This window comes from Nicotiana sylvestris, chromosome 8, assembly GCF_000393655.2.
Source record: "Nicotiana sylvestris chromosome 8, ASM39365v2, whole genome shotgun sequence".
NCBI classification, from domain to species: Eukaryota; Viridiplantae; Streptophyta; class Magnoliopsida; order Solanales; family Solanaceae; genus Nicotiana; species Nicotiana sylvestris.
This window is the reverse complement of record NC_091064.1, coordinates 213144239-213216327: the sequence shown is the minus strand read 5'-3', so window position 1 is coordinate 213216327 and position 72089 is coordinate 213144239. Positions and strand designations below refer to the sequence as shown.

General features: G+C 39.3%; 8 protein-coding genes and 1 pseudogene across 8 annotated transcripts; 3 read left to right on the top strand and 6 right to left on the bottom strand.

Moving 5' to 3' along the window:
* Positions 1-24304: 24304 nt before the first annotated feature.
* On the bottom strand, positions 24305-25249 carry LOC104231141 (osmotin-like protein OSML81). Its single transcript, XM_009784092.2, has one exon. It carries the CDS (start codon positions 25234-25236, stop codon positions 24484-24486), a length of 753 nt encoding a protein of 250 aa, XP_009782394.1. The 5' UTR covers positions 25237-25249; the 3' UTR covers positions 24305-24483.
* Positions 25250-33907: 8658 nt separating this feature from the next.
* Positions 33908-34917, bottom strand: LOC138876320 (uncharacterized). The gene is made up of 3 exons (XM_070155234.1): positions 34676-34917; positions 34340-34397; positions 33908-34225 (listed from the first exon to the last, which is right to left on the bottom strand). The coding sequence occupies exons 1-3, from the start codon at positions 34915-34917 to the stop codon at positions 33908-33910; spliced, it is 618 nt and encodes a 205-aa protein (XP_070011335.1).
* Positions 34918-39758: 4841 nt separating this feature from the next.
* On the bottom strand, positions 39759-40415 carry LOC138876319 (uncharacterized). The gene has a single exon (XM_070155233.1). The coding sequence runs from the start codon at positions 40413-40415 to the stop codon at positions 39759-39761; it is 657 nt and encodes a 218-aa protein (XP_070011334.1).
* Positions 40416-44409: 3994 nt separating this feature from the next.
* LOC104231142 (osmotin-like protein) lies at positions 44410-45397 on the bottom strand. Its single transcript, XM_009784093.2, has one exon. It carries the CDS (start codon positions 45349-45351, stop codon positions 44596-44598), a length of 756 nt encoding a protein of 251 aa, XP_009782395.1. The 5' UTR covers positions 45352-45397; the 3' UTR covers positions 44410-44595.
* Positions 45398-46927: 1530 nt separating this feature from the next.
* On the top strand, positions 46928-47926 carry LOC104231143 (osmotin-like protein). Its single transcript, XM_009784095.2, has one exon. The coding sequence runs from the start codon at positions 46957-46959 to the stop codon at positions 47710-47712; it is 756 nt and encodes a 251-aa protein (XP_009782397.1). The 5' UTR covers positions 46928-46956; the 3' UTR covers positions 47713-47926.
* Positions 47927-49974: 2048 nt separating this feature from the next.
* LOC104231144 (osmotin) lies at positions 49975-50984 on the bottom strand. The gene has a single exon (XM_009784096.2). It carries the CDS (start codon positions 50948-50950, stop codon positions 50198-50200), a length of 753 nt encoding a protein of 250 aa, XP_009782398.1. The 5' UTR covers positions 50951-50984; the 3' UTR covers positions 49975-50197.
* Positions 50985-53103: 2119 nt separating this feature from the next.
* On the top strand, positions 53104-54158 carry LOC104231145 (proteinase inhibitor I-A). The gene is made up of 3 exons (XM_009784097.2): positions 53104-53216; positions 53342-53416; positions 53846-54158. Exons 1-3 carry the CDS (start codon positions 53171-53173, stop codon positions 54046-54048), a joined length of 324 nt encoding a protein of 107 aa, XP_009782399.1. The 5' UTR covers positions 53104-53170; the 3' UTR covers positions 54049-54158.
* Positions 54159-58729: 4571 nt separating this feature from the next.
* LOC104231146 (protein P21-like) lies at positions 58730-64392 on the bottom strand (annotated as a pseudogene).
* A 1947-nt stretch (positions 64393-66339) lies between these two features.
* On the top strand, positions 66340-67200 carry LOC104231147 (uncharacterized). Its single transcript, XM_009784098.1, has one exon. It carries the CDS (start codon positions 66340-66342, stop codon positions 67198-67200), a length of 861 nt encoding a protein of 286 aa, XP_009782400.1.
* The last annotated feature ends 4889 nt before the right edge of the window (positions 67201-72089 follow it).

Here is a 72089-nt window from a genome sequence, read left to right as displayed (position 1 = left end):
ACCAAACCAAGAAAGATGCGAATCTCTATGGCTGAGGACGGTCTGGGCCAACTCTGTACCGCCTCTATCTTCTTCGGATCAACCTGAATACCCTCGTTGGACACCACGTGCCTAAGAAAGCCACTAAGCTGAGCCAAAACTCACACTTGGAGAATTTTGCATAAAACTTCTCCTTTCTCAATCTCTACAACACAACTCTCAAATGCTCCACGTGCTCCTCTTGACTATGTGAATATACCAGAATATCATCAATGAAGACTATGACAAATGAGTCAAGATAAGGATGGAACACGTTGTTCATCAAATTCATGAATGCTGCTGGGGCATTGGTTAGCCCAAAAGACATCACCAAGAACTCATAATGACCATATCGGGTCCTGAAAGCGGTCTTAAGAATATTCGAATCTCTGATCTTCAGCTGGTGATAACCTGAATGGAGATCAATCTTGGAGAACATTCTCGCTCCCTGAAGCTGGTCGAATAAATCATCAATGCGAGGCAAAGGATACTTGTTCTTAATTTTTACCTTGTTCAATTGCCTATAATCTATGCACATCCTCATAATGCCATCCTTCTTCTTCACAAATAGAACCGGCGCACCCCAAGGTGACACACTAGGCCGAATGAACCCTTTATCAAGGAGTTCCTGAAGTTGTTCTTTTAATTCCTTCAACTCCGTTGGTGCCATACGATACGACGGAATAGAAATGGGCTGAGTGCCCGCACCAGGTCAATACCAAAATAAATATCCCTGTCCGGTGGCATGCCAGACATGTCTGCAGAAAACACATCAGGAAAATCCATCACAACTGGAATGGAATCAATATTGGGAGTCTCAGCTCCGACATCCCTCACAAATGCTAGATACGAAAGACGCCCCTTCCCAACTATACGCTGGGATTTTAAGAATGAGATCACTCTGCTGGGAATATAGTCAGTCACACCTCGCCACTCAATTCATGGCACACCCGGTATAGCCAATGTGACTATCTTAGCATGATAGTCCAGAATAGCACGACACAGAGATAGCCAATCCATGACTAAAATGACATCGAAATCCACCATACACAATAATAAAAGATCCACACGGGTCTCCAAACCCCCAATAGTCACCATACACAACCGGTACATATGGTCTACAATAACAGTATCGCCCACCGAGGTAGATACATGAACAGGTAAAGCAAGAAACTCACGGGGCATTTCCAAATAATGATCAAAGTATGATGACACATAAGAAAAGGTGGAACCAGGATCAAATAATACAGAGGCATCTCTATGGCAAACTGAAACAATACCTGTGATACAACATCTAAAGCAATAGTATCGGGTCTGCTTGGAAGTGCATATAAACAGGCCTGACCGCCACCTAATCGACCTCCTCCTCTAGGGCGACCCCTAGCTGACTGACCTCCACCCCTAGCTAGTGGGGCGGGTAGTGGTGAAGTAACTGGCACTGAAGCCGATGACTGACCCCTCTGCTGGGATGAACTTGCAAGACGACGAGGGTACTGCCTCCACATATGACCCATCTCACCACACTCATAACAACTCCCAGGTCCTAGAGAAGGGGACTGAAGGGAATCCCTCACACCGGAGTAACAAGCAGATGCACTCGGCATAGAAGAGCTGTGAACTAATGGAGCACGGGACCAACTCTAAGCTAGAAGGGCACTAAGTGATGACTGGCCCTGATGAGAACTGTGAGAACCATGACCCGATGACACCCCACGATAACCCAGGCGAGCTGGATGAGCATGCCTGAATGGACGACCTCTGCCGTGCTGAAAATTACCTCTTGAAGGAGCACCACTGTAACTACTAGATCCTCGAGGCCTCTTGGCCTCCCTCTCCTCGCGCTCATGGCGACGAACAAACTCAATCTCACAGGCAATATCCACAACTTCCTCAAACGTAGCACCAATCACCCTCTCGCTGGTCATGAGAATACAAAGCTGATAAGTGAGGCCATCAACAAACCTCCCAATCCTCTCTCTATCTATCGGAACCATCCAAATAGCATGACGAGCTAACTCGGAGAACCTCATCTTGTATTGCGTCACAATCATCTCTCCCTGATGAAACCACTCAAACTCTCTATGCAACTCCTCTCTGCGGGACTGCGGCACATACTTCTCCACAAAGAGAACGGAGAACTGCTTCCAGGTAAGGGGTGTCAGCGTGCTGCACCAACATGCCTACGCCTCTCAAAAGCCTCCCACCAAGTAAAGGCAGCTCCAGAAAACTTATAAGTAGTGAAATCAATCCCGCTGGTCTCTAGAATACCCATTGTACGAAGCATCCTCTCGAAGTTATCTAAGAAACCCTGGGCATCCTTGCCCTCTGCACCACTAAAGGTCGGAGGCTGCAGTCTACCAAACCTCTCCAACCTATGCTGCTCGTCCTCTAGCATAGCAGGAACTACATAGTCTTGAGCAACTGCAACCTGGCTGGGCTGGATGTGCCCCCGGCGTCTAAAGTCCGTGTACGGCCTGCTCAGGTGTGCGAGCGGTGGAAGTCTGATTGCCTCCCCCGGTCTGAGAAGTAGCTGCGACTGTAGCGGCTGAAACCGTTTGAGCTAGGACAGTGGAAACTGATAAGATCTCAGCCAAGGCCTCCTGAAGACCCGGAATCACAATGGGCATAGCTGGTGCCTGAGCTGGTGTTGTAGGAGCATCCACAACTGGGACCTGATCTTGAATTGGGGTAGTTGTTGGATCTGCAGGTGCTGCCCTAGCTGCTCTGCCCCTACCACGACAATGACCGCGTCCTCGGCCTCTGGTGTCCACGACTGGTGGTACTGGTGGTTGTCCATCCTGACCGGTAGCGCGTGTCCTCACCATCTGTGAGAGAATAGAATAATAAAAGTTTAGTACTCGGATCAACAAATTCGCACGACAAGAATTTCAAGAATATGAAGTTTTTTCCTAAAGGTTCTGCAGCCTCTCAAGCATAAATACAGATGTCTCCGTACCAATCCGCGAGACTCTACTAAACCTGCTCATGACTCGTGAGACCTATATAACCTAGGCTCTGATACCAACTTGTCACGACCCTAAACCTAGACCCAGTCGTGATGGCGCCTCTCGTGAAGACAAGACCGGCCAACTATTCCCAATTTGATGTTAAACAACAAGAAAATAGTCTACAACATGATTTAATAATACTAAGTAGCAGATAATATCATAAGTGTGTGGAAGAAAAACCTAACACAGCCCTAACCGGGGTGTCACAAGTCACGAGCATCTAACAACACTGAATACTCAAAAGTAACTATAGAGTTTAGTACTAAACTAGGGACATAAAGGAAAAGAGATAGGGAGGAGCTTCGGGCTGCGAACGCCAACAACTACCTAAAGAATCCTCGAATCCGCCTGAAGCTAGAATGATCAGCACTCGAGAGTGGGACTAGCTACGCCTGAATCTGCACATAGGGGTGCAGGGAGTAAAGTGAGTACTCCAACTCAGTGAGTAACAAAGGTAAATAAAGACTGAAAGCAAGAAATCAAGTAAGACACAAAGCATTCTATAATGAAACAGTAAAATAATTAAAACAGTAAACCAGTGAAAGATAGGTAAAATTCTTTAACTCAAAGGTAGTTTCATGAAAAGCCTTTTCCAATAATTAAGCAAGTAATTGACAGTCAATTATGAAAAGTAAATACATAAAGGCTCGCCCCTCGGGAACAATATCAACAAATTCGCCCCTCGAGCAATATCTCAGAATAGTACTAGCCCCTCGGGCAATCACATAGAATAATACCAACCCCTCGGGCTCAATCTCACATCACAATGGGTACCCGCACTCACTAGGGGTGTACAGACTCTTGGAGGGGCCCCTTACGGCCCAAGCGCAATATCAAGCCACCTCATGGCATCATTACTAGGCGCTCGGCCTTACTCAATCAAAATCCTCACAAGCCACTCGGGTAATAGTAAAACATGTGTTGCTCAGCCCAAACATTATTTAAAATATCATTAAAGTATTAAAACTGAGTAAACATGGCTGAGTATGAAAAATAGTGGAAAATAACATGATCGAGTTCAAGTATAAAGTCAAAACAATGAGGAAATACCAGTAAAAATCCCCGAAGGATTCAAATAGTTGGCACAAGGCCCAAATATGGCACTCAACCCAAATAACGATGATAACAAATAGATTTCAGTCAAATAAGCGGTAAAAACATCAATCAGAACAGACCAAGTCACATTCCCTTATAGTGCACGACACCACGCCCGTCATCAAGTGTGTGCCTCACCTCAATATAGCACTACGATGTGCAAATCCGAGGTTTCAATCAGAACATCATTTACAATCATTACTCACCTCGAACCAGTCAAATCCCTAGCTCGCGATGCTTTTGCCCCTCCAATCGGCCTCCACTCGCGTCGAATCTATCTAAAATCAAAACAAGGACGTCAAAATATGCTAAGGGAAGGAAGCCCAAGCAAAAATAATCAAAATATGACACAAATCCTGAAATTACCAAAACCCAACCCCCGGGCCCACGTCTCGGAATTCAATAATTTTACGTCAATAGATTTCTTATCTCCCCACAAGTTCATACATATCAAAAGTTCAGAAATCCGACCCCAAATGGTCCTTCAAATCCCCAATCAAAGGCCTAAGTTTTCAAGCCCTAGTTTCCCCAATTTTCACCCTTAATTTCAAAAATTTCTAGCTCTAATCCATAAAATAATAGCATAGGAACGCGTTTTAAGTCCAAATTCCTTACCTCAATGAAGTTCCCTTAAAATCCCTCTTTCAAATCATCCAAAAAGCTCCCAAGCCGAGATAAAAATGGTGAAATAGCTCAAAATTCACGCAGGCCACATTTTATACTTTCTGCCCAGAACGTTTCGCATCTGCGACCCAATACCCGCTTCTGCGGTACCGCATTTGCGGTTCATTCCTCCGCTTCTGCGAAAATCACATAACTAGCAAAACTCGCATCTGCAATTACATTCCCGCATCTGCGACATCGCAGATGCGGTCACACTAACCGCTTCTGCGGTCACTGCTCACCAGGCCATTTTCGCTTCTGGGATACTTTTCCCGCATCTGTGACTTCAAATCACGCTTTCGATCAAAAACCCAACCAAACCACGTCCGAATGACCTGAAATTTTGCACACACATCCCAATTGACACAACGGAACTACTGCAACTCTTGGAATTCCATTCCGATCCCCACATCAAAATTTGGCCTACCAACTAGAAATCGCCAAAATATTAACTTTGCCAATTCAAGCCTAAATCTACTCCGAACGTCCAAAACTCATTCTGATCACGCTCCTAAGTCATAAATCACCCCCCGAAGCTAACCGAACCATCAAAATTCACTTTCGACCCCTATAACACATAAGTCAACATCTAGTTGACTTTTCCATCTTAAGCTTTCTTAAAAGAGACTAAGTATCTCAAACCTTACCAAAATCATTCCGGATTCGATCTGACCAACCCGATACCACAAAACTCGGATAAACAAAGCATAAAGAAATAGAAATGGGGAAAATGGAGCGGTAACTCATGAGACGACTGGCCAGGTCGTCACACCCTTCGCGAACGCGAGGCTCCACTTGCGAACGCGAAGGCCAATTGTCTGCAACACTCAACAACAGTTTTTCTGCAATTTTTCACCACACGAAATAGTCTAATTAACCACCCGAAACTCACCCGAGGACACCGGGACCTCAACCAAACATGCCAACATATCCCATAACATCATTCAAACTTGTTCCAATCTTCAAAATGCTCAAAACAACATCAAAACACCAAATTCGTATCAGATTCAAGCCTAAGAATTCCAAAATCTTCTAAATTACGCTTTTGATAAAAAAGTTTACCAAACCACATCCGAATGACCTAAAATTTTTCATACACATCCCAAATGACACAATGGAAATACTGCAACTCCTGAAATTCCATTCTGACCACTATATCTATCATGACCCGGAATTTCCACCCTCAGGAGTCGTGATGACGCCTACTCGTGATAGCTAGGCAAGCCACAAACCTTCTAAATCATTAATTCCTTCCATTTTATACAAGTTTTAAACAATTAAATTAATGGCGAATAAGCAGATAAATGACAGCGGAAAGTAAAATTTTAGCGGAAGTTTAGATAAATAGAAAACCAAAATGTACAAAAGCCCAAACATGACTCTACCCATCATATGGTGTCACAACGTACATGGACTATCTAAGAATACTAAATACAAGAGTCTGAAACAACGAAATAAAACTCTATCTCGGTACAAAAGGAAATAGTAAAATAAACAGATAAAAGAGATGTCGGGCCTGCGGACACCTACTAGACTACCTCGGGATCTCGTGGACTGAAGGATGACTCCCTGACTATTGCTGCGCATCGTAAGCTGCTCCGGTATTTGCACATTAGTGCAGAGTGTAACATCAGCACAACCAACCCCATATGCTGGTAAGTGTCTGACCTAACCCCGGCGAGGTAGTGATGAGGCTAGGACCAAACCCCAAATAAACCTGTATAGTTATATAATATATTGCGGAAAAGTAAACAAGAAATGAGAAGTTAAGAGGGAGGAGGGGGTACATGCTTAGGGGAAACAAATCAATTTAGCAGAAATTGAATAAATATGAAGGAAACAGTACAGTATCTAAAATGATATAGTAATAATACTGTTGCGGCGTGCAACCTGATCCATGTGTATATATATACTTGATGCGGCGTTCAACCTGATCCAATAAATATGATATATCTGCTGTGGCGTGCAACCCGATCCAATATAATATCTGTTGCGGCATGCAACCTGTTCCATATATATATATATATATATATATATATATATATATATATATATATATATATATATATATATATATATATATATAATCTCATTAATAAAAATGTTGCAGCGCGCAATCCGTTCCAAATATATAGCTTACAGTGATCCCGACAACAATCCCGACAAAGGATTTACTATAGATTACACTATCCCGGTAAGGGAACTCAACAGTACAAATATATATGTCCCGGCAAGGGAGAATCAACTATAACCATTCTCAATTCAACTTCGAATCATCTCTACTATCATTATTTCTAACTCATAATTAACTTCTACGAAAATAGACTAAGCCTTTGCTCGATACTACAGGCTTACTCATTTTCTCAACCATAACTTTATTCAAGAATCCAACAAGTATCAATTTAAGACTCACGGTCATACTCGACACCAATATATAGATACTTGTCACCATGCCTATACGTCATACTCAACAAGAAACACATAGCATATATGACTTAACTCCTAATCCCTCAAACTAAGGTTAGACCGAACACTTACCTCAAACTTCCACGGCCAAATCAACCCTCAATCACCGTTTTCCTCTCGAATTTGGCTCCAAATAGATTGTATATATACATAAATGACTTCAATACATCAATAAATGCTAAACAACGCGAACTGACTGTCTAATTATAGCTATTCCATCATTCTTCCCAAAAACCCAAAAAACGACCCCGGGCCCGCTTGGTCAAAACACGAGGTTCGGACCAAAATCGAATCACCCATTCACCCACGAGCCCAAATATATAATTATTTCCAGAATTCGACCCCAAAACAAGGTCTAAATCACAATTAATTAAAAAGCCCTAACCTCTACCCAAACTCCTAATTTTCTACCCTTAATCACATGTTTTAGGCCTAGAGATTCATTCGATGTTGATGAAAATGGAAGAAAATGAGTTGGAGATTACTTACCCAAGGAGTTTTGGTGAAAAAGTGCTTCAAGGATCGCCTAGGAGCTTTGGAGAAGAAGAAGTTTTGCAAAAATTTGAGAAATCCCGAAATGGGTTCTGTTTTTGGAACTCAAAATAACTGGGTAAAATTCTTCTTCGCGTTCGTGACAGACTCGAGGTGTTCGCGATAGACTCGATGTGTTCGTGATGAGTCAGGTCCACAGACCTTCGCGTTCCCGTAATGTCTCTCACGTTCGCGGAGAGTAATCTCCTCGAGCCTCACGTTCGCGTGCCAAGGGCCGCGTTCGTATTGAACAAACTGGTGGCCCCTCCCCCTGCACCCTACGCGTTCGTGAGTGGAAGGACGCGTTCGTGAAGGGTCTCCCCCCTGACATTCGCATTTGCGTCTCATCCTCCGCATTCGCGAAGAAGCCAAAATGGGACCTGGGATCTTTGCCTTACGCATTCACGAGAGGGACCACGCGAACGCGAAGGGTAAAATCCCTAGGCAGTAACAACAGAAAACCTGCAACATTTCTTAAGCCAAAAATCATTTCGAAACACCTCCAAAACACTCCCGAGCCCTCGGGGCTACTAACCAAACACATCCACTAACTCAACAATATCATACGAACTTATCCGTGCGATCAAATCACCTAAATAACCTCAAAAACAATGAATCAAACCTCAAAACCAAGGATTTTTTCCAAAATTTCATAAAATATCAACTTTAGCAATTTAGGTCTGAATCACGTCAAACGGACTCCGTTTTCAACCAAATTTTGCAGAAATGACTTAAACTATATATAAGACATGTACCGGGCACCGGAACCAAAATAAGGGCCCGATACCAACATGTTCTAATCAAAATTCATTAAACATTTTCAGAAAATAATTTTACTTAAAAATTCATTTCTCGGGCTTGGGATCTCGGAATTCGATTCCGGGCATACGCCCACGTCCCATATTTTCCTACGGACCTTCCGGGACCGTCAAATCACGGGTCTGGGTCCGTTTACCCAAAATGTTGACCGAAGTCAAATTTACTCATTTTATAATCAAAACTTAGCATTTTTCATAGAATTTCATATTTAAGCTTTCCGACCATGTGCCCAGACTACGCACGCAAATCAAGGCGACCCTAAATAAGGTTTCAAGGCCTCAGAAGCACAGAATGCAATTAAAAACAAGTGATGAACCTTTGGGTCGTCACATTCTCCATCTCTAAAACAACTGTTCGTCCTCGAACGGACAGAAGAAGGAAGTACCTGAGTCGGGGAAAAGATGAAGATAACGGCTCCGCATATCAGACTCGGATTCCTAAGTCGATGCCTCAGGAGGCTGACCTCTCCACTGAACACGAACAGAAGGAAAACTCTTCGACCTCAAATGACGAACCTGTCGGTCTAGAATGGCTATCAGCCCTTCCTCGTACGATAAGTCCTTGTCCAACTGGACAGTGCTGAAATCTAACACGCGGGATGGATCGCCGTGATACTTTCGAAGAATGGAGACATGAAACACTGGATTCATGGCTGATAAGCTCGGCGGTAATGTAAGTCTATAAGCCACCTCTCCCACTCTATCAAGAATCTCAAACGGACCAATGAACCTAGGGCTAAGCTTGCCCCTCTTCCCAAACCTCATCACGCCCTTCATAGGCGACACTCGGAGCAATACCTGCTCACCAACCATAAAAGCCACATCTCAAACCTTGCGATCTGCATAGCTCTTTTGCTTGGACTGAGCTATACGAAGCCTGTCCTGAATGATCCTGACCTTGTCCAAGGCCTTCTGAACCAGATCTGTACCCAACAACCGAGCGTCTCCCAGCTCAAACTATCCAACTAGAGATAGACAACGCCTACCATATAAAGCCTCATAAGGAGCCATCTGGATACTCGACTGGTAGCTGTTGTTGTAGGCAAAAACTACTCCCACGAACCTCCAAAGTTAATAACACAAGCTCGGAGTATATCCTCCAATATCTGAATAGTCTGCTCGGACTGTCTGTCCGTCTGAGGATGAAATCCTGTACTCAACTCAACCTGGATTCCCAACTCTCGCTAAACTGCTCTCCAGAAACACGAGATAAAATGCGTACCCCAGTCCGAAATGATATATACCGGCACACCATGAAGGCAAATAATCTCCTAGATATAGATCTCAGCTAACTTCTCGGATGAATAGGAGACTGCCACAGGAATGAAATGCGCTAACTTGGTCAGCCTATCAACAATGACCCAAACTGCGTTGAACTTCTTCCGAGTCAGCGAAAGTCTAGTAATGAAGTCCATAGTGATCCGCTCCTACTTCCACTCGGGAGGCTCAATCCTTTGAAACAATCCACTAGGCCTCTGATGCTCATACTTGACCTGCTGACAATTCAAACACCGAGACACATATGCCACAATATCCTTCTTCATTCTATGCCACCAATAATGCTGCCGCAAATCCTGATACATCTTTGCGGCGCCCGGATGAATAGAGTACCTGGAGCTATGGGCCTCCTCTAAAATCAACTCTCAAAGACCATCCACATTAGGCACACAAACTCGACCCTGCAATCTCAAAACTACATCATCACCTAAGGTAACGTGCTTGGCACCTCCACGCTGCACCGTGTCTCTAAGGACACACAAATGGGGATCATCATACTGCCGATCACGGATATGATCCAATAAGGAAGAACGAGCGGCCGTGCAAGCTAATACACGAATAGGCTCATGATATCCACCCTCACAAACCGATTGGCCAAATCCTAAATGTCTAAAGCAAGCGGCCTCGCACCGACCGGAATATAAGCAAGACTGCCCATACTGGTTGAATTCCTACTCAAGGCATCGGCCACCACATTGGCCTTTCCCGGGTGATATAAGATAGTGATATCATAATCTTTCAACAACTCCAACCACCTCCTCTGCCTCAAATTCAACTCCTTTTGCTTGAACAAATACTGAAGACTCTTATGATCCGTGAACACCTCACACGCCACGCTATATAGATAGTGCCTCCAAATCTTCAATGCGTGAACAATGGCTTCTAACTCCAAATCATGCACCGGATAGTTCTTTTCATGAATCTTCAACTGTCTCAAAGCATAGGCAATGACTTTGCCATCCTGCATCAACACTGCACCAAGCCCAACACGGGAAATATCACAATAAACTATGTAAGGCCCTGAACCTGTGGGCAAAACTAACACCGATGTCGTAGTCAGAGCTGTCTTGAGCCTCTAAAAGCTCGCCTCACACTCGTCTGACCATCTGAACAGGGCACCCTTCTGGGTCAACCTGGTCATCGGGGCTGCAATAGATGAAAACCCCTCCACGAATCGCCGATAGTAGCCTGCCAATCCCAAGAAACTCCGAATCTCTGTAGTTGATGCTGGTCTAGGCTAGTTCTTGACTGCCTCAATCTTCTTCGAATCAACCTGGATACCCTCTGCTGATACAACATGACCCAGGAATGCAACTAAACTCAACCAAAACTCATACTTCGAGAACTTAGCATATAACTAACTATCCTTCAGAGTCTGAAGAATCACTCTAAGATGCTGCTCGTGCTCCTCCTGGCTTTGGGAATATATCAAATATCATCAATGAAGACGATCACGAACGAATCTAAGTAAGTCCTGAACACTCAGTTCATCAAATCCATAAAGGCTGACGGGGCATTTGTCAACCCGAATGACATAACCAGGAACTCATAATGGCCGTACCGAGTGCAGAGAGCTGTCTTAGGGACATCGGATGCCCTAATCCTCAACTGATGGTAGCCAAATCTCAAGTCTATCTTTGAAAATACCTTAGTACCTTGAAGCTGATCGAACAAATCATCAATCCTCGGTAATGGATACTTATTCTTGATTGTAACCTTGCTCAACTATTGGTAATCAATGCACATTCTCATCGAACCATCCTTTTTCTTAACGAACAACATCGACGCACCCCAAGGCGAAATGTTGGGTCATTGAAACCCTTCTCAAGCAAGTCTTGCAACTGCTTCTTCAACTCTTTCAACTCTGGCGGGGCCATGCAATATGGAGGAATAGAAATGGGTTGAGTGCACAGAGTCAAATCAATGCAGAAATCAATATCCCTATCGGGTGGCATCCTTGGCAGGTCTGAAGGGAAAACCTCAGGAAACTCGCGAACCACAGGCACATAATCAATAGAAGGAACCTCAGCACTGGAATCACGAATATAAGCCAAATAGGCCAAACACCCCTTCTCGACCATACACCGAGCCTTCACATAAGAGATAACGTTATGGGTAGAATGACCAGGAGTCCCTCTCCACTCTAAACGAGGCATACCCGGTAAGGCTAAGGTCACAGTCTTGGCATGGCAATCCAAGATAGCATGGTAAGGTGATAGCCAGTCCATCCCCAATATAACATCAAAGTTGACCATATCTAATAGCAACAAATCTACATGAGTCTCGAGACCCCCAATCACCACAATACAAGAATGATGGACTCGATTAACCACGATAGAATCACCCACCGGTGTAGACACATAGACATGAATACGTAGTGAATCACTAGGCAGAACCAGATATGGTGCAAAATAAGAGGACACATATGAATACGTAGACCCTGGATCAAATAACACTGAAGCATCTCTATCACAAACCAGAACAGTACTTGTGATCACTGCATCTGAAGCCTCAGCCTCGGGCCTGGCTAGAAGAGCATAACAACAGGGCTGGGGCCCACCACCCTGAACCACCTCCCTGGGACGACCTATTGCTGGCTGGACTCCACCTCTTGCAGCCTGAGCTCCACCTCTAAATCCTCTACCTCCACCCCTAGTACCCACCCCTGCCTCTAGCTGGCTGGGTGGTCTGTTGAACCTCTGGTGCCTGAATCATAGCACGGGAACTCTGCTGCTGCGACTGAGTGCCCACTAACCTCGGACAAGCCCTCCGGATGTGACCATACTGACCACACTCATAACATCTACCTGAATGCTGCGACTGAGGAAACTGAGACTGACCTTGACGACCTGAATGACCACTCCAAAAACTCTGGAGCGGTGGTGCACTGATAGGAGCTGGGGGTGCACTGTAGGGATGCTGATCCGAATACTGCATACGAGAACCACGACCACCTGGAGCACCGTGAGAAACCTGAAGAGCTGACTGGAAGGGCCTAGGAGGATGGCCTCTACCATATGAATCTCTACCTCCAGATGAGGTACCACTGAATCTGCCTGAATGATGGGGCCTCTTATCCGACCCATGACTACCCCCTATGACAGTACCATCACAACTCTCCGGGCCACATTGGCCGCCTCCTGAAAAGTGATCTCACTCTCAGCCTCCTTGGCCATCTGAAGACGAATCGGCTGAATAAGACCATCAATAAACCTCCTCACCCTCTCTCTCTCGGTAGGAAGTATGACAAGGTCATGGCGAGCTAGATCGATGAACCTGGTCTCATACTGGGTGACCATAATGGAACCCTGCTAGAGGCGCTCAAACTGCCTCTGATAGGCCTCTATCTGAGTAATGGGGAGAAACTTCTCCAAAAACAACACGGTGAACTGCTCCCAAGTCAGAGATGGCGACCTGGCTAGCCTAGCTAAGCAATAATCCTTCCACCAAGTCTTGGCAGATCCAAACAGACGAAATATGGCAAAATCGACCCCATTGGTCTCAACACCATGTTCCGGAGAACCTCGTGGCAACTGTCTAGATAATCCTGGGGGTCCTCAGTAGATGCACCGCTGAAAGTAGAAGTGAAGAGCTTGGTGAACCTATCCAGCCTCCACAAAGCATCAGCGGACATAGCCACTCCATCGCCAGTTTGAGCCATTACACCTAGCTGAACTGCTACAGCTGGCTGAACTGCTGGAACCTAAACCTGGGGAGCTACCTTCTCTGGAGTGCGTGTAGCAGGAGTCTGATCCCATCCCCCAGCCTGAGAAGTGGCTGGTGCTACCAGAAGCAAACCTTCCAGGGTGATACTCTCCATGAGGCTCACCAATCGGACCAGAGCATCCTGAAGAACTGGGGTGGCAATGAACCCCTTTGGGGCCTGAGCTGGGCCCACCGTAACTGCTGGGGCCGGAACCTCCTCCTCAAAATCAACCTGAGGCTCCTCCACTGGTGCTACTGCTCGGGGTTGAGCTCTACTACTACCTCGGCCTCTAGCACGACCTCAACCTCGCCCTTTGCCCCTAGTGGGAGCTGCTGCTGGGGGCTCGAGCTGCTGAGCGGTAGATGAGGAAGCGCGTGTTCTTGCCATATGTGAAAGAACATAGTAGAAATCTAATTAGCATTTAGAAACAAATCCGCACGACAAGAAAAAACAAATGTGAAATTTTCCTAACTTTGTAGCCTCTGGGGATAGACGTCTCCGTACCGATCCCTCAGACTCTACTGAACTTGTCCGTGAGTTGTGAGACCTATGTAACCTAGAGCTCTGATACCAACTTGTCACGACCTGGAATTTCCACTCTCGGGAGTCGTGATGGCGCCTACCCATGATAGTTAGGCAAGCCACAAACCTTCGAAATCATTAAGTCCTTCCATTTTATACAAGTTTTAAACAATTAAATTAATGGTGAATAAGTAGATAAATGACAGCGGAAAGTAAACTTTTAGCGGAAGTTTAGATAAATAGAAAACCAAAACATAAAAGCCCAAACATATCTCTACCCAGCATCTGGTGTCACAACGTACACGGACTATCTAAGAATACTAAATACAAGAGTCTGAAACAACGAAATAAAACTCGATCTCGGTACAAAAGGAAACAGTGAAATAAACAGATAGAAGAGATGTCAGGCCTGCAGACACCTGCGGGACTACCTCGGGATCTCGTGGACTGAAGGATGGCTCCCTGGCTACTGTTGCGCACCGTAAGCTGCTCCGGTATCTGCACATTAGTGCAGAGTGTAGCATCAACACAATCGACCCCATGTGTTGGTAAGTGTATGGCCTAACCCGGCGAGGTAGTGACGAGGCTAGGACCAGACCCCAGATAAACCTGTGCAGTTATATAATATATTGCGGAAACGTAAACAAGAAATGAGCAGTTAAGAGGGAAGAGGTACATGCTTCGGGGAAACAAGTCAATTTAGCAAAAACCGAATAAATATGAAGGAAATAGTACAATATCTAAAACGATATAGGGAGGGGGTACATGGCTCCAAATCGATTGTATCTCTACATAAATGACTTCAATATAATAATAAATGCTAAACAATGCGAACCCAATGTTTAATTATAGCTATTCCATCATTCTTCCCAAAAGCCCAAAAAAGGACCCCGGGCCCACTTGGTCAAAACACGAAGTTCGGACCAAAATCGAATCACCCATTCACCCACGTGCCCAAATATATAATTTTTTCCAGAATTCGACCCTAAAACGAGGTCTAAATCACAATTAATTAAAAAGCTCTAACTCTACCCAAATCCATAATTTTCTACCTTCAGTCACATGTTTTAGGCCTAGAGATTCATTGGATGTTGATGAAAATGAAAGAAAACGAGTTGGAAATTACTTACCCAAGGAGTTTTGGTGAAAAAGTGCTTCAAGGATCGCCTAGGAGCTTTGGAGAAGAATAAGTTTTGTAAAAATTTGAGAAATCCCGTAATGGGTTCTGTTTTTGGAACTTAAAATAACTGGGTAAAATTCTTCTTCGCGTTCGCGACAGACTCAACGCATTCGCGATGAGTTAGGTCCACAAACCTTCACGTTTGCGTAATGGATCTCGCGTTCACGGAGATTAATCTCCTCGAACCTCGCGTTCGCGTGCCAAGGGCCGCGTTCGCGTTGAACAAACTGGTGGCCCCTCCCCCTGCACCCTACGCGTTCGCGAGTGGAAGGACGCGTTCGCGAAGGGTCTCCCCCCTGAGCTTCGCGTTCGCATTTCATCCTCCGCGTTCGCGAAGAAGCCAAAATGGTACCGGGGATCTTTGCCTTACGCGTTCGCGAGAGGGACCACGCGAACGCGAAGTGTCAAATCCCTGGGCACTAACAGCAGAAAACCTGCAACATTTCATAAGCTAAAAATCATTCCGAAACACCTCTGAAACACTCCCGACTCCTAACTAAACACATGCACTAACTCAACAACATCATACGAACTTATCCGTGCTATCAAATCGCCTAATAACCTCAAAAATAATGAATCAAACCTCAAAACCAAGGATTTTTTCCAAAATTTCATAAAACATCAACTTTAGCAATTTAGGTCCGAATCACGTCAAACGGACTCCGTTTTCAACCAAATTTTGCAGAAATGACTTAAACCATATATAAGACCTGCATCGGGCATCGAAACCAAAATACAGTCACGATACCAACATATTCTAATCAAAATTCATTTCAAAATTCCTTAAACATTTTCAGAAAACAATTTTACTTAAAAATTTATTTCTCGGGTTTGGGACCTCGGAATTCGATTTCAGGCATACGCCCACGTCTCATATTTTTTTACCCAAAATGTTGACTGAAGTCAAATTTACTCATTTTATAATCAAAACTTAGCATTTTTCAAAGAATTTCATATTTAAGCTTTCCGGCCACGTGCCCGGACTGCGCACGTAAATCGAGGCGACCCTAAATGAGTTTTTCAAGGCCTTGGAAGAATAGAATGCAATTAAAACAAGTGATGACCCTTTGGATCGTCACATCAAAATCTCACCTATCAACCGGAAAACGCCAAAATTCTAATTTCGCTAATTCAACCCTAAATCTACTCCGAACTTCCAAAACACATTTCGATCACGCTCCAAAGTCCCAAATCACCTCCCGAAGCTATCCTAACCATCAAAACTCGCATCCGAGCCCTTTAACACATAAGTCAACATCCGGATGACTTTTCCAACTTAAGCTTCCTCAAAAGAGACTAAGTGTCTCAAACCTTACCAAATCCTCTCCGAACCCGAACCAACCAACCCGATCACACATAGAACCGATAAATAAAGCAATAAGAAGTATAAATGGGGGAAACAAAGTGGTAACTCATGAAACGATCGACCGAGTTGATACAATGTCCTCAACTTTTGAAGTTGAAAGTCTAAGTTCAGGACCATATGTGCTTTACTTTTGAACTTGAAACTTGAAGTTCAGGACCAAGTGTCTTAACTTTTCAACTTAAAACTTGAAGTTCAGGACCAAGTGTCCTTAACATTTCAAATTGAAACTCAAACTTCAGGACCAAGTGTCCTTAACTTTTGAACTTAAAAGTCTAAATTCAGGACCTAGTGTTCTCAACTTTTGAAGTTGGAACTATAAGTTAAGGATTGCCTGTCCTTAACTTTTATACTTGTTAGTCTAAGTTCAGGACAAAGTGTCCTAAACTTTTGAACTTTTAAGTCTAAGTTCAGGACCATGTGTCCTTAACTTTTGAACTTGAAACTCAAACTTTAGTACCAAGTGTCCTTAACTTTTGAACTTGAAACTTAAACTTCAGGACCAAGTGTCCTTAACTTTTCAACTTGAAAGACTAAGTTCAGGACTAGATGTCCTTAATTAGGAAATGAGGATTAACTTCTAACTTTGATATTTTCAAAATTTTCAGGGGACAAACTGATATATATGCTGATAATAATGGTGTGAGAAAGAATCCATGCAAATTATATCATCAAAAAATTAGTAGCAAAATGTTCTTCCTTGAGCTTTCAGATAGTAGCTTTGTACTTGATGATAAGGTTTGATAATTCGCAAGGTATTTATTTTCTTTATTCTTAATTTATTATTTTTTAATTATTTTATGACTGATGGATTTATTTTATTTTTTGCCTTTTTATGAAGCATATTGACATTACACTATATTATCTGAGAAAAAAGGAATGCTACCACCCTCGCGATCATGCTCTTCGTTGCACAACTACAAATATACTTTTTGATAACTATATGGTGCTTGTGTATAAGGATTTCAATGAAGATGCTACAGATGAGTTTTGGTGTGGTAATAATCAATTGTTTCTGATACCATATGTGTGGGGTGACAGTTGTAGATGTAATTGCTTGGACTGAGTTGACAAAATCTTTTTTCCATGTCGGCTTCCTTCAGAAAGTAATGATGCTGTGACACATTTTATTTTGGGGTTATTGGACTTGAATGAGAAAAAGATTGATGTGTATGATTCTATATATAGTGAGCCATATGAGGCAGGAATGAATCACATTGAAATGTATGCACGCATGCTCCCCCACTTTCTAAGTTCTCACAGTTTGAGAAACATCACAAGTCTTTTGGAAATGCATTCAACAAATTTGATATTCAGTGTCAAAGATCATCACACCAAACTGGATCGTACGTGTTGTTATTTGTTATATAATTTATATGTACTTTAGATTTATTGTTTAATTGACTCTGTATCTTACATTTTTCTTAGGACTAATTGTGGTGCATTCAAGTATGTGGAGTTGTTGATGATGGGAAAAGATGTGGAGAAATTCCAACCTGAAGACATAAAAGACTTTAGAAAAGAACTTGCAACAAAACTTTGGGCACATGGAGAGTGAAAAAGAAATTCTGGTTATGATACACCACCAGAAAATGTTGGCGACAACTATGATAGTGAAAATAAAACTTGTTGTCCGAAGGAGCTCTAGTTTAGTTGTAAAGAATTGTAGTTGTTTTTTGTATAAAATTGCTGTAAGGAATCCATATGAATTCTGAAATATCTTGTAAATTCCTCAAAAGGCACTTTTATTTTGTTTGCATAGCATAATATTTTGTCACAACTATGCAAAATTACAATTTCAGAAGTAATATGAAGGCATCATGTTATTAATTTCTTTGTTTCTGTCAAGTATTGATTTGTCCATTTGCAATCCCTAAATTAAGTGTATTGAGCTTGTAAGTATTAGTTCAGGACCAAGTGTAATTGAACTTCAAATTCAAAGTTAAGGACCAAGTATCCTTAACTTTTGAACTTGTAAGTCAAAATTCAGGAGCATGTGTCCTTAACTTTTGAACTTGAAACTGAAACTTCAGGACCAAGTATCCTTAACTTCTAAACTTGAAGCTCAAACTTCAGGACTAAGTGTCCGTAACTTTTGAACTTGAAAGTCTAAGTTCAGGACCATGTGTCCTCAACTTTTGAAATTGAATCCTTAACTTTTGAACTTGGAACTCAAACTTCAGGACCAAGTGTCTTTATTTTTTTGTACTTGGAACTGTAAATTAAGGACCAAATGTCCTTAACTTTTCAACTTGTAAGTCAAAGTTAACTGTAAGTTAAGGACCAAGTGTCCTTAACTTTTCAACTTGTAAGTCAAAGTTAAGGACTGCATGTCCTTAACTTTTGAACTTTGAACTCAAACTTAAGGACTGCCTATTTCTAACTTTTGAAATTGTAAGTTAAAGTTAAGGACTGCTTGTCCTTAACTTTTGAACTTTGAACTTTGAACTCTAATTTAAGGACTGGCTGTCCTTAACTTTTGAACATGTAAGTCAAAGTTAAGGATTGTCTGTCCTTAACTTTTTAACTTGGTACTCAAGCTTAAGTACTGCCTATCCTTTAACTTTTGAACCTATAAGTCAAAATTAAGGACTGCCTGTCCTTAACTTTTGAACCTGTAAGTCAAAGTTAAGGACTGCCTGTCCTTAATTTTTGAAATTTGAACTCAAACTTAAGGACTGTCAGTCCTTAACTTTTGAACTTGTAAGTCAAAGTAAAATAAACAAAAAGAACATAAGTAGAAAGAAATTTTGAAAATTCAGACTGCTCAAATAAGAATAATCTAAATGAATCCAATTTATAGCAAAAACTTAAAAGTGTCGATAAACATAAGTGGATATATCTACTATTCTCTATGCTTCATTGAAAATGGATGGACTGTTGGAGAATATATACAAGTTGTTCTATTATGACCAATTCTTCTACAACGACCACATTTGAATGTTATTTTTGATGACTCGATAGCTGGAATATGCCTTTTCTTCTGCCTTGTACCTGGTGGCACTTTGAAATCTGGAGGTTTAACAATTTGTGACTTAACACTCTCTAGTACAATCTAAGAATCAGTATGTCCTACAGGATATATTTGTCTTTCATATGTTTTCAGCCAAGATTCCTTTAAGTACTAGTGTGAGCAAAAGTTGGACTTCTTGACGTTTCTCTTCTCGATAGCTGCAATTGCATGTATGCGCGGTAATTCATCAAATTGAAACTGAAAACAATCACATGTTCTTTTGTTTAAGTCCACCAAGAAAGTTATTCCTTCTTCAATTCTAGAACGCCATGAATCAACAGGGAAGACCTTCAATGTTGAAAAAGTATAAGTTAGTACATTATGTTAAATAATATAGAACATAATACTTACATTCAAAGTAAATGCTAAATCTATCTTTTTCTTCAATTCCTCTTCTACCCAACAAGAAACATCATAAAAAATTCCTTCTGCTTCATTTCTTCTTTCATAAAACCAACGTTGTAGCTTCACTTAAATCAAAATCCATCATTCTTAATATAGGCAGCTCCCTTGCTTCTAATAGGACATAATTCATTGACTCAACTATGTTTGTTGTGAGCATGTCGTATCTTCGTCGTGGACTACAAGAACGTGCCCACCTTTCCGGTGGTTCTTCCATCAAGTAGTCATAAGTCTTCTTATCTACTTTTGCTATATCTGACATGTAAAGATCAAATTCTTTGCGCCTGTATACTCTTGCACCACTTTGAAAAAGTTTATGACCTCATTTTTCACTTTCCTTTGCTTTAGGTTTTGCTCCAAATGATAGATACAAATCCAATGGTGGCTTTCAGGATATACCTTTGCGATGGCATATGCAATAGATTGATGCCTGTCTGATAAAAAAATTAAATTCTCACGACTCTCAATTGCATTGCGAAGCTCACTAAAGTACCACTCATAGGAATTGTTATTTTCAGATTTTGCTATTCCAAAGACTAGTGGGAAAGTTTGGTTATTTGCATCCTTTGAAACTGAAATCATTAAAACACCACAAACTTTTGACTTCAAAAAAGTTGCATCAACAACAATCACTGGTCTACAATGATTCCAACCAGATATTAATGATCCATATGCATAAAACATATAAAGAAACCTAAAAATACAGTATAAAATAAGGTTAACAGAAGTTAAGGATATGCAATCCTTAACTTAGACTAACAAGGTCAAAAGTTAAGGACAGGTAGTCCTGAACTTCAGGTTACAAGGCTAAAAGTTAAGAACAAGTAGTCCTAAAGTTAGACTAACAAGGTCAAAAGTTAAGGACAGACAGTCCTTAACTTAGAGTTACAAGTTATAAAGTTAAGGACATGCAGTCCTTAACTTTGAGTTCAAAGTTCAAAAGTTAAGGATAGGCAATCCTTAACTTTGACTTACAAGTTCAAAAGTTAAGGACAAACAGTCCTGAACTTCAGGTTACAAGCTCAAAAGTTAAGGACAGGTAGTCTTGAAGTTAGACTAACAAGGTCAAAAGTTAATGACATGTAGTCCTTAACTTAGAGTGACAAGTTATAAAGTTAAGGACATGCAGTCCGTAACTTGGGTTTACAAGCTAAATGTTAAGGACATGAAGTCCTTAACTTAGACTAACAAGGTCAAAAGTTAAGGTCATCATGTCCTTAATTTTATAACTTGCAATTCTAAGTTAATGACCAAGTGTCCTTAACTTTTTGACTGCACACATGAAAGTTAAGGATAACACGTCCTTAACTTTTTAACTGGTTAAAGACATCATGTCCTAGAGTTTATAAAAGAGACTAATAAATTCTTTTTTGATTGTTTACCTGTTGTTATCATCTATCATTATGTCAGTATATGTTCCCGGGTTTTTACTTCTCATCATATACAAGTATGAAAACAATAATTCATAATTCTCTTCAGGAGTTCCTCTTATTAAAGCGGAAACACGTTGAATAGCACGCCACGCCTTGTGATACCCAATGTCTAATCCATGCAATTTTTGCATTTCTGCCATGACAAAAGCTGGTGTAACTTCAAACCTTAAGTCTCGAAGATTTTCGATAATATAAACACTAATCAACTTTGAAGTTGCATGCCTTTGATCAACTTTCATAGTGTTAACAGAGCAGTCATGATTTTTCTCAATCTTTACTATCTTGAACAGTGTTGAATCTTTAATTCTGAAAGCACGCACACACCACCCACACCTATCATCATTACATTTCAATGAATATCTTATTCACCTTGATCTAACAACCTTGAATTCAAAATGTCCTTTAATTGTTATATTCGAAAAATAGTTAATTATACTCTTCTTTTTGTCAAATATTGATCCACTTTTATTTCATCCAACGAAGCATTTTCTCTTAATATCGTAGTTGGGGATTCTTTTTGTTTCAAATTTGACCTTCGTCTAGTTAGTTGAGTAAAGGTTTTTTCAACAACTTCTTCGATTACCGGTGCACTCTGTAAGACTTGAATACCCAAAGCTTGTTCGTTGCCAATCTCTATAATACTTTGTCCTTCTACTTGAATAGAATCAAATATTTCAAGCACCTCTTCAGTTATTGGTTGGGCTTCAACCATATCTATTTCCATTATCTGTTGGCATTTATTTTGATTATCATGTTGAGTTTTTCTGTTGACATGTTAAAAGGTGCTTGTTGATCCAAAAACTCTTTCCGAAATATCAACAATGAAACGACAACCCTTGAAGAGTGAATGACTTTTTAGTAACTCTATACATGTGTGAAGATCTAAATCTTTGGATACAAGCATTCCCTTGCTTGTTCCAAGGCTGATATCAAACCATACCACTGCCTTAAACTTGTCTCTATCCAATTCAATAACTTCAAAGATCTGTTTAATGAAATCTTCAAACCGAATTGCCTCAGTTACTAGAACAAGCTTTGTTTGATGATCAAGATACTTATAGTCTTCAGTCCATCTACCATTAAAAGAAACTATAATGCATATTATTTCTATCCTGCAAGTCAAGAGAATGGGATTATAGAAACTATAGAGCAATCCTTCTATAATTAAGAACAGGTACTGTAAGTTCAAGACCAAGTTAAGGACCAAGTGTCCTTAACTTTTGAACTTGGAATTCAAAGTTAAGGACCAAGTGTCCTTAACTTCAGGACCAAGTGTCCTTAACTTCAGGACCAAGTGTCCTTAACTTTTTAACTTGGAACTCAAAGTTCAGGACCAAATGTCCTTAACTTATGAACTTGGAACTTAAAGTTCAGGACCAAGTGTTCTTAAGTTATGAACTTGGAACTGTAAGTAAAGGACCAAAAGCCCTTAACTTTTGAACTTGGAAATAAAAGTTCAGGACCAAGTGTCTTAACTTTTGAACTTGGAATTCAAAGTTAAGGACCAAGTGTTCTTAACTTTTGAACTTGAAACTTGAAGTTAAGGACGACCTGTCCTTAACTTTTTAACTTGTAACTCTAAGTTAAGGACCAAGTGTCCTTAACTTTTGAACATGTAAGTCAAAGTTCAGGAACAAGTGTCATTAACTTTTCAACTTGAAACTCAAACTTCAGGACCAAGTATCCTTAACTTTTCAACTTGAAACTCAAACTTCAGGACTATGTGTCCTTAACTTTTCAACTTGAAGCTCAAACTTCAGGACCAAGTGTCCTTAACTTTTCAACTTGAAACTCAAACTTCAGGACCAAGTGTCCTTAACTTTTCAACTTGAAACTCAAACTTCAGGACCAAGTGTCCTTAACTTTTTCAAAACAATTTGCAAAACTATGACAGTATGTCCTTAATATTCAAAAGAATAGTAAAAAAGTTAAGGACATTGTGTCCTTAACTTTTTCAATTCAATTTGCAAAATCACGACACTATGTCCTTAATATTAGTAACAACGGTCATGTTAAGGACACCAAATTCTTAACATTATGTGCTCAATTTTTATAGAATTATCACAAGATGCGATGTCCTTAACCTTATCAATCCAGAAATTCAAAAAAAAAAATCAAATTCCTAGTGACGAAATAAAAATCAATAGAAACACATAAAAGCATAACTTACTGTACATTTATGTCGATTTTTGGACGAGAAAGTTGAATTCTATAGTTTCAAATCGGAAGAGAAGCTTCTGCAATTCTATAGTTTGAAATTCGACGATCATAGCCTCTGCTGAAGTTAGTTACGTGTTGCTGCTGCTGATCGTTAATAAAAGCGTAGGTATAAGTTATAGCAGAAGGGTATTTTCATTCAGTCAGGTAAAAGTTTATTAAACCAGTGGTTAAAGACTAAAGACATTTAAAACGTTGGCTTTATTTAAAGTAAAGACATGTGCTCTTAATGGCTATTTGTGCACATCGCCCATGATTTGTCATGGGAAAAATACAAAAGTGGCCAGTCGGCTTAAATTAATTGTATTTGCTAACCAAATATTCATATGAAAAATATATATTATATGTGTATAATACACATAGATACAAAATATATATTTTCAGCTATTATTTTTTGAAGCCGCAAAAAATATACATTTATCAATTTGTCACTACGTCCTGCTAAGCAACGGTTGTTGACTTGTAGTTTATTAACGTATTGTGCCATCTATATATACGAATTAACATGGACTGATGGACTCATTTACTAATACATATGAATTCTATAGCTTCCAGTTATAGCTATACCTGGTCTTAGAGAATAGAGAGAACTAAAATGAAACTACTTTGGAGCTTCCTTTGGATGTATTATCAAATTACAATATGTGATCGATCGATCGTTATTCAGATCATAGCCACTTCAGACAAACAAACTAATTTGGATAAGGCAAAGACTATGACCACTTCAAGCAAATTAAACAACAAATTAAAAGAGTAGAGTCTCCATTGTTCTACTTAGCCACTTCATGTGTAGTTGCAGTCATCTTCAAGGGGAAATTTTGGTGAGCATTACCAAGTGGACAGAAGGCAATCTTATAGTTGGTTTTTCCACTTGGGCAATCAAACATGAATTCAGAACTATCTTCATCTGGGGAGCTATGAGCTTCAGGGCATTTTTCTTTGAAAAATTTGAAGTATTTTTCTGTAGAATAGGTATTACAACGTCCATCTGGTGTTTTGTAAACATCACAAGGATTATTACATCCTCCAGTAACCTTAAGGTCATCAGGACACTCACTGTTAATATTAGCCGTGCATGAAATTGCATGGCATTTCCCGCCGCTAGTAACAACGGTTGGGGTGAAACTTATTGGAATATTGAATCCATCCTCTAAAGAAATGTAAAAAAGATCTAAGTCGTTGCGGTTGTCCAATGCGAATCGTATCAAGGTGTTTGGTTTTTTACCCCACCCTGTGCAATTCAGGACTCCATCACAGTCACCGGTTTGGCACGAACCCTTACCCGAACTATCAAAGGTACAATCAGTACGACCCCATATACGTCCTATGGCGTGAGGTGGTTCTCTAATGGTCCAAGTTTGGCCTTGATCGAGACGTCGACCACCGCCTATGTCGGCTGCTGCCGCCCAGACTGTGTACGGACAGTTGTTTCTGATCTCAATATCAGTGGTGTGTTCATCAGCATAAGCAAAAGTCAAGATGGCTAGGAGGGAGAACACAACAAAAGTTGTTAAGTAGCCCATGTTGAAGGAAATTTCAAAGTAAGATTGGTTTTGGATATTGATTTACATATAAGGGTTTATATAGGGTATGCCAAAGCTTTTTGGCACCACGAATTAATCATATATTACTACTAGCTGATAAATCAATTAATAATCTTCAAAGATGTTAAGGGCCTAACAATTATTTTATGATCATAGACGTCAATTTATTTGATAATATACGTGCAAACTTGGATTGTGAATATCTCCATATATTTGAAAAGCCACCAATATTTTAATCAGAAATCAGAAACAGCCTGCAAGCAATTAATATATTTTCACCGTTGACAATTTCCTGTTTTATTTTATTTATTAGTGATTTCTTATTTCAAAGTTCAAACATTTCAATTTCAATGATAACACTGGCGAGTATAAACAACTTACGGAGTACGTACTATTTTTTAAATTAATGCTTAATATAGTGTATGGTTAAAATTTAAAACTATAGAGATATTTGAAAAAATAAAAAAGCAAAGTCCACTCCGTAGAGGATTGGCCATATGGTTTTTTTAGGAGTAACATATATCTTCTTTATTACTCACTTTTTAAAGAAAAAAGAGGAGATAGAAGAGTGGCTTGTGGTATTTTTCTTCTTAATTTATATCCCACGGGCATAGCATTTGTTGTATATTCTAGTTATATATTTGTGGTTATCTTCTTCATTTATATTCCACGACCTAAGCACGTATAGCTTGTGGTATTTTTCTTCTTAATTTATATGCCACGAGTTTAGCAAGTATTGTATATTCTAGTTATGTATTGGTGCTTTTCTTCTTTATTTTATGTCCCACGACCTTATCACATATACTAATCTAGTTAAGTATTTGCTACGAACTTGTATTTCACGCAATTAAGTAGGCTAATGGCAGAGGAGTTGCAACGAACACTACTAAAAAAATCAGGAAAACCGAGCGCCAAATCCGACCGACGTTGGTCGGTAATTGTTAAAAATCAATTGAAAATTGATCGATTTGTGGCGGTCGATAGAGCTAACCGACCGACCATGGTCGGTATTTTTCGACCGATTTCGGTCACTCAATTAAATTCCAAAAAAGAAAAAATTATCGAAAAAATCGACCGAAGTCGGTCGGTATTTTAATTATGTAATTAAAAAATACACCATTTGGGAATCGAACCGGAGTCTGTACTATGGCAGGATACTACTCTACTACTAGACCGTTGGTGCATTTTATTTTAAGACTGTCTTTTATTTCATTTATACTCTTTAATTATATTTTTGTGCGAAAATAACCAACAAATATCGGTCGGTTTTATTAAAAAAATAAAATTACCGACCGAATTCGGTCGATTTTTTAAAATGACAGGCCGAATTAACCGACCGATTTTTGGTCATTTTTTTAATATTAATTTTTATTTATTTTAAATTAAAAACCAACCAAAGTTGGTTGGTTTCTTGAAAAAAAATAATTCGCAGGATGCAAAAATAGTTTCCTGCATTTTTGCGCCAAAGAAAACCAATCAAAATTGGTCGGTTTCGTAAAAAATAAAATATTTTGAAAGGCCGATCGTCTTCGGTCGATTTTTTGGCTTACCGAAATCGGTCAACGATCGCGATCGATTTTGACGAATTTCTAGTAGTGAAATAGCAAAAAAGAAGAAGGAGAAGAAGAAAAACTCATTTGGTGCACAAAGTAGTTGTACATAAATTAATATATTATGAATAATAATACATGAAAGTTTTATGCAGCAACTAATAGTAATACATAAAATATTATTCTCTAAATTGCGAGAAAAATAAAAACTAACATAATCCTAGAATTGTTTAAAAAAAAAATCAAGAATCTAAGGGATTTATACATAATCTGCCCGCGATCCCATAGTGGGTGATCACCCTCACATGTGAGAATTCCAATCAATAGACTCTTTCTCAAGTAGCAAAAGGAAAGAAAAAAAGTTCTAGCACGTCTCTGCATTTTAATAAAATTCATTAATTATCCGGATTATTTTAATTCTATAAAATTTCTTGACTTAAAAAAAACACCAAAATTGGATAGTGACTTGTAGGGGTGTTTATAAAAATCCGAAAATCCGAATCAAACTGAAAACCAAACCAAACCGATCAAAAAAACCGATACTTTTTGATTTGGTTTGGTTTGGTTTTGGTTTTGAAATTTAAAAACCGATCAAATTCGGTTTGGTTTTGGTTTTAATTAAAAAAAAACAAACCAAACCGAATATAGGAGTAGTTATTTTAAATTTATTATTACACCTATATATATGTATACTTTTATACAAAGTTTTAAAATTTTTATAGTAAATATTAATTGTTTGCACTTTTAGTACAATCCTTTACCTTTACATTCTAGTTTAATTAATAATTTTCTTTTGTTAAATGTAAGAATCTATTTCATGTTAAAAATAATATATTTTTAATTGAGCCCTTAAATTATTCATCACTATTTGATTCAATTATCTTATATATATATATATATATATATATATATATATATATATATATATATATATATATATATATATATATATATATATATTGGTAAATAATAGATTTTTCAAAGGGCAATTGATTTGATAGTGTTACGTTGAAAATGTGGTCGCCGAAATGTGTGTGTGGTAGTGTATATCTTATATTTAAGAAAAAATCGACAAATAACCGAAAAAACCGAAAAACCGACATAAACCGAATCGAGAAAAAACCGACTTAATTGGTTTGGTTCGATTCTAATATTGAAAAACCGATTTACTTGGTTTGATTTCTTTTTAGGGAAAAATTGATCCAAACCGAACCATGAACACCCCTAGTGACTTATGACTTAATTTGACAGCTACTCTTTAATTCTTTACACAATCTCAAATTCTAGGCCTAATATTGGCATAGTTGACTATGGGTTGTAGCTCAATAGTTTGTCACTATTCTTTAAATAGTAAAAATAGCCAATAATTATCCTTCAAATTATTTTTATGATCCAAAATTATTATTTACACCAAGATGCATATTTTTAAATATTTTACTTCATTTTTTCATAATTACATTTGCATGTTTAGGCTAATTGCACATTTTTGCAATAAAAGCCTATATTCATGTATAATTACGTTATTTATGAAAAAAATAACTTTTTATATTTTTATAATGTTAATTTATTATTTTTATTATTTTAGTGCATAAATAATATTTTTATTATTTATTAATTACTTTTATAAATTATTTTTTGCTAAAATATTGGGTATTTAAAAACCAGCCTAAATTCCTAAACATTTTTGGACCAAGCAATGGCCCAAAACACCTAATACACTAGCCCAAATGATCCCAGTCCAAAACCAATGACCCGCTATATCCCAACCCGGTCGCAACCCACCTAAATAAACCCGACCTAACCCCTTTTTATCGTGGCCATTGATCTCTGAGATCAGCGACCCACATCTATTCCCTCCCTTTTAATTACCTACCCAGAAACCCTAGCCCATAATACCTCTAACCCGTCGCCCCTAAATCCCCTCATCTCCCTCCCTCTCTATGAAGAACCCTAGCCGCCCCCCCCCCCTAAATCTTCTCCTAATCCCGTTGATAACGGGATTTTACCATTAGTTGCTTACCTTATTTGGGTTCTTTTGGTACTGGTCACTCGATTTTGGTATTACTTAGGTATTTGCCTAATTTAGGCAAATACCACCTCTATATCGGACGAGGATCGACTCAATCTTGAAGATTTGTGTGATATTCCGTCCATATACGCAAGATGAACTGGATCCTTCATACCAGTTGTCCGATTTCGAGTTTAAAACCCTAACTAAGGTTTGGAGTTTGACACTTTTCCTTTTCTGTTGTTTTACCGACTTGCATGCGAGATTCCTCCCTTTTCTTTGTATGTGTTCACTTGATTTCTTTCCTTACCTATGTTTAATCAATTATTTTCCTTGTTTGTGCATTCGATTTTACTACTATATAAACCCCTCCTCATTCCTTTTTAAGACAAACTTGAATCGTTAAAACGTTTACTAAAAATTGAAGTTATTGCCCTTTGTTCTCTAATTATTTTGTTCTATACTCTGGTTCTTAGCCGGCTGAAAGCCAAGGCCACTGAAATTCTAGGTTCTTGCTCTTCGTTGATATTCAGAATACTGTGGACTTTTGTTCTTTCTTGTTTTTTCGCTTAACTGGTGAGTTACTGGAGTTCATAGTTTCATTCCTATGTATCTATGATTAACATATATTTTCACTCCTGAAGTTTTCTTAATGTGTTCTTCTGGGTTGTTCTGTTTGTTCTACTTTAATTTTGGCTCTCCTTAACTCTTAGCTTCATATTGATAGTTTAAAGCATGTCTAAACCTGATTTGAGTAAATTAGATTCCTTTAAAGCTTATCTAGCCTATGTGTTGCAACTTACGGATGTTTAGGACCTTTGCATTTTAGCATCTCTTTGTTGTTTAATTTTCTATCAATCCTGTTACTTGAACATGCTTTACTTACATAATTCGTATCCCTTTTAATAGACTAGTTGATTGTGTTCAAAAGCATGAATGTATACGTTCACTGTATGGCAAGTCTGTTGCCTATCCTATTCTGAATTTGCTGAGATGATATCTTGCCTATTGTTCGCAATAAATTTTCGTAATACAAAAATTAAACTGCAACAAAAATAATATGAAGAAAAAGTTTATTGATAAATATTTATGAGTACAATTCTATGTATCCCTTAATTCTCCTCTCTAAATTTCTCTGTGATTCGAGGGCTTGAGAAGTGTCTTTCTCGAATGTAGGATGACATAGACCTCCTTGTGATGTATTTAATCGCCAAGAACGTCGAGCAACACTTTGTTGTTACGGGTTGATCTCCAGAAAGAACTCCGTTGATCACTCCTTTGTTGAAAAACTAAGCACTTGATAATTGATCTCTCTGTTTGTCGATGCCTTTACCAATTGCGGAGTGTTCTTCTCCAACTCTAAATGTTCCCTGAGAGTTATGTAGCCCCTCTATTTATAATTGTAGAGGATGGACAGTCTAGCTACATATGAACTTTCTTGCTTACTTTTGATTGGCCCATATCATTTTAGCCACTTGTTGACCTGTGGTTGGTTCTTGCTTTTTGACTTGGATTGCCACATCATTTAACACGTGGCGTCATCTTGTTGGCTTTGGATTTGACTGGACATGCCATGTCACTTGACACATGGTACGAGTCTGGGCCTTAAGATGAAGAGAACCTTAGGCTCGAAAATAATAAAATGGACTAATTTAACTTGTAAAGCCCAAATTAATTATTTATCCCAATTAAATTTAATCCAAATTTTGTATGGATTAGACTCAATAAATTTTATATGTCTACATATGCCCCCTACTTCAAGATTTGTCGAAGTGTAGGCTTGCTGAAATGAATGACGAGACTTAAAGTACCAACGAACATTGATATTTTTGTTTTAGCACTTGTGGTAACTTCTATCTGTCAAATCCAAACTTTTATCCAGTTGCACATTTATGTGAAGTTCTAAATACAAACTCCAAGAAAAAATTAACCTTCCAATACTTCGGTTGTCGAACACGTGCGCGCAATGTAATTTGGTTTGAAAGTAGCAATTACAAACTATGGTGATTGAAAAATTCTTTCAAATTATAGACAATTTTCTATGTTTTTCTCACGCTAGACATATTTCCTTTTTCACCAAGAGCAAACAAGGAAAATAAATGCGTGAATTCCATAAATACGTAATGTAATTTGGTTTGAACAAAACATTCCATGTTTGTCTCACGTTACCCCTCTTTTCTTTTTTACCAAAAGCAAACAAGGAAAAATATTTCTTGACCTTGTAGGACAAGGCAACGTTTTTTCCTTCTAGGATTCTAACTTCTTGTTTTATTCACTTATAGCTCATACTTTGTTGGATCCCTATAAAAAGAGGACCAAGCCAACTAGTTTTCCATCAAAACTGAATATCAAGCTCCTCTATCAAACTGGATCGAAGCACCAAAACTGATACTAGAGCTTTTTCCATCTCCACTTGCTTTCACGAACTGCTTGCACTCGCCCTTTTTTCCATTTCTTTTTTTTGTCTCGTTAGTTTTTTTTCTTGAATCATGACTTGCTCTCTCCCCCTTTTTTTATGCAGCAGATCATTCAATTTAAATAGGTAGAAAAGAGAACTAGAAGCAACCAAGCACGCGCCATGCAATAACTTGGGGACATAGTTGTGCTTCCTATATTGCTTCTTTATTCAAAATTAATCCATATTGAAGGACTCCACCAGAATGAGAAGCCAAATTTGCAAACTTGGAGTAATGGATATCGCCTGTTCCAGACCAATATTTTTTTGCTGCAAGTTAAAGCTTCGTGCCATGGGCACCGATACCTGCCATGCTGAACTAGACTGTTGTGCTACTTCCGATGTCTTTTTTTTATGTCAAACTGAAGTGCCATGGTGCTGAATCATTGTGCTATTGGCACGGTATCTAGAAAAATTTCGTGTTGTTGGAGTCAAGGGCTCCAAAATCTTTTCTTATTTTACAGGTTTTCAAGAGAGTACAACAGCAACTTGGTACATCCCTTCTTTCAGCTTGACTAGAGACATTTAGAGTATTCCTAAGCGAGCTTGATCGACGAGACATATCCCCAGTTTGCAACATGTGAGCGAGAACATGGTGCATCTCAGCCTTGCGACGTGGCAAGAAAGAGACTTGGAGTTCAAGCGACCATATTTCATCCTTGGCGGGCTCCTTGATATAGGAGCGATGAAATCTAAAGCTTCTTGCTTTTAAAGAATTAAAACTTGAAAGGTTACATCCTTAAAGAATTCATAGATATATTCCTTGAGGATTAGCCGGAGTCGACTTTTAAAGCTGGTATACATATCTGACATTTTGACTTTATAGCACTGTATGATGTCATCAAAATGTATATATCCTAAGCTAGGAATGTCCAAATAATGAGCCATATGCGCCATTGGAAAGAAGACTCAGAGATAATAAAATTCTCAATATATCATAGAAGAATTCCTAGCAGATTGTCCGTAGCAACTTTCTGAACTTGACCCCTCTGTCCGCGAAATTACTTTTCAGCTTTGCGCGCTTTGGTGAAAAAATTTATATCTCGAGTTAGGAGACTCCAAATTGGGATCCGTTTGTGCCATTAGAAAGTATACTCATAGAGAGGAAATATGTATGAGTTTCGTGGTAGAAATGCTTTCGAGCTAGAAACAGAAAATTCTCAAAATGTGACCTAGCTACAGTAAACTTTCAGATTCGTGTAGTTCCGGCACAAAGAATCGTATCTTGAGCTAGGAGCCTCCAAATCACAAATGGTTTGTGTTTACAGAAATGAGACATATAAATCTACAACATATAAAATTTTAGGGGCAGAATATCGTTCAGATGGACCGCAGTAGTTTTCCAAATTTGATCTTATCGCCCATTTGAGCTTACTTTCCAACTCTATGCTTCTGAGTTGTCCTACAGATATTTTTTTTCTTCTTCTTGAAATTGAATCTACAGTCTTGCATGAAGTAACTTTAGCTATCATGCTTCACAATCTTATCTCTTCATTTATTTATTTTGCATACTCGCAAAGAAGCTCAAAGGATGTAGATATCAGACTGAGGTGTCATACAAGATGCGAAACCATCCTTTCACCAACTGTTGCACCTGATTTGTTGATAGTCTTGAAGTTCATTACCGTCGGCTCCCATGGTGATTGAAGGTTTTTCAAGAGAGACAACTTCTCAAATATGGGACCTTCAACCAACACTTGAGAAAGAGAAGTAAACCATTATGCTCGAGGCTTAACAACAAGATATGCGGTCAAGAGATCATCACAACTACTGAATGCAAGATACATACATCGAGAATGACATTAAATGTGGAGACGTCATACAAACTTGGAAAAGCATTCAAGACGCGTCAGCAACAAAGCCTAGTTTACGATCATTTTTGTCACTTAGGCTTTGTATAGGATAACGTCTAATTTCTTTGGTCTCCACATTTTTGGGTGTATCAACTTTCGTAACATTGAAGCAAGAAAATATCTTTTACATTTCAACACAAATTGTCTTCTTTCTCGTATTTATATATGCCTCTGTACTTGAAAGATTTAACGTGATGATCCCATAAGCCAAACCTTTTCTTTTTTTAAACTCATGCGACTGAACTTAGAATGACAGTCTAAGCTGCCTACGTACCTCGGTGAAGAGGATCAAGTCATAACTTAGTTCAAAGTGATGAGTTTTTTTTAATGTCCTAATTTTTGCCTAGGTCGCCTCTCGCGAGGTTTTCAACCTAGCGGACTTTTTTTTTGTCTTGACTTTTGTCTAGGCCACCTTTTTCGAGGTTTTCAACCTAGCAAACTTTTTTTCTTCTTTTTTTTAGCCGTACACGGTTTAGACTCATGCATGCCAGGAGTGTAGCAACGTGCAGTTTAGGCTCATGCATCAAAGAGCGTCATGACTTGCAGTTTAGGCTCGTATGTCGAGGAGCGTCGGTGACTTTCATGGGAAGTACTGCTTCAGAAATTTTCTGTTGATCGAACCAACTCTAAGACCATACTTATCAACAATTTTGTATGCGCCACTTGAATAGGTTTCATTCACAACATATGGCCCATCTCATTTTGAGATAAATTTGTCACCTATGCATTTGTTGAGGATTATGGGTCGTCGAACAACTAGGACTAAGTCTCCCACTTGGAATGATCATGCCCGCACTTTCTTGTTGAAGGCTCTAGCTAGTCGAGCTTGATAGCACTCCAATTTTTGTTGCACTTCTAATCTTTTCTCATCCAATGCCTCTAACTTTGCTAGGCGAAGTAGAGCATTCTCTTCATACGTGAGTCCTTCTTGGATTGCGATCCGCAATGATGGAATTTGTTGCTCCAACGGAAGGACTGCTTCCACGCCATATACCAAAGAGTAAGGAGTTGCTTGTGTAGCAGTTCTGAAGGTTGTCCGATATGCCCACAAAGTTTCACCAATTTTCTCATGCCAGTCTCTCTTATTCTTTGCAACAACTTTCTTCAAAAGGTTACTAAGCATCTTATTAAAAGTTTCAACAAGGTCGTTGGTGGGTGCATTATAAATTGCAGACTTATGTTATTTGAAACCGAACTTCTCACACAGACTCTTCACAATCTTGTTGTCAAATGGCGTTCCATTATCAGTGATTATGTATCTTTGTATGCCATACCTGAAAATTATATATGACTTGATAAAATTGACAACAGTTTCCTTTTTCACCTCCTTGAGTGGAACAACTTCAGCCCATTTAGAGAAGTAGTCTGTAGCGGCCAATATGTACATCTGTCCCTTTGATGACTTTGGAAATGGTCCAAAAACGTCAAGTCACCATGCATCAAAAGGCCATGAAGCTACAATTGGGTGAGGAGGCTCTGGAGGTTGGTGGATGTAGCTGGCATGAAATTGACACATTTGACATCTTTTGGCATGATCTATGCAATCCTTTACCATTGTCGCCCAGTAGTAGCCCATCCTCTTGATGCAAAAATGGAGCTTGGGACCAGATTGGTGTGCTCCACATGAGCCAGAATGTGCTTCCTCCATCGCTTGGCAGTCTTCTTCTTTGTCAAGACATCGCAAGAATAATCCTTTAAAAGAGGGGCAAAACAAAGTCCCCTTATAGAAGATGAATCGTGGTGCTCTTCGTTTGATATTTGTTCTTTGTCACGAATCTTCAGGTAACTTTCCATGTTCAAGGTACTCTATCAGTGGTTGCTTCCAATCTTCTTCTTCAATCACTCGAATAGACGTATGATGGCTATCGTTGATTTGAAGATCTAGAAGTCAAGGAATAACCCATTGATGACACACATATACCTTTGTTGACTCATTCTCTCCAAGTGCCATCGTCGTGGCCAAGTTAGCCAAAGCATCAACCTTGCAATTTTCTTCTTTTGGGACGTGGTTTAAGAACAATTGGTCAAATTTTCAAGTAAACCAGAAGCGTATTGATGGTATGGCAATAGATCTTCCTTCTTTACCTCGTAACTCCCCAAAAGTTGGTTGATGATCAGTTTAGAGTCGCGTAGATCTCTAACTATAGAATCTTCATTTCTAATGCCATTTCGAGACCGACGATCAAAGCTTGGTACTCTACGGCATTGTTGGAGCATGTTTAACCTAAAACAAAGGAGAGTCTTGTCTTTCTAGAGAGATCAACACAACACATGCCCCTACACTGTTACAACATACAGATCCATAAAAGAACATTGTCCATGGTGGAAACTCTTCGATGAACAAAACGTCTTCCTCTGGAAACTCATCTAAAAGCTCCCATTCCACCGGAAGAGGGTGATCAGCCAGGAAATTGGCTAGTGCTTGTCCTTTCACAACTTTATGAGGTGTGTATGTGATCTCATTTTGGTTAAACAATATGGACCATCTTGTTAGGCATCCAGAAAGAACAGGTCGAGTCATCACGAACTTCACGGGATCTGCTCGAGATATGAGTTTGATGGTGTATGCTTCAAATAATGCCTTAACTTCTTTATCGCATAAAGTAACGTTAAGCATATTTTCTCAACAGGCGTATAGTTCATCTCAACTCTTATAAGAGTTCTGCTAAGGTAGTACAAGGCTTGTTCCTTTCCTTCCTCGTTCTCTTGAGAAATTAGTGCTCCAAGTGAACGTTTATGTGCCGCGATGTAGAGTATCAATGGCTTCCCAAGCATTGGCGCCCCTAACACAGGTGGATTCATCAAGTATTTTTTTATGCTTTCAAAAGCATTTTGACATGACTGATCCTAATGAAAAGGGATATCCTTCCTCAATAGATGATTGAAGGGTTGACACCGTCCGACTAGATTAGAGATGAACCTCCGGATGAATGCTAAGTTTCCTTGGAGACTTTGAAGCTTTCTTATGTTCTTTGGCTTGGGCATTTTCTGAATGGCGTCAATACTTGCAGGATCAACTTCAATTACACGATGACGCACAATGAAGCCAAGAAACTTTTCTGAGGTAACTCTAAATGCACACTTGAATGGATTCATATTCAATTCGAATTTTCTTAACCTTTCAAAAACAATTCGAATGTCTTCAAGGTGGTAACGCCTACTCTTCGTCTTCACCACCAAGTCATCGACATAGCATTCGACCCTCTTATGAAGCATGTCATCAAATATGTTTTGCATCGCACGTTGGTAGGTGGCCAGCATTCTTCAGACCGAAGGGCATCACTTTGTAGCAATATATCCCTTTTGGAGTTCGGAAAGCAGTACACTCTTCATCTTTTGGAGATATTCTGATTTGATTGTGTTCAGAGGACCCATCCATAAATGACATAGCTTCATGCCTTGTTGTAGCATCAACCATGAGTTCAATAATTGGTAGCGGGAAGTCATCTTTTGGACATGCCTTGTTTAGGTCTCGAAAGTCAACACAAACACGTATTTGACAATTCTTCTTCTTGACAGGTACAATATTTGATATCCATGATGGGTACTTCACCTCTCAAATAAATCCCGCCTCGATGAGCTTGTTGACTTCGACTTCAATTTGTGATACAAGCTTGGGTCGAAACATCGATGAGCTTGTTGACTTCGACTTCAATTTGTGATACAAGCTTGGGTCGAAACATGCGTTGTGACTGCTTCACAGGGCGTGCTCCACTTTTTATCCCTAAATGATGAATAACTACCTTAGGACTAAGTCCAGTCATTTCTTTATACGACCAAGAGAAGACATCTTTGTACTCGGTCAACAACTTGGAGTATTCCTCCTCCTCTTGAGGCGTAAGAAGCGCACTAATGAAGGTGAGGCGTGGATCTTTCAGAGTACCTAAATTGAGTTCCTTAAGCTCATCCACAATTGATTGTCTGTCATCTTCTAGTTGAGGGGGGAGCCTCATGTACTTCATCATCAACGTTAAGGCATGGGATATCTTCCACAACTATGTGATAGTATATTTCCACAAATTCCGACTTTTCTCTTTGACTTTCTCGGATGGTCAGCATGGCTTCTTTCTCTTTCTTTGCTTTTTTACGAGGCTAGCAAGTGTAAACAATAGTTCTCCTTTGCACCTTTAATGGACCATCTGTGGATATTAACAAAATAGACTTCCTCTTCATATGTGATGGGAAAACACTACAGATTTCTTTGTCAGCAGCAACTTCAAAATGATCCCGCTCCTCATGGACTTACTCCTTATGTTTTGACAGTATCTTCCTAGATGGCGACTTCCTTGTGGTCCCTAGGTGAGAAAAGACAGAGGTCATTTAGTGGGAACTTCTTTTAGATATTTGGAAGATACACGCTCACCTTTGTGACTTAGCCTTTCAAACACTGAGACCGGAGGGGTTGAGCCTTTAATGCGATCAAATACTGAAGCCCGTTGTTTTATTTTCTTGCCCTTAACTTCCTTCATATCCTCTACCGAGGTTTATTGTGACGAAGCTATCTCTTTGCTTATCTTTGATTAAATTCAAAGAGGCTCTGCCAAACTGAACCCCAATCCAAACTTTAGAGTGGCAACGTAGTGCCCTTGCTTTCTCAACTTCATTTGGGACTCATTGAGCCCATGTATCTTTTCACCAGTGACTTCGTCTTTGAGTTCTCCTAGTTTGACAGATTGGAGAAGTCATAACCAGACTTTTCAAGTAGTATGAAGGCCTTAGGATCATAGTACCCTTTTGTTTTATCTGTTTGGAGATTGCCTTTAGCAGACTCACAAGTCACAAATGAGATTTGTGCAACTGGGACAGTCATAAGCTCCTTCAAATATTGGATATCTTTGTGACTCATTTGCTTCTTTGGAGTACATTCCTGTAGCAAAGGTTGCCCTTTCTTTCAATGCTCACGTGGAACATAGCAAAAACCCAGATGCTCCTCAGTCTTTGTCTGTATGTCACCTTCAGATGATGATAGCTTAATGGAGACTTTATCCGTTCCCCTTTTAGGCAGCTTGGTGGTGTCCATTAAGCCTCATTTTCCTCTTCTGACTTGACATCAGCTTCGTCATCTAATGATGGTTTCTCCACTTTCGGTTCACAAGAATCTAGGTAGAATTTTGCGTCTGCAAAGTATGACTCCGTCTTAGTGAAAGGCTTGATGTCTGCATCAATTTTGACTATCTCACCATCTCTTCTGTACATCATCCATGTATGCAAAGTAGATGATACCACCCCATTCTTATGAATCCAAGGACGTCCAAGCAACAAGTTGTATGATGTTTTAGCATCTATGACGTGAATCATGGCATTTGAATTCATCTCACCAATGGATAATCCTACGCGGATCATACCTATAGCTCGTTGTCCTCCTTGGTTGAAACCTTAGATTGTTAGGTTACTTTTGGATAGATCATCAATAGAGATCCCAAGTTTTTTTAGCACCATCTTTGGCATGATATTGACAGTCGAACCATTATCAACAAGTATGCGATTAAGATATTGTTCCTGAATGGACCCTACAACAAACAAAGGTTTGTTATGTGGCTTAGACCCCAGCAGCAAGTCAACATCTGTGAATAAAATTATTGCACAACATGTGACAACTTTTCTTTTATCATGATGTTCTTGTGTTTTCATTGCAGCAGGCTCGTCGTTGCTTTTTGTTGTTTCGTCAGTACTAGAAACTACATGAGTTGCACCAATGTGACCTCCATGAAGGAATTTTCCAAGAAAGAATTCATGCAATGTGATGGGCTTTCAAAACTTCGGCGATAAGGTACTGTTAATCTTCTTGCTAATAGAAGATTTGATATTTCTTGGTGATTGTAGCCTATCTGCATTGCTCATCATCGCTCTTGAATTAGGAATTCGTAGCCTCAAAACTGCCTGATATTTTCGCTTCTTGCGAGTGACTAGAATCCAGCCTCACCGTCTTTGTCTTTGGAGTGATTGTCTAGCTCTAGTGAACCTTCAAGAGTTTTCCTTGGAAGATCAACTTCAACGGGCTCGAAACTTCCAAATTGTAAGAAGGCAGTGCTTGACACGTTATTTAACTTTGAACACTTCTTTTCCTTGAGCGCGATACTTGCATGATTTACTTCTGTTGTTTCATCCATGTCTATGATGATTTTTCCTTCACTTACATCATCCATGATTTCCTCCTTCACGACGAAGCATTTCTCTGTAGGGTGGCTAATGATGTGATGAAACTTGCAGTATTTCGGATCGCCAACTTTGCCAATTTCCTCTGGCCTTTTTGATTAAGGGAGATCGATGACTTTCTTATCCAGCAGTTCATCAAGGATTGTGGGTACGTCTGAATCTGTAAATGGATAAACCTTCGCCTCTAATTCCTTCAAGGTGGGATGACGCTTCTACTCTTTGAGATATTGACTCGGGGTCTTATCCTCCTTCACTTTTTGCTTAGTAGTGACCTTTACCGAAGTTTATTTCACCGCCATTGATTATTTGGTTTGGTTTTTTGATGCAACATTTTTCTTGAACTCCTTTTGATCAGCGAATGGAGATGCATTTCCATGACTTGCGATACTTAACTCCATGTCATGTGCTCGTGTTGCAAGTTCTTCAAAAGTTCGCGGTTTGATACCTTGTAGAATGCACAAAAGGCCCTAGTGCATTCCTTAAATGCACATCTCCATAGCAGATATTTCTAAAAGGCGGTCTGTGCCATCCAAACTTAACGCCCTCCAATGATTAATGTAATCCACCACGGTCTCGTTCTTCCTTTGCTTGGTGCCTGTCAACTCTATCATGCTTATAGTTCTTCGGGTACTGTAAAAACGATTGAGGAATTCCTTCTCAAGTTGCTCCCAGCTATCAATGGACTCGGGCTCCAAGTCAATATACCAGTCAAATGCATTCCCTTTCAGATAACGAACAAATTGTTTTACCAAAAGGTCACCATGCGTTCCAGCATGGCTAGAAGTCTCGATAAAGTGGGCAATATGTTTCCTTGGGTTCCCTTTGCCATCAAATTGATGCAGCTTTGGTGGTTGATAATTGGTTGGCATGGTTAAACAATCAACCCTCTTAGTATAAGGCTTAGAGTAGTACAACAAACTTTGCGATGGTACGCCATATTGAGTTCTAATGGTGTTTGTTATCATGTCTTGCAATTGCTGGACAGATAACGCTGCAACTGAAGTAGATTGATTTTCCTTTTGAATGTTTAACTTTGCAAATGATTTCTCAACAACTGTTTTCTGGGAGGTGAAGACAGGTGAACGAGGAGGGACATGGCTCGACTCTCCAGGTGTATAAACCTCCAATTTGTTCATGAGTTGAGTGATTTAAAGGTCTTTGTCTTCAACAGATTTCTTCAACACTTCTATAGTCTGTTCCATCATGGCAAACTTTTCGTCCATGTTAGTTGCGTCAGTTATCAAGGCATTAACTTTCGTTGAAATTGAAGAATCCACCAAATCCTCAAATCCGCCAAGGTTTGAGGTTGTTCGAGAAAGTTTGCCAAACAGTGAGAATGGGGTGTTGCCCCTAGAGATTGCTGTTGTGAACGTCATATGAGATCTCATCTTCTTTGCATCTCCAAGGAGGCGAAGTATTCAGATCCATCCAAGCCACTAGCCTTGAACTTGCTTCGAGTGATTAGGCCAATATGACTGTGCGGCAACAATAGCATCTTTGCTTGAAACATCACACTTGTGGAAGGCCATTGTAGTAGTAGATCTGAAGTTTGTAGTTCTCAACTTGCAAGAAGGAGGGATGAAGGGCAAAATTGGTCCCACTGGGCGTGCCAAAATTTGTTCGCAACAAATTTTCGTAATACGAAAAATAAACTGCAACAAAAATAATATGAAGAAAAAGTGATTTTATTGATAAATATTTGTGAGTATAATTCTATGTATCCCTTGATTCTCCTCTCTAAAATTCTCCGTGATTTGAGGGCTTGAGAAACATTTTTCTCGAATGTAGGATGATGCAGACCTCCTTGTGATGTATTTAATCACCAAGAACGTCGAGCAACACTCTGTTGTTACGGGTTGATCTCTGAGAAGAACTCCGTTGATCACTCCTTTGTTGAAGAACTAAACATTTGATGATTGATCTCTCTGTTTGTGGATGCCTTCACCAATTGCGGAGTGTTCTTCTCCAAATCTGAATGTCCTCTGAGAGTTATGTAACCCCTCTATTTATAATTGTAGAGGATGGACAATCCAGTTACATATGAACTTTCTTGCTTGATTTTGATTCGCCCATGTCATTTTAGCCACTTGTCGACCTGTGGTTGGTTCTTGATTTTTGACTTGGATTGCCACATCATTTAACACATGGTGTCATCTTGTTGGCTTTAGATTTGACTGGACATGCAATTTTTTGACACATGGTACGAGTCTGGGCCTTAAGATAAAGAGAACCTTAGGCTTGAAATTAATAAAATGGACTAATTTAACTTGTAAAGCCCAAATTAATTATCTAACCCAATTGAATTTAATCCAAATTTTGTATGGATTAGACCCAATAAATTTTATATGTCTACACCTATATAGCATGTTTGATCCTGTTCCCTATTAGTATGCTTCCAACATGTCTTGACTTCCCAGTAGTTGCAATGATCTGTTCTCATCCTGTCTAAATTCTGTTGCCAATTAATATGATTCTCTCTTGTAACACTAGGACCTATACTTATCATAATTTGAACCTTTTCCTTACTATGAGTCTGTGTACACCAATTCTGCAAACCTATTTTATTAATGTGTGACTACTTATGCACCATGTGTTAAACTTGTTCTTCTGAATCTTTACTAAGTCTGTTCTTAAAACCTAAGCTTGTTCGATTATCTACTCTATGTGCTCAACTTGACTGTTTTTGCATCACTCAGTGTTGTCTCTCAACCTTAGTTTACTCTCTTTCACTTGTTACCTGGGTTTTTTTGAGTTCTCTTTCTTACCTGGCTGAAATCCAAGGCTACCTAAGTTCTATCATTGACTTCCCTAGTGTGAGCACTGCTCGGGGTCCAATTGAGACCTTTGTGAACTCTGACACACTAGGGTTTAAGATTCCTTGGCACTTTGTCCTAACTGCTCCATTCTTCCCCTTTTCACCTACTGAATAAGCCAATGGGCTTGTGCAAATGGCTGTTTTCTGGATCTTTGATCAACTATGGCTACTAGGTTTTGACTATTTTGTGTTGGATTGACTGTGACCTCTGGGCTATGGTGAAACCTGTATGGATACGAAATTGAAGACCTGGTTGGGCTGGGTATACTTTGGGCATGTCTTAGTCCCATTATAGTTATTTTGTAACTTTATAGTTTATTTCATTCATTGGGCATGTGATAATGTTGTAATAATAATAGGGGTGTTAGTAGAATTAGGAAAATGGTTCTATTCTAATGTTTGCATGAAACGGGTAAAAATTCTGCCTATAGGTATTTAATTCGTTCAACATGTTTTGCTCCTATGTGTTTGTTAGATAACCTGCCTATAGGACCTGAGTGTTTGATTCGTTCAACATATTCTGCTTCTATATGTTTGTTAGATATCATGCCTATAGGAAATAAAATGTCAATGACCATTCTTTCAATTTGCATAACTGCAGCATATTCTACTAGAAATCATGCCTACAGGTCATTAAATGATCAATTTGTTGTTGTTATTATACTGCTCACCTAGAAGACATGCCTATAGGAGTTAAGTATAAAAAAAATGAGTTTCAATCGTTGATCATTAGAAATCCTGCCTGTAGGACATTACCACTCGCTTTAAGGTGTCAATATTGAACTTTCAAACATTGTTTCGTTGTTTAGCTATGAAAACATGCCCATAGGATCAAACTGAGTAATTCTGAGTATTTCCAATGATTATCTCTGCCAGCTACTGCGTAAATCACCCATAGATCATGCCTATAGGTTTAATCACGTATAATTTGTAATGTCAATAATCAGCATGCAATACCATATTTCCCTAAACTATATAGTTATTTGGAAATCACGTCTATAAGATTGCACCTTGCATCTAAAATTGCCTATACGAGGTCACATAGAAACTATATCTATAGGGCTTAATGGTTTTTATTTGGCTCAATTATGAAACTGTCTAACGCTTAATGTGAGAATTTATTCGCGTGCATTTGTTGTCTAAGTGTGGAGGCTAACTTGAGCCTTTAATTGTCTTTACATGAAGTTCAACTTGTTTTGTATGTCGCCTAGTTTTATCATTTTGAGCAGTCTAAGTTAAGTCTAGAACTATCCAAAATAAAGGTCCAAACGCCTCCTGGGCCATAGGCATGGGGTGGGTAGTGCATGCATAAGGCACGGTTTAGAATCAACTAGTACGTTCCTAGATAGTAATTGGGTAGCAGGAGATGATAGTCTATGCCCGTTGAATAATACGAGTAACATCCCATCTCGAGGGAGTTACGAAGTATTATTTATGTTGCACGGGGTGATCCTGTAGGCTAAAAAACTTAGGACCCCCCATCTTGTCTTTAAATCAATTATTTGTGTTTATTCAAAGTCTTTAAATAATGAATTTTCCCAAACTTCTTTTTTCTCTCTGTCTTTGTTTATCTTACTAATTCATATAATTCGAGTTCGGCCGGGACCCACAGTTGTGGACCTCGAAGAGTGCCTAACACCTTCTCTTCGAGGTAATTTGAGCCCTTACCCGATCTTTGGTGACACAAACTGGTTAAACTAGAGTTATTTGCAAATAGGTGTCTTAACGCACCTCAAACCTGTTAGGTGGCGACTGTCTCTTTTAACAACTTCCTTAAAGTCACGTGTCGAAACCCGATTTCGCGAGAAAAAGGGCCGCGACAGGGCCATTACTGTCAATCACCCTCTTGCTTAGCAGCTTGTAGATTGCTACGAACGAGTTGGGCCTATCTACAGGTTTAGTAACATCAAACATGGACCCATCCTTATACTTACATACTACCAATGCCCTCAAGTTTATAGAAATGACACCAGATAGCCATCTAAAGGGCTATTATTTAAGAATTAGTCAGTGCACCTTGAATTTTAATTTCCCGGTTTAATTTTTCAGGACAAAATAAGCACCGGCTTTTTCTAAATAGTATCCCTTAGAATGACTATATGTGCAGTTGCCCCCTCAAGTTTCCAATATATGAGTTCTGCCTTCCTTCAGTTGTGTGGACTAGTTATAAGCTGACTGTTCAATTCGCTAGCATTCAATGACAACTACAGTTGAATCGAACGATTATTTTCGGGGACTAGAGAAATAGATTTAAAGGGAGAAAAGTGTTCACTGCTATTTAAGTTCGTTATAATTTATATTTTCATAGTGCATCGTTCGAAAAAGAAAGAATTTTTTTTCCCCACAGTATTTGTGATCAATGGATCGTTATTCAGATCATAACCACTTCAAGAAAACAAATTACAAGAAATATGTGTAAGACAAATTAAAGACAATGACCAAAATGCAAGCAAATTAAATTTATAAACAAGATAAAGATGGCTAACTCCACTCAATCTGATCTACTTAGCCACTTCATGAGTACTTGTAGGCATCTCCAATGGGAAATTTGTTGTTTCATTGTGAGCACTTCCATAAGGACAGAACATAACCTTATAATCTGTAGTCCAACTTGTGCATGTAAATGTACTTGTTGGATCATCTTGTGGATAACTATAGGCATCAGGACATCTTTGTTTGAACCATCTTGATAACTCTGTAGGACCACAAGGTCCTTGTGTGCAACAATATTGTTGTCCTCCAAATGTTGTACATGGGTTGTTACATCCTCCAGGTACCCTAAGTGCACCAGGGCATTCACCATTTATATTAGCTGTGCATTGAATTCCGTGACATTTTCCAGGGCCAGGCTTAGTCGGGCCAAAAGACATAGGAATGTTGAATCCATCGATTACAGAAATGTCCCAGAAATCTAAGTTACTGAATTGGTTCAATGCGTATTCGGCTAAAGTGTTTGGTGGTTTACCCCACCCTTTGCATTCTAGGACTCCACCACAATCACCGGTTTGACACCAACCTCTACCCGCACCATCAAAGTTGCAATTAGTACGACCCCATATACGTGCCATTTTAGTACCCGGTGGGGCCCAGAACCACCAGCTTTGACCTCGCTCGAGGCGTCGGCCGCCGCCTACAGGGGTTGCCGCCGCCCAGACGGTGTATGGGCAGTTGTTATGGACCTCAAATACGCCGGAAGCATGAGTATAAGTCACAAAGGCAAGAAGGAAGAATACTACACAAGTTATCAAGTGACTCATTTTAGTGGACACTTTAGTAAGAAGATTGGTTGTTGGATGTATTGACATTTGAGTTAAGGGGGTTTATATAGTGGTATGGCGGCTTTTTGCACTATAGACAATAATAGTACTAATATATATTGGCACTTGATATATTATTATTATATTAATAAAGGAATAATCATGAAAGATGCTTTGGTAAAGATAGAGCTAGGCGGCTAAATGTAAAGGCCTGACAAGTGACACTTATTATATACATACATATATAGAAGCTAAATAATTTATTTGGTGATAATGATCACGAGCAAACTTTGTCACGCTAATATGTCCACTTAAAATAATACGCCACCGATAATATCCACTATAAAACAACATGGACTTAGCTAGAAACTCAGATATGTGTCGAGTTTAGTAGCTTTTATTCAAATATTATATTTATGTGAGAAATTTATTAAGCATGTATAAATATTAAATCTAGAACGCAATAAACACTTGAAGCCGTTATAAGATTCAGAACTTATATAATTGAAATACTTGCTCCATCTCCGTAAAACAAGATATAGAGCCTTCAAATACATTTTGTTCAGTCGGTCATATTCCACTATTTTTCACTACGTTTACTCTCACGTATTTTACAAGCTATTGAATGGTGAAAATATACTAAGTGAAATAGTTATCCAGTACATCCTTCGAGCTGAAATCATAATTATTTACCTGCAATTATTACTATAGGTATCCCTAGCTACTTAATTTTATTTAAAATTAATTATAATTAGCACTAGTTTATGGAATTTGGAGATGGCTGTGCGCACAAGTTAGCTTTGTGGAATTTGGAGATGAGCTTTGCAGCCGGTTCCAATCTTTCGACTACATTTGCTATTGGAGTTACTGAGTAAAATACTTATTTCCAGTCGGGTGTGTTTACCCTAAATTTATGAATGCATGCTATTAGTCTTCACACACACACACACACACACACACACACATACACATATATATATATATATATATATATATATAGCTTAATAACCCTGGTTAAATGATACTTATATTATCAATTTAATGAATAAATATTTGCCTAATTATTACCTCCTCTGCATCACCAAGTCTTCATAAATGAAAGATTTATAATCAAGAAATTAGATCAAGAATTCTTACATATATCAAGTGGATAACTAATAGAAAACGTATATGCATCTACAGTCAAAAAAGTTAAGCAAATGGGGTTGGCGTAGAGGTGGATCTTCAACGTTGTGCAATTCGGAATTCCCCAAATTATTGACCATTTATAGATCAAGTTCATATATAAGTTAGTCTAATTTTGACTTAACAATTGTTACAATTCTATTTTTCATTTTCAAGAAAAATATAGTTGTGCATCCGATATTGGAGACCAATATGTAATACAGATTAGCTTCTATGTTCACAATATATAAATATAATTGTCAGACTCTTACGAATAGCCGCCAGCACCGCATCTTTCAAAATTATTCCTTTATAAATATAATAATATATCAAGTGCCAATTTATATATGATTAATGTCTATAGTGCAAAAAGCCGCCATACCCCTATATAAACCCTTAACTCAAATGGCAATATATTCAACAACCAATCTTCTCACTAAAATGAGTAACTTAACAACTTGTTTAGTGTTCTTCCTCCTTGCCTTTGTGACTTACACTTACGCTTCCGGCGTGTTTGAGGTCCACAACAACTGCCCATACACCGTATGGGCGGCGGCAACCCCTGTAGGGGGTGGCAAACGTCTCGAACGAGGTCAAAGCTGGTGGTTCTGGGCCCCACCGGGTACTAAAATGGCACGTATATGGGGTCGTACCAATTGCAACTTTGATGGTGCTGGTAGAGGTTGGTGTCAAACCGGTGATTGTGGTGGAGTCTTAGAATGTAAAGGGTGGGGTAAACCACCAAACACTTTAGCTGAATACGCGTTGAACCAATTCAGCAACTTAGATTTCTGGGACATTTCTGTAATTGATGGATTCAACATTCCTATGTCTTTTGGCCCGACTAAGCCTGGCCCTGGAAAATGTCACGGAATTCAATGCACAGCTAACATAAATGGTGAATGCCCTGGTGCACTTAGGGTACCCGGAGGATGTAACAACCCATGTACAACATTTGGAGGACAACAATATTGTTGTACACAAGGACCATGTGGTCCTACTGAGTTATCAAGATGGTTCAAACAAAGATGTCCTGATGCCTATAGTTATCCTCAAGATGATCCAACAAGTACATTTACTTGCACAAGTTGGACTACAGATTATAAGGTTATGTTCTGTCCTTATGGAAGTGCACACAATGAAACAACAAATTTCCCATTGGAGATGCCTACAAGTACTCATGAAGTGGCTAAGTAGATCAGATTGAGTGGAGCTAGCCATCCTTTTCTTGTTGAATTTGCTTGCATTTTGGTCATTGTGTTTAATTTGTCTTTACACACATTTCCTAAACTTTGTTTTCTTGAAGTGGCTATGATGTGAATAACGATCGATCGATCACATATATTGTACTTTGTCTTTACTCATGATGTTTTCATTCTTCAATCAAGAGTGCATTTGGATTATTGTGTCATTTTTGTTTTTTCTTTTGAATTGTTACGATTAAAGTCTTAAACCTTAGACCAAATAGAGAAATGAAAAAAATAGTCTTGATAACATTCCACAGTGCCAGATCCCACAATTTAAAATGGTAGGGACAATGCAGGATAAACTATTAGTAGCTCGTTAAGTTCATAATAAGTCAAAAGATGGAAATCATTCTTTATAGGCGGCTTTTAAAACATTTTCACGTAATCATTGCAGGGCCGGATTTTTACGAATTCAGTATTTTTGACACGAAACGTAATATATATATATATTGTAAAGATGTCATGTGTTCAGTGTTACGCAAGCCTTTAAAGGTTGAGACTCTCAAGTTAAAATCTCGGATCCTTCTCAACTTTATTGAATAATGATGTATAAAAAGTACATCCCGTTGCACTTAGCTTCCGCTATGTGCAGAGTTCGAGGAAGGGGCGGACCACAAGCGTCTATTGAATAATGATGCATACTACATGACTTATATGCGACTACTCCTGAAAATAATAAGCAAAATATCCTTGACATATGGGAAAAGATTATTAGTAGTATAACATTTATCTATTGATTCTCATTCTTGAATATTAATTTATTTATATTTTGGAAATGACAATTCAATAAACAAGAGATATTCAAACTGTAGTTTCACCATTCCAAGTTGTTGTCTTCTTCAAATGCTGTTGAGTTGGACCTATTGATCTCTTATACTCTAATTACAATTATTACTTCGTAAATATTTCCAAATTATCTTTAGAAAAAGAAATTGTGCTTTGAGCGCCCCAATAGTCTAGTGGCTTTCGATGTTTAATTATTGATAGTAGAAATATTATCACTTCTAGCTCGCGGGAGAAACTATTTACATTTGATAGCCCAAAAAATGTATATTTTTTTGTATATAACATAAATAATATATATATATACAAAAAATATATAAATTTTATATATTTTTCGACTATTATTTTTATAGCGACTATAGAATGTCATTTTTCCTTATAGTATCTCTTCGTTAGAAAGCCCCTTTTTCTCCAAAGTCCCACCATGGCACCATTATAAAAAATAAGTCAAGTTGATAATTAATAGAAAAAAAATATGTCAAGTGCATAATTAATAGAAAACATATGTTTATCTAGTGTCAAAAAGTTAAGAAAATGGGGTGCGTCGGGATATAGGTAAGTGGGGTCTTTTACGTTGCTTTTGTTAATTAATTATTGATTTGCGATATTGTCAAAAGATTAATATTTTCCGACGTAATTTTGTTGGTTTATCCTAATACAAGGTTAAGTCATTTCATTCCATCAATTTCTGTTAGGCTTAAATCAATCATCAGTCCATAAGCAAATAGATTTTATTTTTATTTTTTGACATTTGCATTTTAGATTAATTTCTGTCCTAATATATGTAGGAGCGGTAACATATTTATTAAGTCTTTCTCGTATAATGAAAATTGTTTGGATGTTTCAACATACATCTTTTCCTATAGTTGCATGCAGGCTCATGTCTCAATCTTCTATATGCAAAATATGAAGCTTAGTTTTTCTTTTAGAGATTTCCTTTTTCTAATACCAGATGATTAGCAACTTAGTTTGAGTGATCACTGAATTTGAAAAAAGAATGAAAATTTTATGAAACTTGTGATTAAATATGTTAGTAATATTAAAACATGGTCTTAAAGTAAATAGTGAAATTAAAAATTAAATTATTTTCGAATAAAAAGAATAGGAGGCATTAATAATCTCTTTCCCATTACGTCAAAGAATTAGCTTATTTTCAGGAGGAATTGCATAGAAGTCAAGTAGCATGTGCAGAATAATTCAATTACGTACGTACTTGAAAATGTTTCTAAAAGCCGCCTGTAAATTATTATTTTCATCTATTGACTTAAGACTGAAGTTAATGAGCTCCAAATAGTTTATCTTATCCTACCATTTTATACTTTCAACGTCTGGGTCCTATGCTAGAATATTATCAATACCTTTTTTTTTGTTTGTTTTGTTTATTGGTTTAAGCTTAAGACTTTACTAAAACTTCAAAAGAAAAACAATATAAAAACGATAATCCAAATGCATTATTGATCTATATAACATCAAGACAAAAATACATATGTGACTCTTATTCAGGTCTTAGGTTTATTACAGCAAAGATCATGACTTGATCACTTCAAACAAAGTATGTAAACTATAAAAACGAGTCAAAGTAGATTGTCTTACACTAACGCTTCGACAGAATAATTTGACCAAAAGGTGATCTTATTACAGAAATAGCCAATCTACTTAGCCACTTCATCACTTCCAGGCATTTCCAAGGGAAAATTTGGGTGAGCTTGACCATTAGGACAAAAGATAACCCTATAATTTGTACTACCACCAGGGCAAGTAAAAGTGCTAGTAGGATCATCTTGTGGGTAGCTATAGGCATCAGGGCATCTTTGTTTGAAAAATTTTGAGAAAAATGTAGGACCACAAGGTCCTTGTGTGCAACAATATTGTTGTCCTCCGAATGTAGTACAAGGGTTATTACATCCTCCGGGAACCCTAAGTTCGCGGGGACATTCACCGTTTATATTAGCCGTACAATGAATTGCATGGCATTTCCCTCCACTAGGGTTAGTCGGGGCGAAAGTCATCGGAATGTTGAATCCATCAACTAAAGAAATGTCCCAGAAATCTAAACCACTGAATTGGTCCAAAGCGTATTCAGCCAAGGTGTTTGGTGGTTTACCCCACCCGGTGCACTGTAGGACTCCACCACAGTCACCGGTTTGGCACGTACCCCTACCAGCAGCATTGAAGTTACAATTAGTACGACCCCATACACGTGCCATTTTTGTACCTCGTGGCGCATTGATCACCCAAGTTTGGCCTCGATCGAGACGCCGGCCACCGCCTATGGGGGTCGACGCCGCCCAAACGGTGTACGGACAGTTGTTTCGGACCTCGATAGTGGCAGCATAAGTATAAGTCACTAAGGCAAGGAGGAAGAAAACAAAAGAAGATCTCAAGTTGCCCATGTTGTTGGACATTTTTTTTAACAAGTTGGGTTGTTGGATATAGTGACAAATTGTTTAGTGGTTTATATAGGGGAATGGCGGCTTTTCGTACTATGGATATTAATCATAAATATTTATTAACATTTGACTAATAAACGGATATATCTCAAGGATGCTTTGGCAAAGATGGAGGCGGCGCTTAAACATAAGAGCCGCCTAATAATTAATTATTTTATGAATATAGAAGTCAATTTATTTGGTAATAACGCTGACCTATAATCTCTGTAACGTGACACTTGTAACAATATCTCTTTTAGTCAATTTCTTGCTTTCTTTTATCTATACCATTTTTTAATTCGCAAGAAATTGACAGATAGCCACTTTTTGGCAGATAGCCATCATTTTAAAGCTATTCAATATTTAGTTTTTAATGTGAAAATAAAACTCAAACAATAATATTCGTCACAAAAATATAAAAAAATTATAAGAAATTCATTAGAGTTTGTTTATCAGTTTGAACTCCACATTTTGTACTTCCGAAATTTTTTATGGAGTTTGCACCGATCATAAATTTTTCCTGTAGTTTTAATACTGAAATCCTGGATTTCACTTTAATTTTTATATATAGATGATGTTATATTGTCCCCCACATAGTTTTTTCTTCCTTCATTTTCTTTTTGAGAACTATTACATCGATTTATATAGCAGCTCATTAATTAGATATCGTTATTCTGGATGTAGAATAAGCGCAGAGAAGAACACAGAAAAATTATACCAGTCAGGTAGATTTAATGAACAATTTAAGAAGTACATCGATTGCAGATAAAATAAAGTTACGCCGATTCTGTGAAATTTGTTTAACAATAAAACTAGCACAAAATCATGCTAATCGGATAAAATTTGTGAACACTTAACAATAAAAGTAGAATAAATATAACATAAATTCTAGCGATCCAATAGAAAAATCTCTGAAGAACTATATAGGTCCAGAGCTCATTCTTTAAGTACATTAAAAAATGAAGACAATATTTAAAGACCAACCCCTTATAGGTTGTTGCTTTTTTACTAAATCTACATAAAATTTACGGAAAAAGGTCCAAATATGGCTTTGTAATATACGAAATTGAGCACATTTACCCTTCGTTAATACTTTAGCTCATATATACTCTTACCGTCACATAATTGATCCATATATGCCCTTACCATACACATAGTTGGTCCATATATGTCCTTACCGTCACATAGTTGCCCTTTTTAAAAATGAATCCACCCAAACTAATTAGCTCTTTCTTTAATTGTATTAAAGTGTATTACAAACACTATCTACTTTTTATTAGTACTTTTTTTCTTTTCCTTTCTCTTTTCTTTCTTCTTTTTTCTTTTCTTATCTTTTTTTCCCTTTTTCATTCTCCCATATCCGGTTTCCTCCATTTCCGGTGCCTTCTCCATTTTCGTCACCAATTTCACGTGATTTTATTCCTAAAAATCAAACTTACACCACCAAAACCTTCCAACCGAGAAGGCTCTAGTTCTTTTGAAAAGAAGGAGATAAAAATTGTCGGAGAAATTTTTTTGGTAGTGTTAATTTGGTGAAGGTAGGATATGGTTATTCAGATTTTGAAGGTGTTGTTCACTGTGGAGCTTCAGATCTGAAAGGAACAAGATCTTCAAAATTTGAATAATCATATCCTACATTCACCTAATTAACACCATCGAAAAAATTTCTCCGATAATTTTCATCTCCTTCAAGTCAGAAGAACCTGTGGGGCTTGTAATAGTAAAATTAACAGGAATTCATGAGTTTTGTCAAGTTAAATTGGTAAAGAAAAAAAAGTACTAATAAAAAGGAAATAATGTTTGTCATACATTTTAGTATAATTAACGGAAGAGCTAAATAATTTGGATGAATTCTATTTCAAAAAGGGATATATAGACCAACTATGTGACGGTAAGGACATATTTGGACCGTTACCGGAAAATTTATAAAACAATCAGTTACGAAACTAAGTCTAGTGTAATACTACCAGAACATCAACTGATACAAAAGTCGACAAAAAGAAATTCTTTATCATCTACAACACATCAAGCTTATCTTCAACATATTAAATTAAGTCTATTATGGCTGCTTAGAGCAACACGTAGCTCATGAAGATTTGAGGCCAAAAAATCTCCTATAAATATATCACTGTAAAACTAAACAAATCTAACACATCAGAACATATATAGTTTCCTTTCTTTTATTCTTCAAAGACTATGGTGAAGTTTGCTCACGTCGTTGCTTTCTTGCTTCTTGCATCACGTTAGCCATTTCTCACTCTCATGCTCACATTTATTTCTACGTTATATTTCTTTCACATTTATTTCTATTTATTCAAAAAAACAAAAACAAAAAAAAAAAACTTATGTGAATTGTTTTATGAACAGTTATTCAACCCCTCACTGCTCGAGATTTGGAAATCAATGTCTTGCAACTTGATGTGTCTCAGTCTGGTTGCCCAGGTTCGGTTTTTATTCTTAATTTCAACTTTTCTGCGTATTCCAATATTAATTAGTTTATTTTTCTATTTCTGTTTTTGTTGATGTCACTGATCTATTGTAAATTATTTATTTTCTTCTTTTTGAGCCGACGTTTTTTCAGAAATAGCCCCCTTACCCGAAGGGTAAGGTCTGGGTACACTTTGCCCTCCCTAAACCCCACTTGTAAGATTTTTACTGGGTTGTTGTTGCGGTATATTTCAACAATATATCCAAATTTATGTATTATCATTATTACTAGTGAAATTTAGTTCATTTATTGTAATATAAATTTAATTGTGATGCATAGTACTGTTAAATTTATATATAATAGTGCATATATATTAATGTTTGATATTCTTTAATTTCATAATAATATCTCTCTCACACACATTATACGTGTATAAATTATAGGAGTGACAAAGGAAAGATGGCCAGAACTTCTTGGGACACCAGCTAAGTTTGCTATGCAAATAATTCAGAAGGAAAATCCAAAACTAACTAATGTTCAAACTATACTGAATGGTGGTCCTGTTACAGAAGATTTAAGATGTAATCGTGTTCGTCTTTTTGTTAATGTATTGGACTTTATTGTACAAACTCCCCAGATTGGTTAAGGGATGATATATTTATGTAGCCTCCAGAAAATAAATTGGAGCTGTATGGTTAATCTCTCCATGTATTCCACTTATATTTGGCTATAAATAAATGTGGCGTTTAAATATAATATGATTTATGATTTATTTATTCTAAATTCGTGCTTGAATGTTGAATTTTGAATTTTTCTCAACAACAACAACAATATACTTGGTATGTTCCTATATTGTTGGGTCTAGGGAGAATAATGTGTACGCAGACCTTACCCTACCTTGTGGAGGTAGATAGGTTGTTTTCCGATAAACACTCGGCTCAAGAAAAAAGATAGTGAAGAAGCCATGTTGAACATAATGAAGGCAAGAACAATAACAACATCAAAATAGCACCCAATAAGAAAATCGAAACAATAACAAATAACTAGTAGTAATAGGAGAACTATCAGCTATGTCCATTTATAAGTAGCTCATTACAAAAATTGGCCAATTCATAAAATATTACTTATATTAGCCAAATATTATTAATATTAACCAATTAGCTATTTGTAGCAAAAAAAAGTCAAATTTTTGCTTTCTTTTGGGTGAATGTTATTAGAATAGATTGGGTATATCTTAAGGAGCTTGAATTTCAGTTTTGGATGATTTGGTGGAGTTTTGAGTTTGAATTGAAAATTCGAAGTAAAAACTGAATATGAAAAAAATTATATGTGTATCACACTATGTATCATTTGTGTATCACATATGTATCATGCATATTTATATCAATTGTCTATCACATGTATACCTGTTTATGAGATACTTGCGTGATACATGTGTCACAGAAGAATTTTTTGAACTCGATTTAATTACGAATTTTGATACAAAACTAGTCCAAATCACCTCCATTCTTCCTCAAATTTTGTGTATTGACTTATCTATATGTTTTCAATGAATTTCAACTATACCCATTGAAAAAGTTCTTTTTTTGCTTAGATTTTTGGAATATTATATTTTTTTTATATTTGATCATCTTATTTGCTACCTCATCCAAGAAATTTCCTTTTCGTCTTGCATCTAATGTTGCTAATCACACTTAAAAATATAGAAGGTGATTTTTCCATATGATTCTTTGAGAGAAAGAACCTTATTTATTTGATTTTTTAATTTTTAAATGTGTTTGGCTAGTTTTGGTAAGTCTATGACTAATGGCTAGAGGTTGGTAAGTTGAGACTTATTTGGGACATTTGTATAAGTTTTCCCCAAAAGTATAGGTAACAGTACAACTGCACCAAACCGAAAAAACAGACCAATTGATTAAAAAATCCGATTAGGTTTGGTTTGATTTGGTTGGTATTAAGTATTAAAAACTCTAGACCAAACTGACACATAAATATAAAAAAAATTATATATACTTTTAAGACTTTTCATAGAATTTTCTTTAAAAAATATCTAGAAATATTTGCGATTATCATATGGGATATAATATTTAGTTAAATATGAAGTGCTATATTTTTATTAACTTTAAATAATGGGTTGTATGATCAATTATCAAGTGACAATGAAATGCATCAATTTCTTTGTTCTTAATTCCATATCCATATGTCAAGATATATTAAATTCTTATATCTTTTTCGAATTTGAAGTATTATTTCGATAATTTAAAATTAAATAGAACATATCATTATCTAGGCATCATATTGATTTTTATATTTAATTATTAAATTCAGTTAATGTTGAAAGTGTACATCAACGAAAAATTATTGTCAGAAGACTAAAAAATGACCATCATACGTTACTAAGAAAACTCTCCCATAAGAATTAATAGATCATATGTTGTCATTTTTTTCAGTTTTTACTAAACATATATTTACTTATAAAAAATTTAACAAAATAAGATTGAAATAATATATATTCATGTAACCAAAAAAAAATACTCGAAAATACAAAAAATCTAACAAAATCGAATCAATCCAAATCGATATAATTGGTTTGGTTTGGTTTGGTTTGATTTTGATAAAAAAAAACGAAGCAACATATCCATGTACACCCTTAGGTAACGGGTAACTCTGCCCACCAATCTAATAAATTCTACTGTATTAATTTAGTGAGTTGATTCACTCTCTTAACTTTGTGTACGGGTAAAATCGGGGGAAAGCTAGAGAACGAAGGGGAAGCACGACTCGACGTGATTAAAATCGAGGCCAGGAACCCCTTGAATCGAGACTCTGGAAGGATGAACGATGCATCTGAGATCGGACATGCAAAGAGACGCATCCCGGACCAAATATGGCTTCTGAACCTCGGGAGACGCGATGAACGGTTATGCATGACGGATAGGGGGCCGTAATATTCGCCCTCAGCCGGATTTTACGGCGCGAATCCCTTTTGTTATCAGTTATAGATCAACAATTATCGGGAAAACAATTTTTTACCTTTTTAGACTTATAATAGGACTGAAATTTCTCTTGTCTATATTTTCATTAATATGGTGCTTATGCTTTCTTGAGCAGAGAGTCTATTGGAAACAACCTCTCTATCCTCACAAGGTAGAGGTAAGGTCTGGGTACACACTACCCTACCCGGACTTCACAGTGTGGGATAATACTGAGGTATGTTGTTGTTGTTGTAGTAAGACTAGAATTCTCCTACTATATAAAGGGGAAGTTCTTTCTTTAGTTAGACACATTGTAACACACAATTTGAAGCAATAAAAATTTACTTTTGTCCTCTAGCTACTGTTAAAGACATTGCTCACTTGTTTATTCCTTCACTCGTGACCGAGCTTGTACCGAGGGTCCAATCGAGGATAAGTTCCACTGTTCAATCTAAGATCGGGCTTGGTCATTACATTGCGATTGGTTTGATCGTTTATTTTGTCTTTAATTCATCTATATGTTACTCTTAATTATTCGTATTGAATTAATCCACATATCCTTTAAACCACGTACATATTTAATTGTTATCCATTTTTGGGATAAACAAACTTGCCATGTTAACTTACATGATTAAGCTGTAAAGACGAATTATAAAGTTTGTATTTTAATGACCAAGGATATTGCACTTCTCTTTAAGAAATTTTTGATTGAACATAATAGTGAGTAATATAGACTATAGTACATGTTTTATGTCTAAATAAAGTGCTAAGATAAGAATTACTAACAGTTTTCACCTTCTGCCTTGAGTGTTTCTGGTTCAAGGGTTCCTCGCCTCCACAATGTAAAGTAATTCGTTAATTTCAGAGTCAATTGAAGAAGGCAAGTAAATGCACTAAAAAGCTAAAATAAACGAGTTGATGATAAGTTGGCGATAACAGAGCAAATAATCAGGAAGTGTCAAAAGCTACAGAAAGCAGAGAATGAAAAAATCACATGATATATACTGCAGTAAATTAAAGGAAATGACACACGATAAACTACTACGTTTACGCTATTTAAAACGGAAAAGGGCCAAAATTGTCTGACTATTCGATTTGGTAAAAATATGTCTTGAGCCAAAAATGCTTCAACCGTTATCTTTGTGGCTCACTTATGCCCCTATGATTAACAATCAACGCCAAATAAAAAAATATTATTTAAATTACACGTGGAAATTTCTTACTGGTCCAATTTTAAACCATGACCCTAATTGAATAAATACACCCATAACCCTTTTTTTAATCCAAACCCAAAAATGGCCAAACTCTTTTTAACTTCTCCGTCTACCCAACTCTACCACTATCATGGCTGCCACCACCCTCTTTCCTCCATAGCAACTGCACTGACACCATAACCATGATTCTCATGTTTGTTTCGTTCCTTCATTTTCAAACAATAACAACAAGAATGCTATGCTAATCGACGGGGTCCAGTTAAAAAGATAAATTAAATTATGCATTTTTATTATAAACCAATGCAAAATTAAAAAATAAATATCCAACACTATTGTCATTTCTAATGTTGAATTGAATTTCATTTGTTAGCATTTTGTATTGATTTGAAGTTTATTTGAATTACTATCTTTATGTGTTATAAAATTTATTGGACCATTCAAGAATATTAAGAGCAAACTTGAAATAATATGTTTAAAGATAAAATTGTGAAAAAGTTTAAAAAAATATTTATAAATTATATTACAATAAATATTTATATGTATAAAATATTTTTTAAAATTGTATAAATGTAATGTAGGGTTGGTTTAGTTTCGGTTTGACTTTTTTTAGTTAAAGCCCAACCAAACCAATTATAGTCGTTTTTTTTCCAACATCAAACCAAATCATGATCGAACTTTTTTTTCGATTTGACTCGAATTATTGGTTTAGTGCGATTTATTATTTTTTCTTGTACACCCCTATTCAGAACTACCAATACATGGATTATTTTGCAGAAGGGATTTATGCATATTTGCCTACGTTCTCATAGTGGCCCATCCCCACAAAGGGATGAGATTCCTTCACCTTTAATTCGATTCCTGAAAATTTCCCTTAAATAGACATGTGAATTTCGAATCACAGATAGTTAAACCCAAAAAAGACATAGTAGATCATCCTCAATTGATCATCATTTTTAGCACCGCTATCCAATTCAATAAAATTCATTGTATATGTTCAAATAATTTAGTTCCAGCTGAAACAAAAACTATCATTATAGTACATGGTAACAGAGAATGGCTGAAAGGTAGAGAGAGCAGAGAAAAAGAAATTACAGTAAACTAAAGGGTATGACGCACGATAAGTTTATTAAAACATTTATTATCGCAAAACATATACTATGCTTTGTGGCATGGGGCAGAAAATCACTCTATAGTTGGTTCCTGTAGGACAAGTAAAAGTGCTAGTTTGATCATCCTTAGTGTAACTATAGGCATCAGGACACCTATCCTTAAAGAACTTTGATAAATCAGTTGGGCCACATTTCCCAGAATTACTACAGTAATTATCAGTCTTGAAAACGGTGCAAGGATTATTACACCCACCAGGAGCTCGTAATTGGTTCGGACACTGTCCATTAATATCAGCAGTGCACCTAATACCACGGGTGCACCCATTGGAGGTGGGGCTAAAGTCCATCGGCACGTTAAATCCTTGGACGAGAGAGATGTCGAAAAAATCAAGATTACTGAATTGGTTTAAGGCATATTCAGCTAAAGTTTTTGGGGGTTTCCCAAAACCTTGGCAGTGGAGAAGACCATTGCAATCTCCATGACACCTACCGTTGCCCGAACCATCGAAATTGCAACCGGTTCGGGCCCAAATCTGGGCTTCTTTCGTGTCAGCTGGCACGTCAATTGTCCAGGTTTGATCAAGGTCGAGCTGGCGACTGGCACGGAGGCAGCCCAAACAGTGTAAGGACAATTGTTTTGAACATCAAATATAGCTGCATCAGAGTGAGTGAAGAGGAGGAGATGAGCAATGAGAAGAAAAGGGAAAATGAACAACAACAACAACAACAACCCAGTAAAATCCCACAAGTGGGGTCTGGGGAGGGTAATATGTACGCAAACTTTACCCCTACCTCGAGGGTAGAGAAGCTGTTTCCAGGAGACCCTCAGCTCAAAAAAGCAACAGGAGACGATATATTAATACCATAAAAATGCATAATAGAATAACAACAATATAGGAGATATGAAATACAGAATACGAAATACGAAATAGATGTCTGGTATAGTAAAAACTAGCAGGTAAAGCCCTGCATCAATAGACGAGCAATGACATTCTTAGTCTAACTCCTAACTGGCTAGTCTCACTCTATTGTGCTGTAGAAATATTCACAATTTTCCCCTAACCTACAACCTTAATGCTCGACCTCCATAATTCCCTGTCAAGGGCCATGTCCTCAGTAATCCTAAGTCGCGCCATGTCCTGTCTGATCACCTCTCCCCAATACTTCTTAGGTCGCCCTCTACCTCTCCGCGTGCCCACTACAGCCAGTCGCTCACACCTCCTCACCGGTGCATCAGTGCTCCTCCTCTGAATGTGCCCGAACCATCTGAGTCTTACTTCCCGCATCTTGTCCTCCATGGGGGCCACGCCCACCTTCTCTCGAATATCTTCATTCCTAATCTTATCCATCCTTGTATGCCCGCACATCCACCTCAACATCCTCATCTCTGCTACTTTCATCTTCTGGATGTGTGAGTTCTTTACCGGCCAACATTCAGTTCCATATAACATGGCAGGCCTAACCACTGCTCTATAAAACTTACCTTTTAGTAACGGTGGCACTTTCTTGTCACACAAGACTCCCGACGCTAACCTCCACTTCATCCACCCCACCCCTATACGGTGTGTGACATCCTCGTCAATCTCCCCGATCCCCTGAATAACCGATCCAAGGTACTTGAAACTACCCCTCTTGGGAATGACTTGAGAGTCAAGCCTCACTTCAACTCCCGCTTCCGTCGGCTCAACTCCAAATTTGCACTCGAGGTATTCCGTCTTCGTCCTGCTCAACTTGAAACCTTTAGACTCAAGAGCATGTCTCCAAATCTCTAGCCTCTCGTTGACGCCGCCTCGTGTCTCGTCAATTAGAATAATGTCATCAGCAAATAGCATGCACCATGGCACCTCCCCTTGAATATGATGAGTCAGTGCATCCATCACCAGGGCAAATAGGAATGGGCTGAGCGCAGACCCTTGGTGCAACCCCGTAATAACTGGAAAGTGTTCAGAGTCGCCTCCTACTGTCCTAACCCGAGTCTTAGCTCCATCATACATGTCTTTAATCACCCTAATATAGTTACTCGGGACCCCTTTATCCTCTAAGCAGCTCCATAAGACCTTCCTAGGAACCTTATCGTACGCTTTCTCCAGATCAATAAACACCATGTGGAGATCCTTCTTCTTATCTCTGTACTGTTCCACCATCCTCCTAATAAGGTGGATAGCTTCTGTGGTAGATCGTCCCGGCATGAACCCGAACTGGTTGTCTGAAATAGACACCGTCCTTCGCACTCTCATTTCTACCACTCTCTCCCAAACTTTCATGGTATGACTTAGTAATTTGATGCCCCTATAGTTGTTACAGCTCTGGACATCACCTTTGTTCTTATACAACGGAACCATTGTATTCCACCTCCACTCTTCAGGCATCCTATTAGTCTTGAATATAACACTAAACAATCCAGTAAGTCATTCCAAGCCTGCTCTACCCACACACCTCCAAAGTTCAACCGGAATTTCGTCTGGCCCGGTAGCTCTGCCCCTTCTCATCTTACGCATTGCCTCCATGACTTCATCGATCTCAATGTCCCTACAATTACTTAATTCATGGTGATTGTCGGCATTCCTCAATTCCCCAAGTATAATATCCTGATCCCCTTCTTCACTTAGAAGTTTATGAAAGTAGGTTTGCCACCTCCTCTTAATCTGGTCATCTCCCATCAAAACTTTGCCGTCATCATCTTTTATGCACCTCACTTGGTCCAGATCCCGAGTTGTCCTCTCTCTCGCCTTAGCGAGTCGGAATAACTTCTTCTCCCCACCTTTGTTCCTTAGTTCCTCATACAGACGAGCAAAAGCTGTCGTCTTAGCCTCCGTCACTGCCATCTTCGCCTCCTTCCTAGCTACCTTATACCTTTGACTGTTCGTTCTCTTCTCCTCCTCGTCAGTGCTCCCTACTAACCGCAGGTAAGCCGCCTTCTTTGCTTCCACTTTACCTTGGACAACTGCATTCCACCACCAATCTCCTTTGTGGCCACCATTGTGGCCCGTAGATATCCCTAACACCTCTCTCGCCGCCTTTCTTATACAGTCCGCCGTCGTCGACCACATTGTGTTTGCGTCCCCACTACTTCTCCAAGCTCCCATTGCCGATAACCTTCCTTCCAACTCCTTAGCTTTATCCTTAGTTAAGGCGCCCCACCTAATCCTGGGGCGTCCTTGTACTGACCTCTTCTTCCTCCTTATCCTAATACAAATGTCCATCACCAAAAGCCTATGCTGCGTTGAGAGGGTCTCACCTGGGATAACCTTGCAGTCCTCGCACAACCTTCTGTCGCATCTCCTGAGGAGGAGATAGTCAATCTGAGTCTTCGCCACCGAACTTTGGTAAGTAACCAAATGTTCATCCCGCTTCGTAAAACTCGAGTTTGCAATGACTAGATCGAAAGCCTTGGCAAAGTCCAACAGCGCAATGCCCCCTCCGTTCCGCTCTCCGAAACCAAATCCGCCATGCACCTCAGTGTACCCACCTGCAGATAACCCAATATGACCATTGAAATCTCCTCCTATGAATAACCTCTCAGAAGGCGGTATACTACGAACAATCTCATCCAACCCCTCCCAAAATTGCCTTTTAATATCCTCATCCAAGCCTGCTTGTGGTGCGTACGCGCTAACGACATTTAAAGTACCCTCGCCCACCACCAACTTAATAGTCATTAGTCTATCATTCACTCGCATGACCTCTACCACAGACTCTCTAACTCTAAGAAAGGCCCATTTTCTTTTCTTTTCTAATGTTTAGTGTTATACTGCAAAGACAGACTTAGTCTGCCAACTATTTGTAGAGACGAGTTTGGGCAGTATATATGCTGAAAACTTTAGGTTTTGGGGCAGAACAAAATGATCATAAGCTCATAACGCAAGTTGCAATGGACTGCAACTATAAGTCTTGGTCAATGTGGAAGCTTGTCGGCAATTACTTGGAATTGTACGTTAGCAAATAATGTTATAAACTTTTTTAAGGGAAAAAATGTGGCTTAAAACTTCCAGTATGTACATTATGGAAATTGACACTTTATACGAAGAATTAAATGGAAGGAATAATTATAACTTATAAGATAGAAATCCGCAAGCCACTATTCGTTCAGTGTTTTTAGTAAACGTATGAAATACGAATAGAAAAGTTGCTATGCGTGTTCATAGGTTGGAAAAGTCTGAATGAGGATAACACAATCGAATCAACGTGCTCCTTTTTCCCTACTTGAGGAAATAAGTTATAATTTGAATTAGAAGAAAAAACTTTACAAGGAACTATTGTATTTATTTGTCGATCTTTTAAATATTTTTTTAGTACTGATCTTATATGAAAACAATTGTATAATACTTTAACTAAAAGAATATTTGCAATGGATCATAAAACCAATCTCCCCTCACATTCTAAGCTTGTCGCTAAAGATGAATATATATATATATATATGCTAGATTTTTCTCGGCATATAAGGCTGGCTTAGGGGGATCCCCTCCAGTGATGTTATGTCAATTATTCTTCAGTGGAGCGTAGATTTAATCCACGTGTACAAAAGCAAAATTAAAAGCTTGGATCATTTTACTTGGTACTTTTCATATTTTCTTTTATTTATTTATTTTAACATTTAATAATATTTTAAAACCCAAAATATTTATATGTATTAGTACTCATTCAATTTTATATATTCCTTATATTTTACACCAAAAAATTTGTAAAATAAAGATGTTGAGATATCTATATTTTCAAAACCAATTTCATTGTTCAAAGAAGAAAGCAAGAATAAAATTCACTTTTTGAAGAAAAGAACATTACGTAGTGTTGAAATAAATGAAAAAGTTTGAGTATTAAAAAAATGATCCAGCCCTTACTTGGATGCATCGTTGGCTTGAAAATAATTAATTTACCACCAAGTGTTGAAATAAATAGATAAAAGAAAATTTGAAAAGTACCAAGTAAAATGATCCAAGCCTTTAGTTTTGCTTTTGTACACGTGGATTAAATCCACTACTCCATTGAAAAATAATGGACATAACATTACTGGAGGGGATCCTTTCCCGGCTTAGGGAGCTATAGAGACGTTAACCGCTAAACGAAACAAAAACATAATAACTACCGTCTAACGACACTAAAAGATTAGTTTTAAAAGAATGGAATTAGCTAAAACATAGGTTCTTGCCTTACCGATATATAGAGGCGGATCCAAAATTTAAATTTTATGTGTTCAACTTAAAATTTTTAGGAGGTTCTTAGTACAACTGATATATGGCATATTCACCTCTATGTCCCGCTCGAGGTGTGTTGTTCTCTCCCATTGGCAATATGGCAGGATATTGTTCTACCATTAGACCATTGGTTTATCACTATTTTTTATTGTATTTATACTCTTTAATTATATTTTCGCGTGAAAATAACCGATCGATTTTAGTCGATTTTATTAAGAAAATAAAATTACCGACCGAAATCGGTTGATTTTTTAAAATGACCGACCAATTTCGGTCGATTTGAAATATTAATTTTAAATAAAAAACCGACAAAAGTTTGTCAATTTCTTAAAAAATAAATTTGCAGGACGCAAAAATAGTTCCCGCGTATTGTATGAGTCTGAATTTGACCGACCACGGCCTACAGCTAGCACGACAGGTAGTTGCAAACCCATGAGTCGGTACACGGGTATGATCCAGAGGTGGAAGGGGAAACGTCCCCACGTCGTTAGATTTGTCATAGTGGATACTCCTTAAGTCGTTATCCCCACGGTTGATGGAAACCCCTTAGTATATAAGGGGGATTAAGGCCTTGTAACGCTCTTACCTGCAACTAAATCTGCTTCTATATCCTCCTATTATCTTAGGGGGTAATCAAGCCGGTACTTGTGGATTCAGGGGCGGCATCAAGTCGGAAGAGTGTCGCAGAAAGATAAAGATCTGCACTTCCCTTTTACAACATAGGAGGGAGGGGGCCTCGTTCCTAAAAAGCCTTTCCGATTGCCTCCGCCCCTATCTCTTAAAGCTACGACATCCCACCGATCCACGAATCGGCTCTGCTAGTTGGCTTTGTTGCTATCAAGGCATAGCATTCTATGGACTCTTTCCCACGTCCAGAAATGGTATGCCAACAAACACCTTTTCTCCTTAGACAACCAAAGTCTTCTGATGGCAATAACCGCGTTTCCCGTTAAAAGTAAAGCGGTGTTCTCTCTACGCAGGTAGAACCCTACTACCCCTTCATCCTTTGATTGATTTGCTTAAAAAGAGTTAAAATTTTTTTGAGTCAAACAATTTGGCACCGTCTGTGGGGATTTCCATAGTCGAAATCATAGTTCTCATCTAAGATATCGAAAGCAACGATTACTGTTCTCCACACCCCATAAAAACCAACAATGGCGGAAAAAGAAGCAAGGTTGAAGATGATAGCAGATGTCTCAAATAACCTCCTAAGATCCCTCAATAAAGCCAGTAGGGAAGGTATCGAGAATACTACACCAGGAGATACCCCGGAGGAGGAAATCTCACCCTCCCCGCACGAAGATCTGACGGTCTTGCGTGAAAGAGGAGCTTCCACATCCACGGCGAGAGAAACACCACCAACAATCAAAAAGCTGTTAGAAGAATGGTTGACAAGTGCTCTGAGCAACATGCTAGAAAAATCCCCTCAAGGAAATGTCGAAGACTTACCGACGGCAGAAATCGCAGCTACCATTGGCGAGCCAGACGCTACACGGACGAGCAACACTCGAACTGTCGTCGATGCAAGCGATGATGCGCTCGCAATCATCCTAAAGAAAATGGAAGAAATGGAGAACGAGAACAAAGTACTTTGTGACCAAATGAAAGAGCACCAGGAAAGGGTCGACAAAATACCCGGTGCCTCCATGCTACTACCAAAACACGATGTGGGAAGGTTCGTCGAACAGCCGTACAGTGAGGAAGCTGCTCCTCACCCTATCCCGAAAACCTTCAAAATGCCACCATATTTGAGAATATACGACGGGGCCACGGATCCAGAAGATCATCTAATACATTACATCACTACGGTAAAGGGCAATGACCTGTCGAAAGAACAAGTTCCACTTGTACTGCTAAAACAATTCGGTGAAACTTTGACAGGAGGAGCATTGACGTGGTATTCCCAGTTGCCAGCACGGTCGATATCGACATTCGAGGAGATGTCATACAAGTTTGCTACCGCTCATGCAGGGGCTAAGGAGGCTGAAGCTAGGGTCAACGACATCTTCGCCATCAAACAAACGACGGGCGAGGGACTTTGAGACTTCCTGGACCGATTCAACAGAGAAAGAATAGGACTGCCAAATGTGTCATAAGGAATGGCGGTCGCGGCCTTCCAAAATGGGTTAAATAGGAACGAATCAAAAGCAACCAAGAAATTGCTCAACAGACTCATGAAGTACCCTCCCACCACATGGTAAGAGATTCACAACGCCTACTGCGCCGAGGTAAGGGCAGACGAAGACGATCTTAACGGCCCGACTCAGCGACTAACGTCAGTCCAGACCGAGGCAAGGAGGGACCGACGTAACGATGGACGAAGGGACAAGCCCCCGCGTTTCAATTGATAAAGGCATCAGCCTTATGTCAAAACATCTAACCCGCCTCCTCCGAGACATATAGATGCCATGCTACGACATGCCGCACCCCTTCGAAACGAAAGAAGTATGCCTCCAGTGTTATCTGCTCATAACTTTTGTGTTTCCCCTTCAGAGATAGTGTACGCACTGGAGAAGCTGGGCACGAAGGTGCAATGGCCACAAAAAATGAAATCGGACCCAAGCGCAAGGAGGTCAAATGTCCTCTACGAATTCCATCAGGAAAGAGGACACAAGACCGAAGATTACATAGGCCTGCAGCAAGAGGTGGTCAGGATGTTGAACCAGGGATACCTAAAGGAACTGCTCAGCGATAAAGGAAGGGCCAACTTCGCCAGAGGATGTGACCCGTCTCAAGGACCTCCAAAACCACCATCGTCGGCACGTACCATACATATGATCATCGGCGGCAGCGATGATTCGGTAATCAACCACGTGAAGTTCACCACCACGCATAAACTCAAACGGACGGTCGCTCACGAACGGTATGATGACTTCGAAGATAGTATCATCTTCGGAAAATCAGATGCCGACAGTTTGTCTTTCCCTCATTATGATGCTTTAGTCATAACATTACGCATCGCTGATACAGATGTAAAAAGAATTATGGTAGACGACGGAAGTGGCGCGTGTATTATCCACCCGAGAGTTCTCGTGCAAATGAGGCTCGAGGATAAAATAATACCGCATTGCATAACACCAACGAGTTTTAACAATGCAGTAGAGCGGACATCCAGGGAAATAGTGCTGCCCGTCCTCGCTGGGGGAGTCACGTTGGAAACCATATTCCACGTTATGAACCAGGAAACAGCCTATAATGCCATCATAGGATGCCCATGGATACACACCATGCGAGCCGTCCCCTCAAGCTTTTATCAAGTGATCAAATTTCCCACCTCTTGGGGAATATTCAACATTCAAGGCGAATAGCGCACCGCCCAGGAATGCTATCGGATTGCCCAAGATTGCATGCACACCAAATAGCTGAAAGGAGCAAGCGTAGAGGCATAGCAATCAACCATGTCGGGAGCTAAACTCGCACCACCAGCAGAGGTCATTAGAGACCCGGAGATAATAGAAGCCCGCAAGGCAACTATAGAAAACCTCGACCCAGTCCAGCTGGATAATGCTGACAATACAAGAAAGGCTTACATCGGGCACAACCTCTCAGTGCCAGGTAAGTATCATGAATTTTTAACTAACAACGCCGACTTATTTGCCTTTTACCACTCAGATATGCCGGGGATCCCAAAAGACGTTGCCACTCATAGGTTGAATGTCGACCCACTCTATCCGCCGGTACGACAGATGAGGAGAAAATTCAATGCCGCGATAAATGAAGCGGTCAGCGAAGAAGTGGACAAACTGCTCGCCAACGGTTCCATCAGAGAATCGAAATACCCCCAATGGGTTGCCAATGTGGTCATAGTCAAAAAGAAGAACGAGAAATGTCGAATGAGTGTGGACTTCACCGACCTGAACAAGGCATGCCCGAATGATTCCTTTCCGTTGCCCCATATTGACCAGCTGATCGATGCGACGGCGGGGCATGAACTGCTGAATTTTTTGGATGCCTACTTCGGCTACAACCAAATCCTAATGTCCGACGAGGACCAGGAAAAGACAACTTTCATCATCCACCAAGGGACTTATTGCTATAAGGTGATGCCGTTAAGACTCAAGAACGCAGGAGCTACTTACCAGAGGTTGGTTACGAAGATGTTCAAGGAACAGCTCAGCAAGACAATGGAGGTCTATATCGATGATATGCTGGTAAAGTCGGCAAAGAAGGAGGACCACATTAGTCATTTGAAAGAAGCCTTCGGGATATTGCGGCAGTACGGGATGAAGATGAATCCGGAAAAATGCGCCTTCAGCGTGGCCTTAGGAAAATTCCTAGGTTTCCTCGTATCACAACGAGGGATTGAAGTCAACCCGGATCAAATCAAGTCCATCGACATCAGTTCGACCTCTTTCAAACAACAACGGATACTACTTCGACGACAGTCGAAGCAATATCCTAATGGCCAAGGCCATTGACATCAGTTCGACCTCGTTCGACACGACGGATAATACTTTGACGACAGTCAAAGAAACATCCTAATGGCCAAGGCCATCGACATCAGTTCGACCTCATTCGAACCGCGACGGATATTACTTCAACGACAGTCGAAGCCACATCCTAATGGCCAAGGCCATCGACATCAGTTTGACCTCGTTCGAATCACGATTGATACTACTTCGACGACAGTTAAAGTAATATCCTAATGGCCAAGGACATCGACATTAGTTCAACCTCATTCGAACCACGACGGATACTAATTCGACGACAGTCGAAGCAACATCCTAATGGCCAAGGCCATCGACATCAGTTCGACCTCGTTCGAACCACGACGGATACTACTTCAACGACAGTCGAAGCAGCATCCTAATGGCCAAGGCCATCAACATCAGTTCGACCTCGTTCAAACCATGACGGATACCATTTCGACGACAGTCGAAGTAACATCCTAATGGCCAAGGCCATCGACATCATTTTGACCTCGTTCAAACCACGATGGATATTATTTTGACGACAGTCGAAGCCACATCCTACTGGCCAAGGCCATCGACATCAGTTTGACCTTGTTTGAACCACGACGGATACTACTTCGACGACAGTCGAAGCAACATCCTAATGGCCAAGGCCATTGACATCAGTTCAACCTCGTTCGAACCACGACGGATACTGCTTCGACAACAGTTGAAGCAACATCCTAATGGCAAAGGCCATCGACATCAGTTCGACCTCGTTCGAACCACGACAGATACTACTTCGACGACAGTCGAAGCAACATCCTAATGGCCAAGGCCATCGACATCAGTTCGACCTCGTTCGAACCCATTAGGCCATCGACATCAGTTCGACCTCGTTCGAACCACGATGGATATTACGTCGACGACAATCGAATCCACATCCTAATGGCCAAGGCCATCAATATTAGTTCGACCTTGTTCGAACCATGACGGATACTACTTCGACGACAGTCGAAGCAACATCCTAATGGCCAAGGCCATCGACATCAGTTCGACCTCGTTCGAACCACGACGGATACTACTTTGACGGCAGTCAAAGAAACATCCTAATGGCCAATGCCATCGACATCTGTTCGACCTCGTTCAAACCACGACGGATACTACTTCGACGACAGTCGAAGCAACATCCTAATGTCCAAGGCCATCGACATCAGTTCGACCTCTTTCGAATCACGACGGATACTACTTAGACGACAATCGAAGCAGCATCCTAATGGCCAAGGTCATCGACATCAGTTCGACCTCGTTCGAATCACGACGGATACTACTTCGACGACAGTCAAAGTAACATCCATATGGCCAAGGCTATCGACATCAGTTCGACCTCGTTCAAATCACGACGGATATTACTTCGACGATAGTCGAAGCCACATCCTAATGGCCAAGGCCATCGACATCAGTTCGACCTCATTCAAACCACGACGGATATTACTTCGACGACAGTCGAAGACACATCCTAATGGCCAAGGCCATCGACATCAGTTCGACCTCGTTTGAACCACGACAGATACTACTTCGACGACAATCAAAGCAACATCCTAATGACCAAGGCCATCGACATCAGTTCAACCTCGTTCGAACCACGGCGGATATTACTTCGACGACAGTCGAATCCATATCCTAATGGCCAAGGCCATCGACATCAGTTCGACCTCGTTCGAACCACGAGGGATACTACTTCGACGACAGTCGAAGCAACATCCTAATGGACAAGGTCATCGACATCAGTTCAACCTCATTTGAACCATGACAGATACTACTTCGATGACAGTCAAAGCAACATCCTAATGGCCAAGGCCATCGACATCAGTTCGACCTCGTTCGAACCACGACGGATATTACTTTGACGACAGTCGAAGCCACATCATTCGACCTCGTTCGAACCACGATGGATATTACTTCGACGACAGTCGAAGCCACATCCTAATGGCCAAGGCCATTGACCTTAGTTCGACCTTGTTCAAACCACGACGGATATTACTTCGACGATAGTCGAAGCCACATCTTAATGGCCAAGGCCATCGACATCAGTTCAACCTCGTTCGAACCACGTCGAAATATATTTCTTTTAAACAATAAAGTTCAACCTCAGTTCAACCTCGTTCGAGACTAAATGTCATGCACTAAACCAAAAGGGAAAACGACGAACAGATAAAGTGACAAAAGTGAAGTTTATATTACAACAAAAATATTATTTACATTCGTCCCTATGGACGGGCCCCAGTAAAACCCTTGTCCAAAAATTCTCAACAAAATGTACAAACTAAAACTACTCGTCTTCTTCAGTAGGGTAGGCGTCTTCATACCATGAATCTGAGTCAAGGTGGTTCACGTCAGTAGAGGTAACACCCTCTCCATCAGGGGTATTAGGGTCGTACTCACATGACTCACGAGTTGTACGTGCTTCAACATGCACCTCCTGAACCTCCACCTCCATCGCCAGGCCCTCGGCATGAAAAACTCTATATACATCAAGCCGAGCCTCCGAATAGACCCACATCTCATACAAGCGATGAGGCGCGCCCTGACCAATCGGAGGACGAGATGTGGAGGGCCTAGAATGGCGATCTATTTCCTCTTCCCTCGGCAGAGCTTCTTGTCTTTGCAACGCGGCCAGCTCCGCCCCTAACTCCCTAATACACCTTTCGAATTCCGCAACCTGACGACCAGAGGCTTCCCTTTCCCCAGCGAGTTCCGATCGGGATATGCAGAGGGCATCTTCCAATGAGACCGTCTCGAAAATGGCGGCGACCAACTTATCAGCACTAGCATTTAACTCGCCCTTAAGCCCATCGATCTCCATTGTCTTGGCACTCAGCTCGGCGTTCAAGCCAGCTATCTTCAACTATAGGTCGGCGTTCTCCGCCGTCACTCCTTGACTCAGTTCAAGTTCATCCTCCATCGCCTTTAGAAGGGCCTCCAATTCGCTGTTACGAGCGATAGCCCTCACGAGCTCCTCATCCCTCTCCTCTAGCTCCGCAACCCCACTCTCCAATTAGGCCTCCCGCTGCTTGAGCCCCTCGCGGAACACCTGGAACTCAGGATCTTGATGGTAGACGTCGGACATCGCCCGGTGTTTATCATAGTACTGCTGGTACTTCATCGACATCTTCTTGTAGAGACCCGTCCTCTTTCTTTCACGGCGATCTCCCTCCACCTCCAAGACGAGGGTCTGAAAAGAAAAAATCAAAGTTAAAACACGCCATTCCCATATTACTCCCACGACACGCAGAAAAGAAAAAGGAACCCACCTGTAGGGACATGCCGGCGACCTTCCGAGACAGTTCTACATTGCTCATCGTCTCGAGCGTCTCGTTTTCAGGAGCGGAGCACAAAGGATTAAGGGCCGATGCAACCTACTCATTATTTAGCAATAGGTTGTAACCCCCTAGGATTATTATGTGACGGTCAGACCCATCCGTATTCACTTTCATATGGGTGTGGTAGCCCAAAAACTCATTAACGTCTTCCAGAGCGATGTCGGAACCCGACCCGCCCGCTTCCACATGAGGCCCCCCAACGTTGGACAATGCACCCCCTTTAGCGGAATGCGTCAAACTTGCTCCAAGGCCAACTCTCTCGTCGCGGGCTGATCTCCCCGACAAAATGGTGTAGGCCATAAACACGGGCACTGGGCCCGTCCAAGTCGCACCACTCCCATCAGCTTCAGTGGCCACCCCCTTTCCCAGCTCCAATCTTCTTCTCTTCCTCTCCAATGGCTCCTCACCATTGGAAGATTCATC

Bases quoted from the DNA above. Each gene is read 5' to 3' on its own strand.
- LOC138876319 (XM_070155233.1), bottom strand. From the start codon at position 40,415: ATGAACAAATTGGAGGTTTATACACCTGGAGAGTCGAGCCATGTCCCT.
- LOC104231143 (XM_009784095.2), top strand. From the start codon at position 46,957: ATGAGTAACTTAACAACTTGTTTAGTGTTCTTCCTCCTTGCCTTTGTG.
- LOC104231147 (XM_009784098.1), top strand. From the start codon at position 66,340: ATGCCTCCAGTGTTATCTGCTCATAACTTTTGTGTTTCCCCTTCAGAG.
- LOC104231142 (XM_009784093.2), bottom strand. From the start codon at position 45,351: ATGAGTCACTTGATAACTTGTGTAGTATTCTTCCTTCTTGCCTTTGTG.
- LOC138876320 (XM_070155234.1), bottom strand. From the start codon at position 34,917: ATGGAAAGTTACCTGAAGATTCGTGACAAAGAACAAATATCAAACGAA. The intron at 34,398-34,675 runs GTAAAGGATTGC...TATAATTTTCAG, and splicing joins GCTACTACTGGGCGACAATG to GTATGGCATACAAAGATACA. The intron at 34,226-34,339 runs GTGAAGAGTCTG...AACCTTTTGAAG, and splicing joins CGCCATTTGACAACAAGATT to AAAGTTGTTGCAAAGAATAA.
- LOC104231145 (XM_009784097.2), top strand. From the start codon at position 53,171: ATGGTGAAGTTTGCTCACGTCGTTGCTTTCTTGCTTCTTGCATCAC. The intron at 53,217-53,341 runs GTTAGCCATTTC...TTTTATGAACAG, and splicing joins TTTCTTGCTTCTTGCATCAC to TTATTCAACCCCTCACTGCT. The intron at 53,417-53,845 runs GTTCGGTTTTTA...TATAAATTATAG, and splicing joins GTCTCAGTCTGGTTGCCCAG to GAGTGACAAAGGAAAGATGG.
- LOC104231141 (XM_009784092.2), bottom strand. From the start codon at position 25,236: ATGGGCTACTTAACAACTTTTGTTGTGTTCTCCCTCCTAGCCATCTTG.
- LOC104231144 (XM_009784096.2), bottom strand. From the start codon at position 50,950: ATGTCCAACAACATGGGCAACTTGAGATCTTCTTTTGTTTTCTTCCTC.